The sequence below is a fragment of the Macrosteles quadrilineatus genome, unplaced genomic scaffold (assembly GCF_028750875.1).
Source record: "Macrosteles quadrilineatus isolate MER2022 unplaced genomic scaffold, UCM_ALF_1.0 Scaffold_22__1_contigs__length_1958994, whole genome shotgun sequence".
In the NCBI taxonomy this organism is placed as follows: Eukaryota; Metazoa; Arthropoda; class Insecta; order Hemiptera; family Cicadellidae; genus Macrosteles; species Macrosteles quadrilineatus.
Window position 1 is genome coordinate 388,821 of NW_026542615.1, and position 72,089 is coordinate 460,909.

Consider the following 72,089-nt stretch of genomic DNA (forward strand, 5'->3'; position numbering starts at 1 on the left):
ATTTTTATTCTCCATAAGAATAACATGGGAATTTTAAATTTAAATTTTTTTTAATTTTCTCCGTAGTCAATGAACATTCAAAAACACTTCAATATACAGTACTAAATTATTTGTTTTTTTAAGCTCTTCAAAATGGTCTAGAGAGAAATTTTTAAATTTAAAGTTTTTAGGGTCAAAAATGGGAAAATCCATTTTTACCCCATAAAACCCCCCATAAACCCATCGCATAAACCCCTGTTGCCATAGTCCGATTATGCTGGTTCGCGAACTCGTTCGAATAAAATAGGTTTACACGTTTGTGTACAGAATTTCATCAAAATTGGATCATTTTTGCTCGAGTTATTGCGCTAACGGACACATATATAAATATATATGTGTTTGAACGGATGGTGTTTTTGGCCTATGGGGACCTCAAAATGAAAAAGTAAATCGGTCCCGGGTCTAGGTCTTACCATGAGACCTACGGTAATAGCTTATTCCCTATATGGGAAATTCGCTAAAAGATTGCCCAGGGAAAATATATACATACAGTATTGCAATTACATTTCTGTTGTTCAACCAAACTACAGTACAGTATCTCTCTTCTCTTTCTTTTTAAAATATCCTTTGTCTACTCATTCAAGTTAACAACAATTGCGTTCTGCCATTAAATATGATGTCCTCCTCTTGTATGGAAGTAGTGGAGAACAAACTGAATAATATTCCTGATGGCGGGGCAGCGGTGTTGACTATAAGAGATTAAGTTATGTTTAACACTAAAGTTATTGTACTGCCTGATTTACTCTCAGATTATACTATCCTTTAGGCCTAGTCACGATACTGCAAAAAGAAGATTGCGGAGTGTTAAAAAAACTAAATATAATATTACCGTTTTACCGATTGGGATGGAGACGCAACTTAATAATGAGTTTTAACCCAAATATGAGTGAAGGATGGGTGTAGAATGAAAGAAGATTCATTTGTGTTACTTTTTTACTGACTAAGTTCAGCAGTTTCTTTAGCCATCGCCATTTATTAAAAGCCCAATGGTCAAAAACAGCTGAGCACAGTATCGAACCATAAAAATGTTTCTGACATTTTTTTCTCAGGTTCGAACAGGCAAACACTAAACGTTTGTCAATAATTTAAACGAATCGTTATTCTCTCATCTCAAACTCTGTCCAAATTCAATCTACAGTTACGAATCGACAAGCAAAAGTTAAGAGGCTTAGTTTTAAACTGTACGATCGAATTCTCTCCCAAGGAATCTGTTGACTTTCAAATGACTCTGGTGTTCGTTCCACCCTTGTTATTATCACCTCTTCGCTGGGATCGTGATTCTGATATTAGCATCGGAATGGAACTTTTGGACTTCAAACCATTTGATTTTGGGTTCAAGTAATACCAGCAGCAATTTGAGTGAATGTGAAAATGGGTTTCGCTGTTTTAATCTGCCCATTTTCTGTGGCTAAAACCGAATTCACAATGCTTGATGTAACAGGTGATGTATCAGTGCTTGATTTTCGACGTATTGATTATGTTGTAAACACAAATTGCCTGATGAACCATACATTAGACGTGTGACAACTTAGTGTCGAATTATGTCAGTTCGTAAAACATGCAACGATGTTAGATTAAAATTAAACAAAATATCAAACTCGGGTGGTATTCTCAATTCAATTTGTTAAATCCAAAATAAAGCTGCCACAGCGAAACAAATTGTAATTGTTATTGCTAAGGCCTGGTAATTTTTAGAACCAATTATAGATTTACAGTATAATGTTTTTATTATTTCTACTGACGATTGCACGGGAAAACCTTTTTTACAACGTTTCGAGATCTGGAAAATGATCCTGACTGGTAGGAAAGTGAAATATAACAAGATTAATACCCGAATCGCAGCTAAAGCTGGAAAATATCAAAGTAAAAACAACACAGGGTTGGCTGGATGTGTTACCACTGCGCAGTTCTATCTGTGTTTTTGCTTGTGATTCCCAGCTCTGACGGGATTTGTGTATCTGTGATGACGCGATCTGATCACGAAATCTTTGTTTTTTACCAATCGTGATGGAAAATATCCCCAATAATCCCTAGTTTTGTCGCCCTACACTGTACTATACTCTGTAAGCTACGCACACACTGACGCACGTACACGTCGGCCTACATGCCCCCGGTTCCGCACGGACTACGTACGTAATGAGAGGCTTTACCAGACTAACGGGAACTTGGAGTCTGTCTGGACAAGGCAGAATCCAGAGTGAATCCTTAGTCAACAATATCATTGACTTTGTATTACGTAAAAATACTGCTCATCCTGTTGCAAAATATGTATCCTTTGGAATAAAACTTACAGCGCTGTATAACTTCGGTTTTAACACAGAAGACATGCCGAAGTTATAAATCACATTTCATCAAACACACTGGGGCTAAAATTCAACACTGACGTTGATAATGAACTCGGCGACTGTATAAGGACTCTTCGAGTTTAAAACTCCACAAGGATTACTCCCTGTGGTTGTCAAAAGGTTTGAAGCAAAGTTTCAGGAAGAGAACTCTGACTGAGGTCTATGGATACAAAATCAGTAACTAATCATAATTTTGGCCAGAAACGCTCTCAAAGTATCCAGTCACCACACTAATTGACATAAACGCAAAGCATTACATGTGTTCAAATTATCTATGCGTGGGAGTAATAACGTATCTATGATATGTCTTACGTTGACTCAAATTGAACATATTAAAGAACAGGATACTAGGTGATAGCTATGTAACAACAATACTGTACTTTAATAGCGTGAGACAAGTTTGCTAAATAGTACTTACAGAAACTAGCTGTTGCCCACTGGCTTCACCCCGTTTGACTTCAAAGTATTGTTAAAACTATTTATTGGTTAAGTTAAGCTGAAATAAACAAAACAGGATACAGTAATAAAAACAAATAACCACACCTGATTTTAAAAAGGTAATAAATTGAAAGAATAACAAACAAATAAGTACAGCTGAGGTATTTTTAACATTAGGTATATGCAAAGTTCCCTTTAGAAAGGAATTACAGCCTTAAAGGGCAATTTATGGAATAATGGATAGTTTTGCGCAAGGTTTCTCGTCATGACGAACATTTTAAGTATAAAGTTTTATGGGGGTGTGACTTTTAGTTTGTTCCAAGTCATGGGTACTTTGGGATTAATATATGGATATTTTGAGTTATTAAAGAAGCTTATCGACGAACATAACAAATAAAAAATAAAATATAAAGATGAACCTTCTTACGTCAAAGAGGCTTTAAGCAGAATATAAGATAAGTAAATGCGGTCAAAGGTCATTGCTAGGTCACTTGAGTATTCGAGTAACTTATTGTAGTATTTACTCTGAGTGGAACCGGGAAACCAATCTCCAACAACCTATTGATCGTGGTCATTGTAGACTACTTATTTGTTTAACCTTAGAAAAATTTGAGCCCACTCCTGAGCCCACAGGAAATTAAAAGCGTAGCCTATATATTTTCTCCAGAAAAAAAGTTACAGATGAACAAACATCCGCCAATGACAATGCTTATGCAACAGCTTAAGCTTAAATACTACAGTTTAAGCCCGTTTTCCTCCTATTTTGATTAAGTTGGATTAAGTCATTTTGTATACCATTCTAAATTCGTTTTTGACCGTTGGAAGAGAAAAAATAAAATAAACAGCTTGAAAAAATATGACCGAATACGAAATATTCTTCAAAGACTTTTCAACTTGCCATAATCCAGGTCACAATTTCTCTTTGAAAGGAAGAAAGATGAATTGTTGCTGACGGATGACGAGCAAGAGGGAAAGTACAAAGTGTAACTGACCGAAGAAGAAGAACAATGCGGGAGAACAGCTGATTCTCCTCAGAAAGACAAGAATTATTACCCACATTCCTCTGCGCGCCTGTTGGCATCTACAGTCCGTTATGAAATTATATTTATTTTTCGTCCCACCCTCCCACTTTCGTGTTAACCGTAAAAAGGTTAATGTTTCGGATGAGTTGGTACACGTGCTAGAGAAGCTGTTATCGTTTTGTCCATCTGTAGTCTGTGGGGATTGGAGCCGTTAGAATAGTTAAAGGATAGTTAAGCTTAGTATATGTGACTGTATGCCGTATCTTGCTAATCTATGGGCTATTTACGAACGGATATAAAACGCAGTTAGAAACTTTGGGAAAGAGAACTAACGGTGTAAAATAGTTTTTACTATTTTGTTCATAGTTTAGTTCCTATGTCATCATCAGTGAATATTTTGTACCGTTAAGACACGGTTGTCTCCATAATTGCAAACATAAAATGTTTAATTTATTTTTGTAAGAGAATAAAAGAATGTTTGCCTTAAGAGGCTATGCTTTTAACTAATTGAAATATGTAGTTGAGAGTTTTTTCTTCAGAAGGAAGGAAAGTTAAATAAGCAAATGGAAGATCGCGTTAACAGTTAGTATAAACAAATCATCACAAATGCTCGGCATTATCAGATGAGGTTTTTTACCAGAAGTTATAAGATGGTTTCGTAATACAAAGTAGTCCGGGGTTTCTAACAGTTGGTAAAATCTTGCCGTTGAACTGACGACAATACTGGTAGAATTTAACCTTACTTGGAAGATGTATTACTGCATCCATTGACTACATATCATAAATGTTCGGTAAAGTCATTTTTGCAACGCATACAAAACTTCTGACAGTATTTTCGCCAGGACCACGTCAACTATGCAGTTGTACCATGAAGCCTAACAAGATCCGACGATATTGACCGTGAAACTTACATTCTATTTCATTATTAACATTATTCATGGACTTGGTATAAGATCTTTTTTGCATTTAGACCAAATAAGCTTAAAATGAGTAACTTATTTTGACTTCAGGAAGATTTGTTTGAATAATTTATGTTACAAAATTGCCGGATGCATTTTATTAGAGGTGGTTCTCCATTGCAAAGGAAGGTATTTACACATTGGGCTGTTGGTTCTAAAGTTGCTGATTTGATTCGCCTACATACCGTAGTAATTAAAAAAGATATGTCCCTCAGGTGATAATAATGTTCTGTGTTTTCCCCTCCATCAAAACTGTATACTGTAAATAATTTGATAATTTAAACTAAGGAAACACAAGTTCAAAATGTATTATTTTCCCACTGAATGGTTTAGTAAAAGCACAGAATGAGTGCGAGACTTCTCTTTTTATTCTGTAACAAAGTGATAACCATATCTCACTCCACTGTCGCCAGTGACTTCAATTTATATCGACGTTCTAATCACAGCTGACAACCACAAATCAAATTTAAACAGCTGAGTGACATCCATTGTCGTCTGCTGCTGTTTATAGACTTAGGGTGGGTTTTTATTCCGCAGCCGAGACTAAAAGATTGTTGTGTGTCCTCAAAAATAATCGTCTCAGGTCTTTTCTTACAATCCAAGAGCTTAAGCTAATTTTTAGTTTGGGATACGTGTAAGATTAAAATCACTTTAGGTTGAAACTCTCTAATTGTTTACCACAGTGTGTTCTTATTTAGGAAAAGTTAAGAAGTTTATCGAGTTTATATTATAGAATCTGGGTGCCTGTTGGCGTCTAAGGTGTTAAGAAATTCTATTTATTTCCTCCTAATCTTCTACTTGTTAACCATGTATATTTATACATCTTCAACTATATAATGAGCCCAGACAATTAACGGTCAACCCTTGACTGAATATACAATGTATATTCAGGGAATATATATTGTATATTGTATTGTATATATATATATATATAGTATATCTATATATATTGTATATATATTGTATATTGTATATTCACTTGAATATACAAGTGTATATTCAAGTTCCATGTTAAATATGATCAAGATTTTAGAATAAAGAATCATTGAAGACGTGTAGTTACATTAAGTCACCAATGGTGGTGTAAACTACTGTTTTCAATTGAATTTGTAAACTTTTAACCAAGCCAAAATTATAGGGGAAATGTTTATTGTAAGCATCAAATGTAGCATTTAATACCACAGTAACAAACACTATGTGGTCTTTATAATATATGAGTGGCTGGACCTTCCATAATCTTTTGGGAAAGAAGTTGGCTTCGACTGGTCCATATAGATGGAACGTTTCCTTCAGTATCAGAAAGGTATCAAAAATGTATCAAAAAGTCAAAAGTACAACTGACTGAAGTATAGAACATGTTTCTTAACGTCCACTGAAGACGTAGGTTTGCTGCTTTGAGGTACCAAGCACCGTTAACGCCGCTCCGGGCAGCAACTGTGGAACCAATGTTTCATTGTTGTGGATGTTTCGTCAACGGTTTTCGGTCCAGCTACTTAGAATAATCAATCTACTTCGCTTATACAAGCATCCTTCTCAACTCGCAGCTCGGTCGAACCATGGTTACCTCTGGTCACACAGCTATTGAGCATATACAATGACAAGTTTGATCATTTCAGGTACAGTTGTTGGTTCAATATGATAAGAGATTTAGCTCAGTTCTGTTCAAGAATAAAAGAGACATTTTATGTATTAAATCAATTGTCTGTGCTTCGATAATTATCAGTAAAAATAAAATAAGTGTTAAATAAATTGTAATAAACACTCTGTGTATTACACTGAGTACACTTAAATAACCATTATTTATATTGAATGATTCTGTACTCAAAGAGCTGTAATCATCAGCTGCAAACTACTTACTAGTGAACTGAGTACAGTAATTTAATGTGATCATTCTTTGCTATGTAATAACCTTCGCATTTACTATTTACATGCATTAGCATACATCAAACATAGATAAATAATTAAATACTCATCTCCAACTACTACAATATGGTTTAACTTGTTAAAACTTGTTTTAGACAGAAACCCATTGAGTAAAATATTTTACCAGTAAAAGAAATCTGGGATTGTATTTTAAAACAATTTTTTAAGTGCCATCACACACTAAAGAGTAGCAATATTTGCTATTCTTTATTCTGAGGTTTCAGTTTGACACCTTACTAGAGCTTTAACCAAGCGAGTGTTGCGTTCGTCAAAGAAAGATTAATATTTTCGAACGCTCAATTCGGTTTTTGTGTTTTATTGTGGCATATTATGAAACATGAGCAAGGAGATTGCTAAGGTAGTGTTAAAAAAATTTTTGATGATAAAAAACGCAAAGGTAAATTTGTATTTTTCAAACATAGTTTACCTACATGACATAGTCTAACTCTCTCTCCGATTAATAGCTAAATACAATAATTCAATAATCTGAATATTTACTATTTTTACAAATATTTATCTCTTGGTCGCCTAACTGAAGTAGCATAACAAAGGTGAAAGGAGAATTCGGAAAGAATTAGTATGTGAAGGTTGCTGGTCATATAAGAACAAATATATCAGGGGGAAATTAATGTGACATGTTAAACGTGCAAAGTTAATTAAAAAAAATTATTAACCGTCCTAGAACCTTCACACATTTTATTTCAAAATACCACGGATTAGGAATATTGAATACAATTAAGTAGATAGTTTTCTTCCTTTGACTTAATTTGTTTTTGGTTTACCAACTGATCCACATGCTTTACATAAAGAAAAGTGTAACGCCAGAAGGCAAGCTAAAAATATAAGGTAGGTAACCGGAGTGGCGAAATATGAGTAATAGGGCACTTCTTTCTGCAGTAGCATGACTAAGGAGATAGTAGAATATAAGTCAGACAATAAAGAGCTGTTTAATCTAACTTTTAGAATTAAACATGACGTCACGTTATCGCGACCGTCTTTGCCCTGCGCGTAGCCGATTGTTGAGACAGGAACGGGAAAATGACACTGACGCAGGGTTGAAAACCTCACGGAACTAAATTATGTTACTCTTGCAGTACGACAAACTATGTTTTTTGATAAATTTTTGTATATTTTGGAACATAAAATAATAAATATTAAACAAATATATAAATCTGAAGCTAGTTGTTTTAACGAGTCTAAACATTTTTCTTTAGATTATACAAGTATACTGTAGTAGGTTATAAAGTTTTGAATCGTATTTACATCCATCGATTGTGTACGAACATAAATTATAAGAAGAACTGTATAAATCAGTAAAATTATTATATCGATCTGTCTTGCACAACATTGTTCTACTTTTTATAAAGACATTTTTAAATATTTATTTTAACATCAATATGTATTGCAGAGCCAATTTCAAAGTGTTGATAAAACAATAAAACAGAAAATGATCTATTCAAATAAAATGTACTCCCAAGTAAATATAACGGTACGATAAAATTGTTAAGTAAATAATTAAAATCTTTAACTATACAACGCCTAGTAATTATTTTTAACTCTTAATTTGTATTTAATAAAAAAATTAATCTGCATCTAAAACGCAACACAAGTATTTCAGGGACATCTTTGGATTTACTTACAGACTTGTATTGTTTTTTTTTTCAAACGGCCTTGTCATTCTGTACGTCCCCTACTCCATCCCTATAACAGCTGATTCTGGTGTATTGTTGTAAAAGGAGGGTCATTCAAGGTCATGCTGTACCTTTCATCCCTTGGTTTAGAATGTTCTTTTTGTAGAATACTCCAGCTTCCTGCTGAAACATTTTCTGTAACTATTGCTGCACATGCAGTTTGAGTGAAGAAAATCATTTTGTATTAAGAATAACTAGTGAATCACTGGTGTTAAGTGGTTGAATGTACAGTATTTATAGCTTTGTCACTGATTAAGATCAGTGGTTCTATAGCCAGGACAAATTACCCCATAATAAAATGTGGCTTTTCAGTTTCTAACATAAAAGCTAGGTCTATTTATTGACTTTAAAGATCCAACCAGCAACATTGTAGACCTAATTACCTAGTCGAGCACTGTCACTCAGCTAATTCTATAACCACACTTAACTACCAATCAATGACATTAAAAACCCCAAAAACATCCCAGTTTCATATTCAATTACACATTTACTTAATACGATATATTCTAGATACTTAAATTCCAATTCTTGGAGTTCACCAACCTGTAGAAAATCAGTTTTACGAGCGCTTCGGAAAGTCAATAAAGTGCAACGGTCAGTGCAATCAACAGCGAAATCACAGTTATTAACCGATTTCCAGTAAATACAAAGAGTCAACAAACTCGGTTATTGCAGATAGCGATCCGTGACTAACAAAGTACACTTGGGTGAGTAATGTTAATGTTGATAAGCAGGGTATTTCAAGTTTGCGAGGTTGGTAGTGGCGCAGTGTTGGTCGCGGCTAGACGCTCCGTCTGACCATTGTACGTTTGATCGTGCTCCTGTCGAGAGATCCCAGTGTTGTAAAGATGAGGGAAATCGTACATCTTCAGGCCGGCCAGTGCGGAAACCAGATTGGAGCTAAGGTAGGTTTGAAAAAAATGTTTAAATTCTATTGTATTTTTAAATAAAATTATTTTTCAACAAACGAGGTTTTGAAGATTTTACGTAAATGATCTGATAAACAAACTAAGTGTATTCCTTATCACGCGATATGCCTACAACGGGTCACAACGAGTTTTGAATTCAAATCCCAACGGTCCTGCAAAATTGTTTCGCAGTCTGAGATTGATTTGCGAAAATATTGCTGCTTATTGTATTTTTGACGTAATGCCTTACAAAATTTATTAATTTTTTTACTATATATGAAATAGTACAACCATTTATTTTATACCGTTTAGCATGGGTTTTTATTAAGCATATTTTGAAACATAAAATGTTTTGTATTGTGAATTTTGGAAATAATTTGTATAAATTTCGGGTGGTTGAAAAATAGCATTATGTCGTACAAAATCCTAATCCTAGTATGACTACAAACCAATCACTTTCCTGTTTACAGTTTTCCAAACCAACACTATATATACCTACTATAGAATTAAAAATTTTACTATGAGAAGAAATGTTAGTAACCTAATTATATTTTATTAGGGAATAGATAAATAAATATAAAAAAAAAACTGTAATAAATATGTTCATTTAGTGTTCATAAAAAATATTACACAAGCTTATAAAAATTTAATATCATAACGATTGTAAATAGTTTTTTCTCCGATTTTTTATAGGTAACTTCTATGATTTTTATTTGATAGTATTTTAATTGTAAACACAGGTATCAATCTGCAATCGCACAAAGCTTACAATGTTAATTAGATAAAAAATACCTTGTTTCTTAACATAAATAATATTTACAGTAGGCATTTTTATGTGTTCTGTACTGTACTTTATATTGATGAGTGTATTTTTCCTTTTATAAGCAAAATAAAATTTAAAAATAAAATCAGTTGACAAAATTCTTTAAAATTTAATTATTATTTGTAAGTAGTTCATGACACGTTTATGGATTTTATAAATGTCTACAAGTCAGCTGCTGTCAACATTTTCCTCTTTTAATATTTCTTAATTTATTATACATGGTTTAGGCCTACATACGATCCCATTTTTGAACATGAATAAACTATTTTTAAACATTTTGTAAGTACTTCTATTTTAGAATTTTTGAGCAGTCAAATTATGTAACAAAATTGTTTAATTATGTTGGTTCGTTATACAGTTAATGTTTTTGCAAGCCATATAACAAAATAGATAATTTTAAATTAATACTAATATAAAAAGGAATTTTAAGTTCGTAACACATATTTTATTCTTCAAACAATTTAGATACCGTAGTCACATATACGTCATGTAGCCTACTGTATTAGTTTCAGTTAATTAAAGGTAAAAAACATTGAAAAATAAATATCAGTTTCCAAATCTAGTATACCTAAGTTTTTATTATAAACAAATTTTGTTGTATTAAAAAATTATTTTTACACATTAAAACATCTAAATATAGTTACGACTGTGTTGTAATGAAACGACTGTTCATGTTCATAGACGAGAGTGAAAACTCAAGAATACTTTTATAATATATAACAACATTGATATTACAAAAGATACACAATACACTTCAATAAGCTACTGTACAGCTAATAAATAGTCCTCTTGTAGGCCATACAATTGATATTTAAACTCGTTTTTAAATTACCGATATAGGCCTACCTCTTAGGCCTGCATATTAAAAACTTTAAAAAAATAAATAACACTTTAAACACTTTTTGTTTAAAGATATTTTTAATAGAATATTTTTTATTTAATAATTTCAATAGGTCCTAATTATTTAAACAAAATGTCTACTAGGGTAGTAAACAATCTATTATACTTGCATTGTTTAGTTTATTTCTGTGTTGACTTGTGTAATATAAACCACTAAAATATTGACATACAGGTTGGAACACCGATTGGTTGTTTTACAATTGATGTAAACAAATGTTAAATTATTCAAGTCCCATCATAGAGTTAATTTTACTGAATAACTTCTTGACCAGCATCGTACGTGTTATTGAATTACCTGAAAAAAAACAAATTATACGTCTAATAACACTAGTAATAATATATTTACACTTATACTGTTGAATCACAAGACGGTAAGGTAAATACATATGAAAGATAACCACTTACCATCTTTCATATGTATTTATTTACCGTCTTCTGATTCAACAGCATAAGTGTAAATATATTATTACTAGTGTTATTAGACGTATAATTTGTTAATTTTAATCAAAACATATTTTTATTATTAAAATCTTAGGACAACTGAACTAACAAAAAAGTGATTTGTGGAATAATACAGAAATTTTTTTTACGTTTTACAAATCGGACCCAAACTCGTGAACAAAACAATCCTAAACGAGCTATGTATGTTTGTCAGTAATATACATATCGAAATCCAGCTGGAGGATTTTGAATAAATTTTGTTTTTCGCCACACATTTAAAAATTTAACATTGCCCTATGGGTTGCGAAGTAACTATGTTGGTTGAAAAATATAGTATGGAAAAGGTAAACAAAATACTTGTAACATGTTTTTATAACAAGCAATCCACACTATACTAGCAAATTACTAAATACAGTACAAAGGGAAAACATCAGTTGTAACTATTGAGCAAAGATTACACTGAAGATTACTCGATATGGGGGAAAATAGTTCTGATCAAATGTTGATTATTTTACTTGGCTCTCTCCCTTCAAAACGTAATCCCCGAAGTACTAAGGCCATTAATTGTTAGCAAAGTTTTGTTTAGCAGTGAAATACATTTTTAAAAATATTATATTTATATCATGTAAATTATAATTTAAACAAACATTTACAATCACCTATGCAGAATTACGTTTTTTAGGTTCTTTAGAAAATAATCATAGACTTTAAAGACAGAGGTATACTACGATTCAGACACCTTCGCAAAACTTAATGTTTGTAAAAAATGACGTTTGTATGAGGTACCAACAGTTCTAACTGATTGTCCTATAGTTCATCGTTTATCCCACAGTTTTAGGGGCTACAGTTCATAAAAATAAACACGTCAAATCAGGTAATTGTGTACACACCGTAGTTTTATGTCTAATATTTTCAAAATTCCCAATGACGAAAGTCATTTTAACATTTTAAATATATGTAGCATATTCTATACAGACGAAAACAGAAATCTAAGAAAATCCGGCGTAACTTTGAAGAGATAGTGAGAGATACAGTGTTTCCGAGTCAGTTAAAGGGCAGGGTTATCAGAGTCCAGCGAAGGGAAGGGCGGTATCAGTGACCGGAAGTGGCGGTGTTGTGGACGGAAGGAAGTGATAAGGTTTCCACCAGCTTGCCGCCGCCACCGCCACATGGATCACGTCACCGTCCCCGAGTTGTAGGGGTTCACCAGGCCCGGGTGTGCTCTATGTGCTGGACGTGAGTAATGGTGTTTTCGAAGTCGACGATTTATTCGTCAGAAAGGAAACATTGTGGTTTAGGCGAGGGTGTTAAAACTAAACAGATAAGCAGACGTCTGACAAAACAGAAAAACATTGTGGGCGATCAGCTTTTTTTTAATCAGCACTAAATTTATCAATGCCTTATCATTAACATGATGGCTATGAATGCATCAACGTGTGAAATGTTGTGAGATGTTTTGTAGCTTTACTGAAACTCTTTGTTGAAAACTTTCTTTATAAAACTAATTGCAGCGTGTGAATTTATAAAAGTCAATAATTTGCACATCAACGTCTTCAATCAACGACGCGAAGTACTTGACAAGTGAATATGAATGCGTACTGAGTGTTGGGCAAAGTGACATGACCTGTGCAGCTTTTGTTACTGGATGGGATCAGCTGTTTCTTAAGTCAGGATATTTATTAAAAGCCATAAACAAAGAACAGCTGGCGAGCTTGGACCAGTTTGGAAATAATAAAAAAAATACTGATTTTTCTCAGAGTCGAATACTGTTCAAGCTGCTTCAGCACGCGTTGATGCTGCCAAGTTTGATTATTGTTGCAATACTAAATTAAAATAATGTAGATTTTTTAACGATATATAAAATAGGCCATGCAATAAAAAGTATACTCCATAAGTAGATACCTGTTAATTCAGAAAATACTAGTCCCAATAGCCAAACAAAATAGTTGAATATTTACCAAATTCAATCACTTTGTGACAATTTTAATATTTTTTTTTTAAAGCCAGTAAAATTGTCATAGTAGAGCGGTTTCTTTAATTGCCCAAAAAAATAAATAGGACCTATTTGTTGCGGCTTCTAACATTTCCCTAGTGGAACCAGTTAAATTGTCGATACTTTGTGTCATGTTACCGTTATAGAAGTACCTAATGAGAACTCCTATTGGAGCCCCCAGGGAGCTATTGTAGGCTATAATTTACCCAACAAGCTATTCAAAACCGCTTTGCTCCTCAGGTGACAAGCTGGACACGATTCTCTATATCAATTACCCTAGACGGTAGCTAGGTTTCAATTGCGATGCCACTGGTGTAGTGGACTCCAGACTTCGGACCCTAGAAGGCACTCAGCCGCCTTGACACCTGATGGTAATAATTGTAACATCTGTCTCTGTCCGCTCACCACTACAGGCCACACAGGCTTGCTTATCAGGTTGATAACCAACTGGTCAGCACATCTCCGTATATGCGTTGACGGACCATGGACACTGATTTGGCATCGCGTAGGCCTATATGGGGCTTCACTGTAGATTTGGCTTTGTTAAATTATAGTGTGAACCAGGAAAGTGTGATATCGTAATCTATGTTTTTCCTCTTGCGCTAGTTTATTGGACAACCAAATAAAGTAAGCATGTGTAGTTTAGAGTCGGTAGTACCCAGACTATACATCAATATTGTAGTATCACAATTTTCAAGTTCACAAAGTGTTTCACAGCCTATTTTACGGTGGGCATTAAACCTCTCACATTTTGCTCGCAAGCCCATTTTCTCCTCGTCTCCGGTCACATGTAGAGCATTGACACTCTATCTTCAGAGGTGTCTAGACTTCAATTCCACCACGCAGGCACGTCGCCGCCTCCATCGCCGGTACGTAGCACGTAGTCGTCGGCCCGGCACGTACCTGAGACGTAGGCACAACACGTAGCCACGCATGGCATATCGCGTCGCGCCGGTCAAACTTTATGGCAGAGGCAATAATCTTCCCGTTGTTGTTTATTGCTCTGAGCCGACCGTGTGAGAGCTCAGACGTTTAGGTTATTGTTGGTCTAGTGGAGAAAGTAATTCTGTTTAAAAATCCCAATGGGAAAATCACTATCTCCTGAACGCACTTACATGCGAATTTCGCTTGGAAGGAAATGGAGTCCCAATAACATTCTGACGTACTAGTTGAAAAAAAACATCAGCTATCTCTTGAGAACTTGCTACAACAGGTAGAAAATATGTAACAAACAGTTCTCACCCGGCGAAGGGATTTTAAGTTCATGAGAGATAGGACCGAAAGACTAAAACTTAAAGTGTGACTTGCAATCCTTGTCTTCCTGAATAATACCATAGATAAAAGGAGTATAGACAATACTCCTTTTATCTATGATAATACATGTCTTCCCGAATAGATCGATGGCGTGTCTTGATCGTGATGTTTCACTCAGTGTCAGTAGGTGATATTTCATCAGGACTGTTCTGGGACTTTGTCCTCATACTCAGTAGATTCGTACCGCGAGAAGAAGTTCAATGTTACCGGACCAGATTTACTATGGTACTGGAGGAAACTCTAAACTTGGACGAATTAGGAACATGGATATAAAAGTACACATGCAGTGGATAGTTTTCTTTGTAGAAAGGCGAGGCCCAAGAGGATGAGCTGTACATTTGATAAAATCCTACATGCAGCCATCTGGATTTGTAAGGAATGTAATCCCCACCACTAATACCAGAGATATTTTCCTCTCGAGCTCTGACATAGAAGCAATTGGCCATCAGCAAATCCCAACTAGCTGTCAAGAAAGACATCGTCCACAGCCAATAGCTACGATTAGGTTACTAAATTATCATGCTAATAAGATTCGTTTCTTCCACCGGCAAACTATAAACTTAAGCAATAAGGATCTAAGAAAATTCGCAATTCGTTGGCGAAAATCGATTACCACCCTATCAAAGTTGATTACACAGCGGTTCATGTCATAGACCATTAGATGGCAAGGGCAAGAAACCACAGTTTAATCTAGCCGAGCCGGTTCCGAAGCTGTAAACTCCTGGAGTTAACCTACAATCAGGCAGTCATTCACCCCAAAGCAGTTCCGAGAGTTGTTAGGTGGCGTGGAACTAAACAAACTGATTGGACAAGGGCTGATACAGCAGACTACGGAGCGATAACATCTTACACCACGAACTAATCTGTTTCTATAACTGTAATCTAAATTCAACATGCACACGCTGTTCCAACATAAACCGGAATGTGCAATTTGCAATCTCAAGTTGATATCGCTTGTCAGTCGTTCTGTATCGGAGTAATTAAATCCAACTGTTTGGCGTGTACAAGGCTGATAGTTACTTTAGATTCAGATCAATCAAGTTTGATATTGTACAAGTATCCATGCAGTCGTTTAATCCTAAACTGATTCCTCTCAATTTAGTGCTTCTCTGAGAACACCAACTAGTATCTATCATTTGCTGCTATCCCCTGATAAATAACAACTTTTCAAGCACTCTTTTTGCTGTGGGAAAAAATCCAATAATAAATAAAACGGAGATATCTACTAACATTTTATTGCTATGTCATAACGTCCGTGGGGGAGCTATAAAGTTGATTTCTTCCGTTAATGAAGAGTGACCAGTCATGAACTCTGGACAATTGTCCCTCATAAATCTTGAGTTCCCACGGAGTGTCCGAGCAAAGTGTCGGGGTCAACCCAGCTTCCAGCGGCAACATGATGGATGAGGCTGACACCGGCAAAACTCTGATACAATCTTTAATTATTGTTGGTGCTGAAAGAGTTGGCTTCATGCATGATCTTTGCTCATTTTCTGCTCCGGCTGTACTCAGACATTTTTACACTGTTCGACAAGTTTGGCAGAATTGTTGAAGGTGTTTCAACCTCTCTTTTGACTTTCTCCCTTATATGCTACGTGTTTTTCTATTAGGAAACTTTAGTCAGAATCCTTTTGTTTGAGTATTCGTTAAAAATATTAATTTTTGTGGCTCCTAAATCTAAAATGTTTTTAGTAGTGTTTGTGTGTCTGTTTTCTTGCTTTATGGGGGATTTAAAGCTAGAACTTATACCTTAAAGTCCTATTTTCATTACACTTCTGAAGTACAAATCCCCAGTAGCCCTATATGTTTCTTTTATTTGTTTATGATTTTGGATTTTTACAGGATAGTTTGCCGATAAAATTACAGAAAGATACAAATCCCCCCAAAGAAACTGCTCGTACGATTTTGTTTGAAATTACCCGATTTTATTAATTGGTCCCGATTCTAGACTTTACTACTTTATAAAGTTGTATTGATTTTGTTATAAGGCTAGTATCATCGATAACTTTTAACTGTACAACTCAGTTGTGGCAAACTATTAAACAGCTTCAAAGACGAAACCGATATGAACATTCAACACTTTAAAGATCGAGTATTGCAATATTTAATTTGCCTGTGTTAAGTCACTGAGCCAAGAGAGTCAAAGTCCAGGAAACTCAGCTCTCAATACTCTGATTCGTCAGCGTGAGTTGAGTGTTGACTGTTGGCCAGTGTGACACATTCCGTAGTCATCAAGATAAGACAAACTTCAACCTTGAACAGCTTCGTCCCCACCTAATAAAATACTTAGGAATCAAACATGTGACATTAATTACTCAGTATTTCTTAACACGTTTGAACAAATTTCTGATACTGGCCTATTATAGGCTGCTACTGAAATCTCAATGGCCAGTCAAGTTCGGGGACTTGGTAATTTTACGTTTAAAGGTCTCCTTAAGTAAAAAAAAAAACTCCTTTTGGTAAAAGTATGGTTTTTGCATGTGTGTGAGTGTCTCAATGCATGGCGATTAAGATTTTTTACGAAGTCCATGTCAACCGTAAAAAATAACATTCTCTAGTAACGATCCTTTTGTATTTTGCTGGTTACAAATAAAACATAATTTACAGTAAAAAATACATTGTTTACACACTTTTCCGGGTGGGATTAAGCGTAAACAAAATTGTTATTGTGTAAAATTACCTTAAACAGTTTCTTGGAAACAATTAGTACAGAAGACAAACAAACACCTTCTGCAATATGTTTTTAATCACCGCACTCGCGTTGAGTGGAAATAATTCCCTATAATCTTCTCAAGGTTTTTAGTCCAACTGGAGCAAAATTAAACTTAAGTACACCATCAGTTTAAACACTGTAATCTATTGACTGACTCAAGTGTTTAGAACCTGTTTACTTCACTACATGGACGAATTAATTGTTGTTTAGTATTATAATTACACACTTGTATCTTTGGCAAGTAGGGCCAGTCAGGGAAGGTACTTTAGGAGCATTTGTCTTGGACTATGTCGACTGATGAGGCGAAAGACGCGACGGAAGTAAGTTAAATCTCGGCGTAAACTCGTTTTATCTAAATGACATCCGTTTCCGCCGTCACTCTGATTAGCAGAAAAGTGTAAAAACCATTAATGTGACATTTCCCATCTTTTAACACACTCCTCAATTAACTTGATTTGTTATCAGCTGTTCTCCGTACACATCTCTTAATACCGTTAGCGGATGACATTTGCTTTCTTTTTCCTGACTACTTGATGATAGTTCAATGCAAACAGGCATTTTGGTAATGTCACAAAGAAGGATATTTACTACTTTGTGGCAATGAGTAACTTACATTTGGCAAAAAGTTAACTTCAAATCATGATGGCTATAAATGAAACTAGGAGAATATGAACATCGTAAAGGAAAATCACAGAGTGAAAACTTTAGAACGTGTTTGGAAAATACCCGAGTGAGTAAAAAAAAAGAATCAATTCAAACAATATAGTTTTGATCATACTAGTGGTTTTTAAGTCCAATAGTAAGATAAAACTGTTGTTAAATAGATTAAGATGAATTAACATTGCATCTCTGTTTTATGCTTAAGTTTACAGATGTATATCCCGCCTAACAATTAATTAATAGTGTAAAATAATAATTGTAACACTTATATTAGTTGAATGGTTTGAAATTACTTTTTAGAAGATAAGTTAAAACAAATTATGTCAAAAACGAAACTTGGAACTACAAATAAATTGATACTCGAACACGTGAATATATTATACTTCTTAATTTAAAGCACCGTTCTTCATCAACTAACATGACAGCTAAAATCCCAAATATACTTTCGTGAACTCTTTGATTGTTTCCCAAAAGTAAGCCTCTGCCCAATGACTGGGAGGAAGTTATATTCATCTAAGTTTCCAGCTATGACTTTGTTTGGCTCCAAAATTGTGTCCGCGTCCATGTCCAAAAGTGGAGGGAAAGGTTGTTAGAAGATGAGGTCGGATGGAGCTGTGGTTGCAGAATCAATTATGGATTGAACTTAAAAAGCTAAAGACAATTTGAACATGAATCCTCCAGGGTATTTATAGTGTTTATCTACGGCGATAAAAGAGTACAACACTATGATAGGTTGTACGATCTAATAATTAAACAAATTTTAGTGACTGCTTACGTAAAATAAATGTAATACAAGCTGCTATACCCGTGCTTTGCAACGGGAAAAAAATGTGACCTAGAGAGGTATTTAAGTAGTTCTGATGCGTGTTTTAAAATACGGCAACTCTATGATTTAGTTTGAAAATATAAACTTATTTAAAAGTGTAAACCTACTTACTTTCAAACTCCTACTTTTATGTTAATAGATCCAAAAGTATATGACAACATACCTTAGTGTAGCAATAGCATCAATTGCTCCATATTGATGCTTCACGAATGACATGTTTTACCATTATTCTTCAACTTTAGTCAAGCCTCTTTACTATATAAATTACAAAATGAATCTTTGAGCAATACTTTACAAAACGTATACGGTACATCCTTTTTTTAAAACCAAACATAACCCTCCTAAATATAAAGCAAACAAATCACAAACATCTTTTTCGAGTAAATAAACAAACACCAGTTCATTCTACTGACCAGCTGTTTCATTAACTAAATTAAATTAAATCATGAAAAACTTTGGAAGCATGCCAGGTGTAGCCATTTGGAAATCAGCCTGTGGGGCAGAGCCCTTAGGAAATTCGTCCATATCAATACTTTTCGGCAAATAAAGCTTCATTTTGATGTGCCATATGCCTATATTTTTATCTGGTAAATGGCCTTAACCGTTTACATAAAACTTGATTCTATCACTTTAATAATATAATAATAGATGAATCCTGTCCACCATGTGTTTATAGTCATAATATAACATTGGCTTAAATGAGACACTCTACTGGGTTTCTCCATTAGAAAACAACACAAAACCATCGCATTACGAGCTGAAGCTAATTTATGGCCTCTTAAAACTAATAATTGCTAATATCAAGTGGCCATTAATATGTAGCATTTCAAATTTAATGTGCCATTAGTGCATTTTTGATGGTTTCGCTTTATCTGGTTAATAGCTTGTCCAATGAACCAGCAGGTAATAGTCAAGTCAGACTGGAATGAAATGGAGAACAATCCAAGAAAAGGGTTTAACAATTTAACAGAACGTTGTGCTAGGTGAGCTCTATAACTACTCGTTTAAACTCCTAGTATTTTGTTTATAAACTGACCTTATACATTTTCAAATGGCTCATAGTAATTACTTAAGCTTTTTGAATCTTACATCTACCATTTAAACCAAATGCTTTCATAACAACTCAGACAGGAACAATTACGTTAATTGACTAGAAGGGAATTACATGCAATTAGTCAAATAGGCCATGATTCCGACCTGCCTCTATCTGTCTGTCCGTCTGTCTGTCTACTTCCTAGTAGCTAATTACCTTTTACTATATTCAAAACTATTCACCAACATGATAATGTGGTTTCTTGCAAGAAATAACTCATAATGGTCAGGCATTAAAAGTTTTAATAAAATGCAATAATTTGTCGCCTCATAATGAATATGGTAATTATTGTACAGTTAATATGTTAATTAGTTCAGCGAGAGCTTAATTATCAAACAGTTATGAGAGAAAGGCTGGCTTTCACACAGTTGTAGATATAATGGTTGTTTGAAAGTAATAAATTGTTATAACTGCTTCTGATTCATAAATCTATAAGAGATGTCAATGTTTGTAATTTTAACCGTGATCGTGTTTAGCAATAAATTTTGCATCCAAACTGTCAAAATATTTGGTTGCTTAGCCTACATGGAAATATTAATGCTAAATTTAATCTCAAAGTTAAGCATAATCAATTCACAAAGTCCAAATATGTATTTACAAAAAGCTCTCTTTACTGTAATACATTTTTTACAAAACATCAAGAAGTTTAGTTTAACAGATGCAGATTCTATTGAAATCATCCTTCACTAACTAAAAGTTTAGACTAAGAGATTGCAGTTTATGTGATCTCTGGAGTATGTTAACAACTTCTGCATCAATTTCCATGATAAATCAAGCTACCAAAAGAATCATTTCAAACCTCCAAATCTAATCGTGGACTTTCGCATCCTTTCATTTTCGTGAAGCCCCAAGGGAAGTGATGTGTGCCAGAGAAAGGTTAGGCTTTCCCTGCGATGATCTGGAGCAAAGCCCAATCTCATATGAATATACAGTTTGATCGTATCAGACCATGTGAAAGGAATTCCAAAGAGGTTAAAATCGTGAACTCGATATATCGTTTATAAACTGTGGTGTTCGATCTTTCCTTCCGTACAGTTTCTGTTGTTCGATTGTAGATGTGCAATATAATGGTTTTCTGAGAGTAACGACGATGTTTCAAGCATATAATGGGAATGCCCCCAGTAAAATTAATTTCAACTACTGTAAAGCCATAAAATGTTGGATAAGTGGAAGATAATCAGTAACTAAGTTTTATCTAGTGAAGAATTACATAAATAAATTATATGATAGTATTGTTACCGATTTTACGAGAATAAAGCAATTACTAAACGGCTGATCTATTAGATTGCATCAAGGTTTTAAATGCCCCTCCTACAAGCTATCTAACGTTTAAAATACAATTTCAACAACCATTTTAAAAATAGATAATAAATTGATTTAAAAATATTCTATCAATAATTGGTCTAAAAAACAATATAATGTACAAAGAGACATAAAAAAACTGTGTTGATCTTAAGTAAAACCACAGATTAAAGAGTAGATTCCATAGATGAATGGTCTACTCCCTTAATCTATGGTAAAACGTTACTTGCAGAGAGATAATATAAATTTATAGCTTATAATATACTAGCTGTACCCGCGGGCTTTGTCCCGTTTAACTTCTTAATTTTCAAGATGAGCTCGTTCCCATGGCTCAATCACGTCCTGGTTGAAGTTCGTTCACTACGCTCACTCACCTTTTGGTTGCAAATTGGCTGTTGTCATAAATTAAAAAAAAATAATAGTGCTGCACCCTGTTGGTAATCCTTGTAACTATAATGCTATTGAACATCATAGAACAGAACCAACCTGTTTAATTGAAACAGCTGATAAGATTCATTAATTCCTTTTAAATATGAAAAATCATAAGGTTAACATGGGAAACCCCAGAGCCACTGGGGCGGAGCCCCAGAGTCCGATACGAATAAAAACAACTTAAGTTTTCCTATTTAATGCCTAAAGAATCGGTGTACCAAATTTCAGCCTCCTAGGTAAATGGGAAGTGGGAGAATTAGTGATGAGTGAGTGAGTGAGAGAGTGTGTCAGTGAGGACTTTGCCTTTTATAAGTATAGATTATTTCTCTTTGCGTTACTTATAAATAAGTTATACGATAACGCACCGCAGATGGTAAATAGGACCGGTTGATTTATTAGGACAATTAAACAGTTAAAACAGCTGCTTTAAAAAATAATGTTTTTGCTACTATAACAACACCCCATTTAAAATGAACTTTCTACAGGTTAAAAATACAAAACTTGAATCACGAATCATTTCAATAGTGCAATGCACTGTTGAACAATCTAAATATACTTAGTATGTTTCCACGAGACGAAGTAGAGTGGAAAGAGTACAAATAGACGTAGGAGGAGAAAGAGGCTTTGTAGTCTCTAAACGTCTCGTCCTCATCTCGCTTATTTTTGTCTTTGTGACAAACGTGACCTCCAACGTCGCGACGTGAGTTACTGCGTCCCGGAAACGTCCTGGAATAACCGCGGCATTCCACGTGGCGGCGCTGGAGCTGGAGAAGTATAAATACTTCCAGCTGGAGTGCGACTCAAAGTAGTATAAATATCCTAGCTCGAGTTTCATCTTCAAGAGCCTCTTGCTTTGCTTCAACTGAGGCTCCTCTTGAAACATCTGATAAGAATCCTTGAAGTGCTTTTACTTGAGGATTCCCAGGTCGAATTGGTGAAACGAATTTGTTTGGTATAGATGGATTGGTGACTACTTAGTAATGTTTTTTGTGTGGGTTTGATTTCATTAACTTCGAAACGTAATCCTATGCAGTACTTGATTTTGCTGTAAGGAAGAATTGTATGGATCCAATGAAAAACGAAATTATTGAAATGTAATATTTTAAAAAAGTAAAGTCGCAGAAAATGTAGTTTAAAAGGCCAAAAGAAGGTATTCGAAGCTAAATCAAGGAGATATACAATTTTTGTTAACCTCTACACCCGTGGAATTTTCAACGAAAGTCTCACAAACATGTTTAAAGAAAAACGGCCCAAACTATCCAAACTTTTCTGGAGATGCCAGGAACATACCTTACTCTGACTGAAGTCGTTAACCAATGAGGTAGCAAAACACTCAACAATGTCAATTATTCATTGTATTCCACCGCTTAACCGTTATCATAACTGTCCCCATTTGTTGAATCGTCAATTTCCCTCTGAAATATTGAAGATTTCTAGATTAATTTGCTATTCGCGTTCAATCAGAACTCAAGTACAAACTCGTCAGTTGGCAAACCATACAATGAAGACCACGGTTTGCCTGAAACAAACATTCTCCGAAACGTTGAACTTTCCCGTCGGTGTTCAAGAGACAGAACTCCACGACTTCTTCGTTCGCTTCATCAGTCGACTGCAATCTCGAGGTTTCCCGTCGATCTGTCCCGACGAGCCATGACCACAGCAACAGCCGCAACGGGATGTACGGTAGAAGTGGAAGTGGTGAACGCAGACGTAGATTGCTCTGTCGTTCTGTACAGATTGGACTGGTCGTAATTGGAGGATGTTGTCAACCATTTATTGCAATCTTATAACGATCCAATATATTGGACCTACCACGAAGTGTCTGGTCGTCAAACGTCTGTGAAAGTAGGATGCCTTGATTGTATACATGAATTGTTACTTGGTGGAATGTATGAAAAATTCTACAGCGGTCGGTGAAAGTAGTTGGTTTTGGTCGGTATGATTGAACGTGTTAATACACACGGTAGTTGTTTAAGGAGACAGTGCATCTTTGACCATTAGAACAGAACCTTGTTGTTGAATAACCCAATAGAAATCAAGAGTAAAACTAGTTTAGCTGATAAGCGAAATTTACCTTAACCCCATAAACAAACTTATCTAGATCCAACATTTGCATTCACTGCCTTCTAACCACCAAAACTGCTTGGACAATGTTTATTTTGTACATCTACAGTAAAGTTAGTACGACGTTTAACCTTGTAAGGGTTGTGGATAATGTGATCAGTAAGCTACATTGCATTTTAAATGAGTCACTTTATAAATGTTATCTTGCCTGGCCAGTGTCGTGATAACAAGTGATCGATCGAGACACAGTAACTGAGAAAGTGATGTCTGTTTATCTGTAGTCTGTAGTGGCCCAGACAAACAGACAGTCCTGTTTGTCTTGAGTTATTTACATTGATACCACTCAAGTCAAACAATCTCCAGCTGCTAGATGTCTTCTTTAGTCTTCTCCTACTTATCTATAAGGGGACATAGTCCTGGGCATAGCTTCTGTTGAGCCATAAGTAAATTCGATTATAGCCGACTAATTACTTTTTGTGCTGAAAATACTGCCAACTTTACTCATAGTAGGGGTATAACGTCATTGCCTAATAGTATTAATGGATGATGTTATAAACCCACAGGAACTGTAACAGTCGTAAAAATATAACTACAATCAGTTTCTCAAACACATATCCTGACTGAAAAGCTCGACAATTCCAAGATTAACTAGTTTGTTAGTCCGTCACTACACTATTACTACCTCGGGTCGTTACTACCCAGACCACGTCCACGGCCTGCTCCGGCATTTGTCATTACAACTGGAGTAATTGCCTGTTGACTGGACTTTTATGGGATTAATGATACTGGATAACTAATGGGATTGACAGCAAGGATAAAGATTAAAATGTCAAGGTACATACGGATATATAGTTGATAGACGACCTGTATTTTGCTACAGATTTTTGATAAATAAATTCTTAACTATGAAACAATTTTTGGTATGTTGTTTTACAATGAAATACACAAAAAGAAAGCGTACCCTACAAACTATTAATACACTACAGCCAAGAAAGTATATTTCGGAAGTGAATTTCTTAAAACATTTACGTTTCTAGTGAGACAATTGAGAGTATTTTAAGATAAACAGTAACCCGCCGAGGTAAATATGACCAGTATTTCAAGCAATCCTTTACTAGTTTCAATATCCACAGCTAACTAATCTAATCATAATCATAATCATAAACAGTTTTGCATGATGTATGATAAAGTAAAGAAAGCGTTGCTAATTTGGTTAAAATCCCAAAAAGATAATGTGACTTCCTGGGTCCCAGACAACCATAATATTCCTCTGTCTTGTAGAATTTGATTGCTCAAGTCCTTAGGAAAGAACTAATAAACTTACCTTCCAGATCCATCATGGAAAGCCATATATTGTTTATATCCTCTATCCATCCAATTTTCTCCCCCTTTGAGACCTCCACTAACAGCTGTCTTGTTTGTTGCAGTTCTGGCAGGTGATCTCAGAGGAGCACGGTATCGACCCCACGGGCAAGTACCAAGGAACTTCCGACCTACAGCTCGAACGCATCAACGTCTACTACAATGAAGCTTCTGGTATGTTAACCTCCTTCCTCTACCTATTGTGAATGAAAGTTGAATGACCTTTGGGTAACAGATTTACAAATTGGTATAAAAGAAAACAAGTTTTGTTGTTAGATAGCCTTGTAAAAAGGCATGAAGATAATGGAGAAAGATTTTCTCACAACAATTCAGGGATGTTCAATAAAATGTTTATGCATGATTTCAAATGCAGTAGGTAGTTTAGGTATTCCCTTGTCTGTAGTAACGATTGCCACGCTAATGTTATTTAAGCGACGATATAAGGCTACGATCTTACTACTGTATACTCTTTTAGTACTGTATTCCCTTTATCAATGAGCCTATAATTTATTCATCAAAACAATTTTAATTCGCTAGAAGAGTGAAATCATTATTTGTCTAGCTTTCACAACCTTTCTAAGCCTAGCTGCATATGAGTTACACAATTTTACCTACTGTGTATTTATCGCATAGTTTACTACACCATTCTGTATGTATTGGAAACCGTCATTTAGCTTGGTAAACTATAAATACGGCTAGGAACTGGTTTCAAAATGTATTGTTGGAAATTTTACGAATAACGCTAAAATGTACCTATGCTATACTGTAGATAAAACACAAAACTAAAGCCCACATATATAAATAAGTAATAAAATATTTATCAGTGTATAATATATAGTGGTGAACATAAAAATACATAAAATAAATATATTTCCGACACAAAATAATTTTTCGCCTAATCTTTAGTAAAAAACGGGATGGAATCAGAAGGAAGAATGATAACGGTTTCTTTCGGTGCGAATTCATTTTGCATAGATTTATTAAAGAACAACTCACAAAGAATGCGTTGGTCTTCCGGAATGACATCGGAGTTGTTTGTTCCGAATTTAAATTTGTTTCCATTAGTTTGTTGTTCAGTTTGAACACTAACCGATCCAAGGTCTTCTACGGATTGACAAGCCTTATCCTCCATGGTGGGTTTCATTTGGTTCTGAACACTCTGCAAATCTTTGGTAATTTTCTCAACAGCGTTTTGAGCGACGCTTAAACGTTCTTTCGTGACCCTCAGCTCGACTTGAAGATCAGTATTCTCCCGGTGCATCTCATGTATTATCTTCGTCATCTTCTCCGCTTGGGTAGCGATGGTTCTCAATTGAACTTCTGTGTTCGCTTTTTGAACTTGCGTCTGGTAAATCAGTCGATTCAATTCTGACAACTGATTTTTCAACGCTTGCTGTTCTACTTCGTTTTTGGATTGTATTTTAGATATTTTAGTCTCAGGGCTGCGATTCGATAGTAGTTTCCTCATTGATGTTTTCAGTTCAGTCACTTTGTTTTTCAACATGAGTATTGTCTCATCGTCTTCCTGTTTCTCTTGCTTGCACCTTGCCAACTCTTGCACCAACTGCGCTATTCTACTCTTGTCTCCGTCTCCGAGATCCGATATGGTGACGTTTTGTTGACGCGGAGTTATTCTATCTTTGGAGCAAAAGTTGACTGTAGGCAGTTTTATATCGACTAGCCTATCAGTTGGCTTGGTCAGCATCAGGTCCTCTGCGTTTGCGTTCAAGTCGTCCTTTCGACTGCCTTCCCAGGGAAATAGTTTTGGATCATCGGTTTGCTGACTACTTAAATACGTGTGCCAATCCCTACTCGGGACCCATTCTGAGTCATCACGTTTAGCTTGATCTGCAATCTTCGATTCCTCAACGTCAACCGTGGGTTTTTTATTAACAGGTTTTATGGGTTTGTCTTTCTTAGGGTTTGTCGCCTTCGCGTCGTTTGCGTTTTTAAAATGCACGGACTTCATGATTGACTGAAATTACGGTGTAATTTAACCTAAATTTTGACTTGTGTTTGCCAATATTTGTATTTGTTCAGCTGATCGTGAAACATAAATAAACAATTTTCTATTAATCATTTGGTTTAAATTATTGGTTCTAAAAAATATAACTATACAGTACGACAGTACTCAGATTTATAACAAATCGCCAAATTACTACAAATTTACTCTCAGCCATAATAATTATAGCTATATAATTATCATAGAGTAACCAACCTTTAAAACATCTCTCGTACGTCCTAGGCTGAAATTATTATATGGACGGTATTCTATTCCTCTAAGGGACATTTTTACCAACCTTTTTACAGCAATCACCTGTTTTACCATAGTTTTCAGACGAACCTAATTTTTATGATAACTCTATGTATGAAAATCGACAAAATATTTGTCTATGGTATGAAATAACAACAATATTTTTTTAATAATGATTAAATTGTAAAAACGCAGTTTGTTCTTTTACTCAGTACCTATTTAGATTTTGCATCAACAAACAAACATGTCAAAGTTTGTCAAGCATCGAACTTGTCAAAATCGGGCAGGTCAGGTAAGCCATTAAACGAAGAAGGAATGCGTGAAGATAAGACAAGAAGGTTAGGTTACACCAGGCCACTCCCAAGACTCCAAAGTAGGGTAACTTTAATGGCCTCTTCTCTCGCTATTGGCGGTCACAGGTTCATCTGATACCAGCTCCTGCATTCCTGGAACCGTTCCTGTTCCAGGAACAGTTGAACAAGAAGAGTGGCAACGATGGAACCCTGTGGTGTACATGGACGTGACACGCAACATTTAAATGTCTAGTCACATTACGTCCGCTGCCGCCCTCGTAGACAATTTCGGGCGGGAAAAGTAAACACATTCCGCACAAGGGAAAATTGGATTATTAGCATTTGTAACTGGCAGTGAAGGGCATTCTTTCAGACCGGTTTTTCAACTGGACGCCCAAGGCAGTGACGAATATAATTGCTCAATTTTACAAACATTGGGACGAAATGTGCAGTAATGGGTTAGTCCCCTGAGGGGGTAGGATTGGTTGTGGATTGGTTTACTGAATGCACATTTTTAAGTTAAAGTAGCATTCAATTAGGATTCGCCAAACAAGTTTTGAGTTGGAAATTGTGTGAAACTACCAGAGCGAGAGATAATATTGACTAAAAATCTAGTCAGTGGATTTGTTGATCTGATTGAGTAGCTTTTTGGTGGTTCAAAACTGGACCCCGCTATTTCTCATTGGGCTTTAAATAAATTATCCTTACTAATGAAGCTGATCTTGATCAGTAACAAAGCTACACAAACTCACCATTCTACCTCTGCCTCATAAGAATATTTTTGTTGTTCAGTTTGTGTCTAGCATCTATTCTATTCTGAGCAACAGATATATAGATACCCTGACCATTTCAATTGTCATGATCGTATACTGACCATATACGTCTTGAGAGCAGCCACAGCACAAAAAAAGTTTATTCTGTCAGTTCGAGTTTGGCCCTTATTCTATTTCGAGCGACAATAATGCAAAGCACACTCAGCACTCTTGCTAATTTACATTCTTTCATTATTTATTTTAATGTCTATAATACCTACAATTTGAGAAAATGGTAACTACAACAAAAAAATTGAATTTTGTGCAGTAGTGCTTAGCAGTTCGCGTTGTCGACATTGTCTTTGTGTCGGAGGTTGTACAGTACAGTTGTATCGGTTTGGTGTTTGGTCTATACCCTCAGTAGTAAGTGGATGGCTTGACCACGGTGGCAGGTTGTCGCACGTCCATCGGTTCCGCCTCGGACACCAACCTTCGGCTTTGTCTTTCGGCCTTGACGACGCTCCGACGTGACCACCGAAACGGAGGTGGAGAAAAAACGTGTGAAGAACAAGTCTCGTACGTAGCTCGGATAAGGATCCCGGACTGCTGCTCCTCGCCACCAGTTTCCTAATATCACAAGTGGGAGAATTGAAGAAAAATATTTTTCCATTTGAGCGTTTATGGTAGCTTTGACTATTAATACAACTTCGGTATCCAATAGTTAATGGTATTAGTGTAGTCAGTTAAAAGTCATAAAACCGAATCATTCCTAATGCACCTAAAACAAAATTGATGAAAACAGATATTTTTTCATAATAAATTTTGAATCTTTGAATCCGAATGACATTCTTAATTACGTAAACACAACAAAGTATATGGGTTTTATATTATTTACCTATATAACGTGCAGTATGTACAACAATTAGAAATAAATGGTATCAGCATTCTGACACATATTTTCTCCCATAAGCTTGTCATCAACCTTTTATCATAAACGGTGAGAGTAAATATTTTATATTTAATTTTTAAATAAAAGAAATGAAAAAACGCCTGGAGATACCATGAATTTGTACCTACATACCAAATTTCATCAAAATCGGACTACAGGTGTGGTCTGTAGCTCTGTACACACGCAGACACACAGTGGTTTTCAAGTTCGAAACCCACTTTTCTTTGGTTCAGGGGGACTCAAAATTGATATATCCATTCAAAAATCAAACTCGAAAATTTTAACGAAAACGATACTTTCTCCATATTTAAATATGTATAGGGGAAGAAAGTAAAAAAATAAAACTAAGATAAAAACTTATGTAACAACAATCATCATGAATCTTAACACCTAAAGGATACTGTAAGTAACTGAACAATAAAACATTTGAAAGTTTATTGCAAAATCACGGTATCATGGTTCTTCGTAAACTTTTAGAGATTTAGTTATTTGATTTGCCTTGACACATTCTTTGAGTTTCTAGCCTTTGCTCACAATTCTCTCCATTTGTTGTACTGTTCCAGTATTTCTAACACCTCCCTGCTCTTGCTTCTCTTAATTTTCTTCTATACAATTTCAGCACTAACATTTTCCTTTTGTTATGGACAGAGACTCGTGCACTCCATTTATTGATGTGAAGTGATGAAACAGAAAAACAAAATTATATTGTAATTTTTTTTTAATTAAAGCAATATGTAAGCTTGTTCTTAATTTCAATATAGGCATACTATGGAATCAGTTTCGTTTGAAAAAATATAGTTTAGTCAAATTAGCTAGTTTTACTGTATTCTTAATAAAAAAGCCACTTATAGCTTTGTTTCTCTATTATAAAGGAAATGTCACAGCATTTTTTTTCTCTGTGGTTATAGTATTAAATTACAAAAGCAATAAATTCCATATAAAATGTTCAGTTCAATTACTATTAGGCCTATTTAAAATTTGGTAAAAAATGAGTAAACATTTAAAACTAAATACACCAGATTCAGTACTGTAACATATCTCAATATTTTCCCCGACTGCTAAGGATTACAGTATACAGTAAGTAAATCTCATTAAAGTTTTTTTACGTTAAAGATTTTCTTTAAAATTTTATTTGAACATTTTTATAGTCAGAGTCTCAATATTTGTTTTGGTAATGCTACTTTTCATTTATGTCTACCAGCAGTCAAAGCTACCAGATGTTAAACAATTTTCTAGTTGATATGAGCACACTCTGTAGAGTTTTTGTTCAAACAACTCAAATCTTGCTCAACATAGTATATTTAAATGTGCACAAATGACAGTTTTATCTTTGTGGTCTAAACTGAGATGATTTCTAATAATATTATTGGGTAATTTGCATCGACAATCATTTTAAAAGATTTCCAAATTAACTTACAAACAGTTTGTAAAACAGCTATGATCCGTATACATATAAAACTACTGAAAGTATGAAAATCAAGTTCTTAGATCTCATTATTGAACATGAACTCTCATCAATACATATTTGTTATTATTTTTGTTATTCTTTGTCCAACTGGAGGTTAACTCCTTATAAGAATTCTCTGAAATCCTCTTTGGTAAGTGAGAGGATAATAATATGCCAACTTAAATACCATTTCACATGATGGTGGAAGGGAAACGGACAGAAAAGCAACTGTCAACCCCATGTCCGAAGAATTCGCAAGGGTAGGATCGAGACGCGCCTCGGTTCGACTCGTGCAAATAAGGAACCATGAACTCTCCTATTTATTACGAGGGTAGAAAAATACATGACTGGTTAATAAACTCCATTAGTCACGTGCACGTCTCACAGACTACACCACTGATTCTGGCATTTCCCCTAACTTAATAGATACCAAAAAAACATTTTGTCAACAAACGTCTTGATTATCATGACACTGAAATTAAATACGATTCCTAAATAGTTGACAGTTACACTTCCCGTATATTTCAACAATTTCCATGTAATGAAATTACGATTGGTAGCAATAATAGTACAATACTTCATACTTTACTACACCATGAGGTTTTTAGGATATCATACTCATGAAGGAACCTACGCTAGATATTAAGAATTTTACTCACTATTCCATCCTGAGTTGAATATGTTGATACTGCATCGCCATAAATGAAGATGTAATGCATTGTTTCCATGGTTTTAAATTATTTTTACAAATTTCAAAATATAAACAGTTTAGTTGAATTACCTAGTGACAACAGAATTTACTTTCTTTGTTTTTCTTTGCCAACATTAAATCTTTTCCCCGGACCTACCCTCTCGCCTGTAAGTGGGCGGCATATTGGAGAATCCACGCCCCCAAATAGTTAATTTTTTCTAGGGAATGAGAAAAAATAGTAAAATCGAATTTTCTTGAACTCGCTATCGAAAACATTCCTCCTAAAAAGAATATATGGAACTTGTATCGCTCTGGATTATCGCTTATCATGATTATCTATCGTTCAAAACTATCAGGACACTACAAAATAATTATACCGTACTTAGACTATAGGGGCCGATCAACTAAAACCCACGTTTGATAGTATCAGCCTATAGATGACCACACAACTAATCGTCAAGTTAACAATACTAAACCCATTCGGTATGCTTACGTTAAACAATCGAGGTGTGGACAATCGTTAATTATAACGTTTCATAGAATAATTGAATAAACATGACCGAGAGTTTCATATATCGATTAGCATTTAAATTACCGACATAGCGGTTGTCTGAGTCTAAATTACATGGTTGTGATCTCCTAATAGCCATACAACACCGTGTCTAATTACATTCAAAGAACTTACCACGTTTGATGGAAGTTCATGTCTCGTTCATTGTCCTAAACTCTGGAACATCCGGAGAACACATGTGGGCCACTAATGAGATGACGTCATCATAACGTCTGTCTGTCTGGGGCTAAGGTTAATAATTCCACCCGCAGCTGCACCCGGGAGTTAAATCCAGAGCCATTCCATGAGTTAAAAGCCAGTAAAACTCTTGAGTGAACAAATCTCGAAATGATTTTCGTTACTAAGCAATGTTGCTTTTCAAACAACGATTACAAAGAGATGTACGTTGTCTTGGTGTGATAAACGATTTTATGTCTACGCCTCATTGATGGTGAAAACAATAATTATAGTAGGGTTCAGATACTAGTGACTTCTGAACCTATTATAAATTATAAACCTAATAAAATAAACCTTATTGTATGTGTGTTTTGATGCATGTTTCAGTATGTTCAAGTGTACCTACTGACGTCGGGCAAACGTTTTGTGCAAATTTTGGGTTAATTTAACATAAGTTACGCTTCTAATAATGATTGAGAAGCATGGTTTAAAACCCATATTATTTAAGGTCTAATATTTCCTGGTTTAATAGTCTTTACACGAACTTTACACAACCCAGATACTGCGATTACTGCGAACAGAAACATACCTTAAAATTGACTCCGCTCAACCGAATGACAATCTGGTAGGAAAGTAATCAATTATTCAAGATATCTTTGTGTTCATAAATATTACCATGTTTGTAACGCAGCATGGATTTCATACACGGTCTTCAAATATTTTATATGGGTACTAATTTCAATTTCCCGTCTTGGTTACACCAAGTGGAAGTCGCTAGTATACATGTAGTTTGTTTCATAGAGTAGGAAAAGGAGTACGAGAAAACAAGCATTCGATTTAATTAAAATCGGATAAAAATCCGAAACAACGCACTGTAGAAAGCTAGGATTTCCTCTGAAAGAAAAACCTCTACGAGATCGTTTATTTTATTTTATCTTCACCGAATCCAAAACCACAACTGCGGTGGAAACAAAGGTTGAAGTTCACACGATTCTCGTATCAGCGATGAAAGCTTGAACGCATTTCGCGCGAACACAATAAATCTGACCGATTATTATCAGAAACAATAAACGTGGAACGACCTAATTATCGTGTTTCCTCTCCGCTCTCCATTGTCCAAGTTGATGTTGAAATGGCGTAACTCAACCCCGAACACCTGAGTCAGGTTCGAGGTCAAGCGAAGGTAACCGGTGACAAATATCGCGTCGTGGACGACTGCAGGAATACGAGAAATACTCATGTTACTTGCAGTTTTATTAAGTAAAAAGTCGAAACCATTAAAGATATTTTGAACGCATCCCCTGTATGTTTTTTTAGATTTCTTTAAGCTCGGACTCCTCTGTAAATTGTGTACAGTGCCGTAGTTAGTTTGTGATAATAATCAATATAGTTGAACAGACTAACGACTGTGACATTTAAATGAGTGTCCGTAATGGATACTATCTCAGACAAGGGAATAGAAACCAACTAATAATAACTATCTACTGTAGTTATAGTATGCAGCCTGCTTTAAAACCTTAAACGGCAAACAAAGCGACGCGCTCAATGATAAGCATGCAACGGCTAGTTAACTGATAATAATCAGGCACTCTTATCTTGACTTGATAAGTAGAAACGAGTTAATTTACAAACAAGAACAGCACTACTATTTTATACGTAAAAATGCAACCTTGGTCACAGTGTACACCTTGACTTTGAAGAAAGTGTGGTGGTCTTGCAAACCTACAAATTGCTTGCTGCAACCTAGTCATCTTTCATCTACCGACATTTCTTCATGAGCAGTCACGTCAACAGGTCCCATACTGCGTTCAGCAATGACACTGATTCAATGCTCACGACCGAGACCTGGTTTCTCTAGAACGCTTCGTCAAGCAGGTGAAACGCCTCGGAGCGTGTCGGATATGATCCTTGGTATCCTCGGATAGAATCCTTGGTATCCCCAGGATCCTTAAGTTCATTCTTGTATCGAGATTGGTGGAGGACAAAGACGACTTGCAGGTCATCTCGCCTTTCAGACTGACACTGAAATCATCCACGCCCGGCACGACCTACTGACGTCACCGGAAATGGCCAAAACTACTTGAAAGAAGCAATTGACAAAGCTTCCGGTCGCGAGTCATGCTTCTGACGCTTCAAGTGACACCGTGTTTGGCTGCGAATTCCTTGTAAGATTACAAAGTCAAGTGATGACACACTAGTGGAACTAGAATGACTGATTTAATTTAAGCCATCATACTTTGTTCTGAGCGTTTCTTTTGACTTTGCGTTTTTAACAATGGAGAGATGTAAATGAACACAGACATTTTGTAGCTAAGAGCTACAATGCATTTGTGGAAATCGATTGCCTATATGTGGCCAGAGAAATGGAAAAGACAAAGAGATGACTGATATAAAAAAATTATAATTTACTGTAGGATGGTGGAAAATGCAAATCCACATCATTGTTGAAGTTTTTGTGGTTCCAATAAATAGTTCATATTCCCATTACATTACTTTATCACTGCTTTGTTCTTGAATGTATATAAACTAGATGGTTCATCAATTTCATTTTGTTACTTTCGCAAAACCTTATTTAGTATTTTATTTTACAGTTCCCTTATATTATATAGGTACCTACTCCATTTCTTATTATATTCCCTTTTAATATCTTGCACATCATTTTGTGCAACTATTATTTATTTCTGTAATTCTATAGGTTTTTGCTTAAGGAGATAAAATGTTGAATCGTTTGACAAGTCAACAGAACTTTTTGATAACGTCAGATTATCACACATGAAGATCAGCTATATTCTTGATACCTAATCCTACCGTTTTGTTTTGTATTCCCAAACCAGGGGTGATAAAGGTGGCTTTGTTTGAGGTCTAAACATACAGAATGCACACAAGAGTACCATGTTGAATTGTAGAATATGCTTTCCCACAGGATAAACTGTGATACACTCTGACCTTGATCATAAACTAAACTGTGTTCAGACTCTAGCCCCAGTTTATGATCAAGTAAGTTTTTTGTAAACCCATTTTTTTCAGTTTTTAGGATTACAAAGGCTTCAATTTTATTCTGTAGCTTTACTAAGGAGTGCTCGATAAATTTTTTTTACCAAAAATATTTTGTCTGCAGCGAGCCGACACGGAAGCTGTGGAAAGTACGTTCCTCGTGCCATCCTACTGGACCTGGAGCCTGGGACTATGGACTCCGTAAGGTCAGGTGAATACGGAGAGTTGTTCCGTCCAGATAACTTTGTGTTCGGCCAGAGCGGCGCAGGCAACAACTGGGCCAAGGGTCACTACACGGAGGGGGCAGAGCTGGTGGACGCTGTGCTGGATGTGGTGCGGAAGGAGGCGGAGAACTGTGATTGTCTGCAGGTGAGTGAGTACTGAGAAGTCGAGGAAGTTGAGGTTATAAAGTCTGAATGTACATCAGCATCTATATGGACACAATATAACTTAGTCAGAGTCGGCCTTAGGTAGTGCAGGGCCCTGTGCAAACATCCAGAGCCCTTATTTCTGAAAAGATTTCCCCCCAATTGCCATACTGCTGCTCATGCTCATAGGATGATAAACTTTTGCGATAGCACCAAACATCCGTCATAATCTCTCACTATAGCGGCGACAATCAAGATAATTTTTACAATCACAGACTCCTATGAGTAGAACAACATCTTGATTATGTTCAGTGATTGTGGTTTTTTAGGTGTACTTGACATGAAAATGAAAAATTGGACAAAGGGAGATTATTGGGGATTATTAAAAATCAAAATATTTTACCAATAAGACTTAGTGTGCCCACCTCCCCCCCCTGAAGTACAGGACCCTGTGCAGTTGCATCATTGGCTAATGCCTAGGGCAGGCTCATAAAAAAGTGTCTTTATTGACATTTGGAAGGAAAACTAAAATCTGTTATCTGTAGACTAGGTTAGCAGCCAGAATAAAATCACTTAACAATGAATGCAATACAAATATTCAGTTCATATTAGTTTTCTACACCAGATTCACACAAAATGTAACATCTGATGTAACAAATTTTGTAAGTTTAAAACATTGCAGCTAGACTTCTCATCTCATTATAAATTTTGAAGCTTGTTTTTCGTATCTAGTTCATGTACATCGACACTGATCGCTACTGTCGACAAAATTTTGTTTCTATTATTTTAGGGTAAACTTTTTTAACGGAGTGTGTTTTATCGATTGCAGCTTAAACAAAAGCTGTAAAATTTCATTTAAAACTTTTTTTGGAAATCAACATTTTGTCTAAATACACTGAAAACTGTCGAAAAAATCAGATATTTGTTAAAAGTTGCTTTTCTTTGGTTGGTTGTAAACTTTAGTTGAAAACACTATTAGATGCAAAATATATCTATACTTATTTAATACGCAAGCAGGTTTTTTGTGACAATTACTCCTCCGAAACTACTGAACCAATTGACATGTTTTTGGTGTCATTGGAAAGAGCGTAACGTGAAGTTGTGCAGGAAACTTTCTTTTTAGGGAAATAATTAGAGAGTGAGGCCCCGGGTCCCTTTAAAGTTTCGTATTTCTCCATAAGATTAACATGGGAAACAAACATTGTTATGAAACTCCAGCTGTTGTCAGAAATGCTGTTCTGCTATTTAATTTAATTTGTTTACAAGAACAATTTTTTCTTGGTGTCATGTGGTCAATGAATTATACTTTTTCATATATTTCAAATGCAATATACTATATACAATTATAGTAATACAATAAGTGATCTTCATTTAAATAATCAATAAGCACGATTGAGCCTTTGCCTCCTGGTAAGCACAGACAACCATTAAAGTATTATATTGTCTGTGCTGGTAAGTGTGTTGTAACTGTTTCTTATAGTAAAACCGAATTATTCTTTTCTTCATTCTCATCCCGTAGCGAAGCACGGGCAGAGCAACTAGTTTAGCTTTAATCTACTTAACTGATTGAGTCATACAAGGAAAATCAGGTTAGCAAATAAATAGATATCATATCTGATTTGTGCCATATCTGACTATCTCTGCGAGTCTATTACTGAACTCTAAGTTCATTTCATAACTTAAAATATTTTACATAATGTATGACTGGTGACCAATAACTCCTCAAAAAGTTAACTTTGATAGTATAGTATCCCATCTCCTTAAAAATTAAATGTTCTGAATATAAAATATGTGTACCGGTAACTCTTTGTTAGAAGGTATGAATATGAACTCTTTACTTAATACAGCATCCACAAGTTAATTTTACTTGTGTTGTTTTATTAAAACTTATTTATTTAGAATTTACATTTAAAAGAGAATAAAATAATCAATCAAATATGAAGGACTGCCAAAATTTGTTCATTCAAATGCTGTACCAGTGTTTTGTTGGGTAGGTATGGAGAAAAAATCTGTTTTAGCAAATTAAAACATAAATAAGCTAAATGAATACCGAGGCATTTGTAGTATTTGTATCAACAAAAACCTTTTCAAACTAATAGAGTTTGTACATTTTCTAGTATATTCTGATATCCTATGATGCTTAACTGCAGTTCAGTTGATAGTAAAATCCATCAAATTGACTTTTCCCAGCTCTCCTCCTATGATTATCCGAGAGCGTTCCTCCTCCGACTTTTTATAGCTGACTCACTCAAATGGGTTTCAGCCCAAATGAGAGCCTTGGGAAAGTAATGTCACTTTGATAGCCCGACAAGCTGCATGTCATGTTCCCAGTGAACATTTCTGCCGTCTCCGCAGCGTCCAGTTAGGCTACATGCAGCCAGTCATTCTAATACTCGGCAGTAAATTCTTTTCACTGCATACCATTAGAGATTTACAGTCTAAAATGACTGTCACGAAGCGTCTTGTTAAATCGTAATTTTAAAACCTCTCTGGTATTATTAGTTGACCTACTGGATCTGTACATGCATGACTGGCTAGAATTGGAATTTTATGGTCAGCGATTTCTTGTTATTTTGCTGCATACTTAACTGCAAGGAGTAATTTGATTGGTAATTGTACAGGAATTATCTGTGCACTTTCCCCTCGGATTGTGGGGAAAGCGAAAAATTCTCTTTTACATTGCAAAAAGTAATGAGTTTTCTGATACTGTATAGAATGAAATTCTTAATTTAATTCTGTCTTGTGATGTAAATATTTAAATATGTGTGTATACGTACACTGTACAGTACATATTTAAAACATATTGAAGTCTATTAGTCTAATGTTATTACTCTAATCTTTTACCTTCCATTTTCTCTATTTTTTTGCTCAGCTATATTAGTTTGAATAAAGTAATGTCTATTATTACTTCATAAGAAAAATTACTTTTATAAAACTTAAACAAAGTTCCAATTACTCTATTCTTTTTTAATATTACCACATATTACTAATTGTTTTAATATCTTCATACAAAAATATTCCATTCATTTTATTACAAAATAACTTTTAATAATTTGAAAATACATTACAGTATGAAAACCCGTTATGACAATTCTAACATGTTATTGATAATTTATTATACTGCTATAGCTCTACAGAAGTTACTACTTTGGTACTTTCATCTAAATAATAATGCTAAAATTAAACTATTTGTTTCAGGGTTTCCAGCTAACCCACTCTCTGGGAGGCGGAACTGGATCAGGACTTGGGACTCTTCTTATCTCCAAAATACGGGAAGAGTATCCTGACAGGATCATGAACACATACTCTGTCATGCCCTCGCCCAAGGTAATTACTTAACTTACTGGTATTTCTAAAGTAATTATACAGTACCGGTGATAGAAACATTTAGGGACTCCGGGATTTGAAGTTACATAAAGAAAAGAAAACAATTTTTATCAGGGTAGTATCCTAAAGTTATTACAGATTTCAAACGATTTGTATTTTTATCCCAATTTTTCTTGGTTTTGGATTGTGGTAACTGCCACTACATTTGATCCATACAGTCATAGACAAATATAATAAATATTGACTGTCAAAGGAAGGTTCCGGCGCCGACCGTTAGGAGTGCCTTGTAGTTATGGCGCACACCGGTGCAGCGCCTGCTGGACGCATACGGCTCCTGCGCTCCTCGTTTGCCTAGCGGTGGACGCCAGAACTTATGCTAACCGCAGCACAGCTGACGGTCAATATTTATTCTATTTGTCTATGGTACAGTTCACCTTTATACTGTTGGAAAGGCTTGTTTTTCTAGATAAGTTCAACACATAAGCCCGATGCCTATGCAAGGTTAAAATGTAAATGCAAAGCTAAAAGAGGCTGCCAAACTCCTTTTTCATATAAAAAAATAATTTTGTTTGATCAGTTGTGGTTACAACTTTGTATGGTTAAGGTCGTTTATGGCCTTATTTTTATTAAATAAAATATACAAACCAAAAAGAATAGTAACAACTATTACCTTTGACTATGAACGCTAATTTACCCCTAGGATGAAGAAAAGGTGGCTAAGACTAGTTTAGAGAGTAAAAAGTAAATTTGATTACAATGGAGGACCACTGCTACCGATGCTATCTTGACAAAAGACAATCAAATTGTGCATACTTCAATTTGGGGCTACCCTTGTATACTTGTCACTTCTTTGCGGTTCTTAGATCTCCCAATGAATACCACTCTAACAGTTTGTTGTCAGGTTTCAGACACTGTAGTTGAGCCTTACAACGCCACCCTCTCAGTACACCAGCTGGTAGAGAACACAGACGAGAGCTATTGTATAGACAACGAGGCTCTCTATGACATTTGCTTCAGAACTCTCAAGTTGACCAACCCCACCTACGGCGATCTCAACCATCTGGTGTCATTGACCATGTCCGGAGTCACCACCTGCCTCAGGTGAGTGTAGATAAATGTTATTGTTGGGCTTTTACTAAGTTGTTAAGAATGAACAACCTATGATTATCAATCCCAGCAGAACTTTGTTTCACATAGCCACAATATGTCAAAGATGTAGAGAATGTACTTAGATTGAAAACAAGTTTAACTCATTTGTTAAATACATTTGCTTTTACCCCATACTGGATACTGTCACACCATACTTGCAAGATTAGTGTATTAAGATTATGTTAAGTATTGTTTGTGGAGTAAAGTTATTATTTCATTTTCAAGAATTGGCATCTATCTCACAGAGTCTGTGTTTTTTCATGTATTTTCCGTGTCGGCTCTTCTTGATGGATGAGAACATTTTAAAATAGGGTTAATGCTAGCAATCAATATATTCTCAGCTGGTAGCACGTACAAAAATTTATAACATAAACCATTGGGTTTTGCTGTTGTTGCCAGTAAGTACCACGTTTACTCCAGTGAATTGTTGTTTTCATATTTTATTGTCCCCGTTTTAAAGTTTCTCCTTATACACAAAACTATTAATTATCCTTAAATTATGACTGCAGGCCCGTTTTTGACCCTGTCAGCGCCCTAGGCACAAATAATAGTAGCGCCCCTTTGCAATATATATGTAGGGTATTCACTGACTGGGAAATCCGGGAATCATGTGTGCATTTTTTAACCAGGAATTATGTGTGAATTTTGTATTTCACCCTGGAGTTTTCAATCTATGGTGATCAGATCGCACATGACAACAGTGACACTTCCGTGACCAGGGGAAACGATAATATGTCTACACACGGCCGCAAGGGATGATCAGAATATTGCCACGATCACGGAAGAAGATGATAATGTCCATACGACCACGGGAAACATGAAGAATTTTACCGCAATCTTAAAAGACGATGATGATCTCCAAACGACTGCGGGACATGATTAACATTTTGCCACAATCGCGGGAGACGATTACGTTGTCTTCACGACTGTGGGAGACGATTACGAAAAAATAATGATTTTTAAATGCCGCTAGGGATGATCAGAATTATGCCACGATCGCGCAAGACGAATGTCCACATGACCGCGGGAAAAGATCATACTTTTTCCTCATTCGTGGAAGACGATGATCTTCATATGTCAGCGGGAGAGGATTACCGTTTTGCCGCAATCACGGGAGACGATTACGATGTCTACACGGCCGCGAGGGATTATCAGAAGTTTACCGCGATCACATGCAAATACAACCACCAATCTTTTCTATTTTCCAAAATTTTGGCGCCCCCAAAAAAACGCCAATTGCCTCGCGCCCTAGGCACATGCCTACCGTCCCTATTCGGTAAATCAGTCCTGGATGAATGTAATTATTGATATTTTTTGTCTCAAAGGTTCCCAGGCCAGTTGAATGCAGATCTCCGCAAGCTGGCAGTCAACATGGTGCCTTTCCCCCGTCTTCACTTCTTTATGCCTGGGTTCGCTCCTTTGACAGCTCGTGGCAGCCAGCAATACAGAGCTCTCAGTGTCCCTGAGTTGACTCAACAGATGTTTGATGCCAAGAACATGATGGTAGCTTGTGATCCCCGTCATGGTCGCTATCTAACAGTTGCTGCTATCTTCAGGTTTGTTATCTTTTTGCTGAAATTTTTTTTCTTGAAAACATTTATTATAGTGATTGGTTTAACCTTTTGAAAGGCTTCTTTTAGGTATCTTAATTTTTTTATGGTCAGATCTTAAACTTCTTTTGTACAGGAGCTCTGATTAAACTTACATCTGTTTTCTCCAATGGTACTGCCCAATATAAGAACACTTGAAGGCTCATTCGGTTAGCAGCACTGCACAAAAAATCATGGTTACCTCCAAAACATGTTGTTTTATTTTGTTATGTGCAATCCTAATAATTCTTAACATAGGTACACTGTGTTCTCCATTTAGACCCAAAAGTTCCTAAAAGCTCTGGTAAGTTCATATGTTCAACTATGTGTTTGGTGTTGTTCATAAACAATAACTGTTTAAACATTTCTAACTACTCTTTTCTTCCTACCAGAGGGCGAATGTCAATGAAGGAAGTCGATGAACAGATGCTCAATATCCAGAACAAGAACTCGTCCTACTTTGTAGAATGGATTCCGAACAACGTCAAGACAGCAGTGTGTGACATTCCACCGATGGGGCTGAAGATGTCCTCAACATTCATCGGAAACACGACAGCCATCCAGGAGCTGTTCAAGAGGATATCCGAGCAGTTCGCCGCTATGTTCCGCAGGAAAGCTTTCTTACATTGGTACACAGGCGAGGGAATGGACGAAATGGAGTTCACCGAGGCTGAATCTAACATGAACGATCTCATCTCTGAATACCAGCAGTATCAGGTAAAGATCCTCTGTTGTTGAAATAGATTTCGGAGACTCTTCCACTTGTACCCATACCTAACCTAAACATTACAACCTACACATTTTACAAAAGAAAATTGATTAGCTTACTGCTCCTCTACAAATTTAATATTTTTTAAATAACAAAATTGAGTATAAAGCCATAGACAAAAAGAATTAAATATAGACTGTCAGCCATGCTGCGGTTACCATAGGTTCTAGCGCACACGGCTGGGAGTGCCGTGTAGTTACTTAGCGCGTACGCCGTAACTACATGGCGCTACCAGCGGTGTGCGCCGGAACCTATGGTAACCGCAGCACGGCTTACAGTCTATATTTAATTATTTTCGTCTATGATAAAGCTCACTTAACAATTATGAAATTGCCAGTTCAGTTCTGAGTAAAGTTAGCAACTTTTTTAAAACTGTACCCAGTTGTCAATGGGTAACAGTTGATCTTAGTCAGTAACAAAGCTAAACATAATATAATATACTCCACCTGAATTCATATCAGCTTGTGGTATGTAAATAAAATATGTCACCATCTTGACAAAGGGATTAAGCAAAATGAATCAACAGTTGTCTTGTGAGTAATAAAAACTTAATTAAAGAAATGTCCTTTACTTTAATGACATTAACTTTCAGTTCAATGAAAGAAATCTTCAAGTAAACATTGCAAAAATGTTAATGATAATGAGTTTCTAATATAAGCTTTTTGGTGTTAACATATTTAATATTTTTGACTTTTATCATTTATCAATGATTTTGACTTACAGGAGGCGAGTGCGGAGGATGAGTTTGACGAGAACCTCGAAGACAATGAGGAAAACGCCCAAGCTCAGTACGACGACTGAGTGATATGGTAGGTTTTATAGTTGAAACCAATCAAAAACAAATTTAATAAAGCACTTTATTTAATATTAGTATTAAATTTCATGACCCTTTATTTTAAAATTTGCTTAATGGAGGATATAATAACACACAACTAGTTGTTGCTACATGTGTGCTCTGCTACATAAATTATGATAAAATAATTCAAACTGGTGGCATATTATTATGACTTGGTCTGTGATAATTCTTGCACTTACCCATTAATCGCTTAACCTACCAACGAACATCCTAAGATTTAGAATATTAATTGGATCACTGAGTTTATTAAATCAGTTTACCGAGTTACATGCTAGTTGGCCTGTGGTATTCGAGTATGGATAACAAAAAGTTATTTATTTGTTATTTTATGTTTTTAGGAAAAAGCATTTAGCTTGGATTAAATAAATAAATATAGGCGCTGTTAACACAGTTCTTTGACTCGTCTGCAACCTTTCATCAGGTGAGTTAGCTGTGTCCTCTCCATCCTATATTTATTTGTTATTTTGTTTCAGAAAGGAGAAAAAGAAGAGGTGGAGTTTTTTAACTGCTTTAGTGCCTTAAATAAATGTATAGAGGAGGTCAACTGTATTTTGTATTGTAAATCATTATTATGTGTAGTTTGTATAATTAAAGAAGATATTATAACTTGTTGCATTTAAAGTGTATTTCGGAATCTACTGCACCAGATTCAAATGAACAACTAAAGGTCTGGTCACCTATTGGTCAAAAATGTAAAAACTTAATGAAGACTGCCAAAGAGAATCATATAAAAACTATCATGTATTTATCATTTCAAAAATGTGCTTGTTTGAATGTTAAGTTAATTAAATGATTGTAGTTTAAGTGTAATTTATTTTAGAATTAAGGAAGTTGTCGACTTCATTACAGATTATATTTATACTTGTTTTATACTTTTTCACATTTTGTGTCAATAAATAAGTAATTATTTAAAACGTATCTTATTTCAATTCCTGTTGCCAACTTTTGTAAAAGGAAGCTGCTTTATTTTCATTTTGTCACAGCTTAAAACTATTTATTCTATAGAATCATTCTCTAGATCTATTCTAGGATTTTTTAATTTGATCAGATATATTTAAAATAAAACTTTCAAAAGGACTGAGAAGGAGGATAGTTTGTAAATGATAATATTCTATATAAAACACAATTTACTGTGGAGATCCAACTTCACAGCAATATAGCTTATAAGGATGTAACATAGGGTCTAGATTTGTAGGATATTTTGTGAGGATAGCAGGCTTACCTGAATAGGAAAGAGTCAAAACTGGCACAAGAGACACACAACTTTAAACTATATACACAAATTACAAGTGTCCCTTTTGCTCAAATTCGAGCAATTGCTAAATATTACAGGCGTTTTAAAACGAATAACAGTCATAATTTCTGATGACTTTAAAAGATTCGACTTAAAGATTATGGAAATACTCAAGATGTATATAACAGATCAATATAATCAAAATTTCTTGAAAATATCTTATCATTTTTCAAAAGATGATTTTGTTTTTTTGTGTTTTCTACAAATAGCCTTAGTCATAGCCGCATTCGATTGTCTATAATAACGATTATAAATTAAAAAAAAACATTATTTCTATTTCTTCTTCCTTGGATGTGTTCTATGACTTTCTTATGTTTCCATAGTTTGCAAATCGGCTATTTCAATGATTACTAAGAAATGCAGCACAGTGTTCTTAAGAAATTCAGTTTTCTTTTTAGTATACAGTACAGTATCAAATTATCCACACTCTCTCCCTTTTTTCCATTGTAATATTTATGCCAACCCCAATTCAAATAGTAAATATTTCATTTCAACCTAGTCAGTAAATGTTTGTAGCAAAGTGTTAAATTAGCAAACTTATTGACTGTTTACAATTAAAATTTAAGGGTGTAGCATAGAGCACAGGGGCCTAGATTTTTTAGGATTCGGCTTACCTGAATGGGAAAGAGTCCAAACTGGCACAGGAAACACAAAACAATACTTTACACTATATACACAAACCATTAGAATATTTCACTGTCACTGACAGCATTTTCTAAGGAAGAGAGAGTTTTCTAGATGTCCAAAATGGTCATTTTGGCCATGACCATTTTGGACATCTAGAAAACTCTCTCTTCCTTAGTTGAAAATGCTGTCAGTGACAGTGAAATATTCTAATGTTTTGTGTATATAGTGTAAAGTATTGTTTTGTGTTTCCTGTGCCAGTTTGGACTCTTTCCCATTCAGGTAAGCCTGCTATCCTCTCAAAAAATCCTACAATTAAAATTTGTTTTTCTTCTGACTTTTAATTTCTGACAACAGCTGGAGTTTCATAACAATTTTTGTTTCCCACTTCAATCTTATAGAGAAATACGACACTTTAAAGGGCTCTAATTATTTAAAATATCACTCATATAAACAATATCAACAACCTGACACATACTATCTCCCATTAGCTTGTCAACAACCTTATCACGGTTAAGCTGTGGGAGTAACTACTGTATGTGATATTTAAGTTTACAGGTTTATAAGTCGTTGTATAAAAAATGTCAAATGGAATAACAAATAAACAATGCATCAGCTGATCGATTTAGCAGTATTGCCAACTTGATTTGAAGCATACGGTATCCATATTCCGTGCCTAATACAAGCATACTATTTTGTGTTATTTGGTTGAAATACTGGAGTGCCGCAAAATAAGTAAATACACATATTAGCTACTTTGCATGCTATAATCAATGCAAGAAAAGAAAGCCCGCTTTGTCAGGTAACAGATAACTGTAGTAGGAAAATTGTATTTACTATACCCTCCACAGCACAGGGGTCCTAGCCTAATACTACAATTCTCTGTGAGCGCTTGTAGCATTTTCGCTGTAACACATTTTCCTAGCTTAAACCTTTCCATATATTTCTGGATTAGGAATTTAAGGGTAAAAAAGTTAAGAGTTGTTAATCTCATATCATTGTTTATTAACAAATATATAAATATATGTCAACCCCCAAATCTATATTATTATAGATGTAAAACCAAAAATAACATTGAACCATTTTACCTTAGCAATCTAATAAAAAAGAAAACAAATTTTCTGTAAAGAAGCCTAGTTAAAAGAACAAAAAACTATTCTTAAAAAAAAACAAAGGTCATCTCTTATAAACTAAAAGAAATATTAAACAATAATTTCAATATGTAAAAGGAATAAGTTGGCCATTAGTACTACTAGTCATACCTATTAAAAAGTGGTTTTTGTGGAAGTTATTTTGTTGAATCCATTAAAAATGGAATGTACAGTAAGTCTATATCTGCAGGAATGATAAAAAAATGAATTTATTAAAATGCAAAAACTCAGTCTTCTGTAGATAGCCTAAACAGATAAAAAGTGGATTCTTTTTAAATTGAAAACACTTAAACAACCATAATATTATATATTAAATCCTTGTCCATTTACGTCAAGTAGGTGACAAAAATACACTGAAATTAGTAATTAAAGTACTAAGCAGTAATTTAGAACAATACCTAATGGTGATTATGGTATAATAAAATTAATAGTGCACAAACCTGAAATTATCAAGTATTTTGACCTCGTAAGATGGATTTTTGTTACCACAAAAAATATTCCAACACCGAATTAGATATTAAATAAATTTTTAAGTAAAATTCTTCTACGGTATATGATATTGATATTTTAACATTAGTACAGATGGATACATTTATTAAAAAAAGAATGAATAATTTAGAACTTGTAATTATGTTTTTATGTAGGTCAAATTATTACTGAAAGTCTGGGGAATATTATTCCAACAGATCCGAACTAACAACATGTATAAACTCTACAATCCAATAACATCAGTCTTTATATTTACTCTGTGTTATCCCTCGAGCACATTTTATTTCAATGTGTGTTAGTTAGCTCTAAGTACATAGCTATGTACATATTTACATACATAGTCGTGATATGACAAATTAGAAATATTTGTTAAGAAATCCAAAAATAGTTAAAGCATTCTTATGCAAGAAAAAGATTTTGGTGAAATTTTCTTTAAATGTGTTGGATAAAAAACCTACTGTAAGGCTGTTAAAATTTGCATATTAAGCTATAAACATTGAAAAGTGATCTGAGCGTTTTCTCTGGCCGTTTAAACTGAGCGCTGACCTCTGAGGCGTCTATTGCCTCCTTGGCTGTTGGATGTTCTGCGGCTTGTTGCAGTGCGCAGGACGTGGGTCGTGAGTAGGCAATGGCTTCTCATGGAACGACTGAACAGCTTCCACGGGAAAGTCTGCATGACCTCTTACTGGGGCTCCTGACACCGTCATTGTCTTCGGTGGACTGCAAAAGATTTAACAGACTTTATCACTTCAGTGATAAAATTTTGTGAAATTTTGTTAAACTGGATTGAATGAAGTGATAAGACCAGAAAAGCTTTGTATTGACTATGATCTGTAATCAGTATCACATTTATTACAAAACCCAATGATCGAGATAGGAGAGCTGAGTACAGTTTCTAAGAATTGAACCGGCAATATTCTATATTTTAGGCAACCATACTATCCACTCCGCTACCCAGCTAAGTTATTATTATGACCATACAATACTTTTACTTTTAAAATAGTTGGCCCTTGATTAAATCTGCTCACGTGTTTTTCTTTTTAATAAGCAACATTTCCAAAGCTTGCAACTTTGAAAACTTGAAATAAATCAGGTAAGTAACAGCACAAACATTTAAAAACATAACATACAAATACAAATTTAGATGGTGCTAACATTAATACTAATTCTGCCACGTTGCAGAGTTAGTAGCAGTAACAAGGAGTCTGCTAAGCTTACCAACAGTGCAAGGCTCTGGACATACAGTAGAACCTCGCTAATTCGAATTTCACAGGAAAGTCAATATACTTCGAACTATAGGAAGTTTGAAATATAGAGAGTTTGAATTATAGAGGTCAGAATGAATAAAATTCGAATTATGGAGGTCCCAGTTTTATGTGTGGGGAGTTTGAATTATAGAGGTCAAAATGATAAAGTTCAGAGTGATAAAGTACAGAGGTCCAAGTTTATTGTTTAAAAGCTAAACAGAATACAATTCAAACACACATCTCTTGGACAAAATACTGTTTATATACATTACCGTACAGAACATATTGAATTACAGTATTAAAAATGACATATTAAATCAAAGAAAATGAAATTGAACATTGTTCATTCTGTATTAAAAAAGTCTGTAATTCGTGACTATTTTAAGGCTCTTTTGCATTGAATATCAATACTGTTTTCAATGGTTACAATGGCTGAAAAAACATTACCACCAGTGTCACTTGATTGTTCGATAAAATTGCGAATGGTTTCTACCACACGCCGCGCTTCCTTTATTGTAACGAAGTGAAGCTGGTCGTCTGCTCCCGTCTCGTCGTCGCCACCCAACCCATCGTCGTCTGCTTCTGCCTCGTCCCTGTCGGCCACTGCCGCCACTATCTCGTCTTCTGTCAACGTTCCGGCGACTGCTACATCGTTGTCGACTTCAACAAAATCTTCAAATGTTGTGTCATTTACATTACAGTGAGTCATTATGACATTCCATTCGCTCTCGATTAGATCTTCAACAGGATCTGGTGTAACTGTGACGATTTCTGGTTCAGTTTCTCCATTTACAAATCCACACGTTTTAAAACAATTAGCAATTGTTTCTTGCGTTACATTTTCCCATGATTTGTTTGCCATTCTCATCGCTTGTAGGATGTTGATTGGAACGATGGCTTTCTCTTCTTCGATATTTGATAAAATATGTCTTACAACTTCTTTCCTGTAGAGAGTCTTGAAATTTTTTATTATTCCCTGGTCCAGCGGTTGAAGTTTTGACGTTGTGTTGGCAGGAAGGAACTGAACTTTGATTGCGTCAAGCTTTGGGATGTCATTATGGGCACTACAGTTGTCAATGAATAAAAGAATTTTACGTTTTTCCTTCTTCATCTGTTTGTCTAGCTTAAGCAACCATTGCCCAAAAAGGTAACTATTCATCCATGCTTTTGGATTTGCGTCATATTCAAAAGGAAATGACTTAACACCAGCAAAACATCTCGGCTTTTTGTATTTACCGATCATAAACGGCTTTAACTTTTCTGTTCCTGTCATATTACTCGCAAGTAAAAGTGTTGCTCGAACTTTACTGTTCTTACCGCCATGACATTTTTCGTTTTTGAAAGTTTAAGTTTTATCGGGAAGACATTGGTAGTACAAGGCTGTTTCATCCGCATTAAATATGTTTTTAGGATCATAGTCTTTCAACATTGTTTTTAGTTCCTCTTTCCAGTTTTTACATACATTGTCATCAACGCTTGCACTCTCTCCACACACCTTACGAAAAACAATGTCATTTCTTTGTTTGAATTTCTCCAACCAACCATTACTTGCTCGAAAATTATCATGGCCTAATGATTTGGCAAAACTTTCAGCTTTTTCTTTGAGGATTGGCCCCCCTACACTTACGTTATGGTCCCTACATTGCTTAAACCACTTTATTAAGCATTCCTCCACTTCAGGAAATTCGGATTTACGCACTCTCTTATTGTTTAAATTACCTGCCTCCATTCGTTGCCTAACTAGTTCCTCTTGTTTAAGGATCGTAGACAATGTGCTGGCGGGGATACCATACTCTTCAGCTATATCCTTTTTACGTTTTCCACCACTGTTCACTTCATCGATTATTTTAAGTTTTTCTGCCAAGGTTAAGGACTTGTACTTCTTACCACTCATTCTTGCTCACTGCACTCGCACTAACACTCATCAACTAACAATCAATTAGGCCTAACACCGCAAAATCTGACTGACTATTAAAGACATCTACGTTGCATATAAAACTGTTGGAGACTGATGAGCTAACTGTGGGAAGATCAATAAGAGCGTCAGTTCATGTTTCAACAGGATAATTTTTTGTTGTGAATTCGAATTGCAGAGGCTTACGGTAACGCAGTTCGAATTGTAGAGGTTGACTTCGAATTGTGGAGGTAACACTTCGAATTACGGCAATAAATTCGAATTGTAGAGGCTTGAGTACGTGCAAATTCGAATTATAGAGGCTGCCTAAAGCATAAAAATCACTTCGAATTATCGGTATATTATTTTTCGAATTTTAGAGGTTTTCTGAGGGGAACAGACAAAAGTTTCTAATTATAGAGGTTTTCGAATTATCGAGGTTCGAATTAGGTAGTAGTAAGCATTTTTTTTTTTTTTTTTTTTTTTTACAGAGGGCCAGGCTTACAAGTCAACATGGGATTGCATCGCAGCTAGAACAGCTTATTGTGCACCCTCGTTCACAGGTCCTCATTCTCCGTCAAATCCCAGGTCCTTGGTGAACCGTGAGAGCCTTTTGACTATGGTAACCTGTTCTTCCCTTTGATCTCCCATCAATAGGCCAAGGGATCTCGTACGCAGACCTTGTAGGGCTGGGCACATAAATATACCTTCACAGCTTTCACAAGGTCTCTGGCTGGGGCAAGCCGTAGCGAGATTTCCCTGAAAGGACTCAGCTCCTGAACTTGCTTGATCAGCCAATCCTTTGTGGCTGCGTCAGCACAGCCTCCACCTTTCTTCCTGGAGGCTTCATTAGAGTCAGCTTTGGGGGTAACACCCTTGCCCTGCTTTTTCTCAGCATCCTAGTTCCCGGAGGAACTGGCTTTGCAGGCAGCAGAGAATTAGGGTGCTTGGCAGCCCACACCAGCCTCCTCTCACTTCTGGATAGCAAGCACCTTTTCGCCCTCAAATGGCTAAAGCATCAGCTATCCTCCATCTTTGCAACTCGCCCCTGGGAAGTTGTTTTTCGTTCCTTTCCGGTTTCTGCGAGCTTGTCGTCATCGTCAGATTTCAATAGACCTTCCTCCTCCATTTGAGTCAGATTGTCTACATTGTTCTTACGAATACCGGGTATCCAAGTCCACCTCCCCAGTGACCCGATTAGAGAGGTAAGGGGTGCGTACGACTGGGTTACCCCTCGTTCCCAGAAGGCTCCGACGTTAAGACACTGAATATTAGGCCCCCAGTGCCACAAGACTCTTGGCACGGATCGCATTAGGCACGTCGCACACTGAGTCCGCTTAGTTCAGTCCGCTCAGCTCAGTCTGTTCCGCAAATTTCGAAAATCGTGTATTCTAATGTAGAGCCGCACACTGGGTCTGCTCAGTTCAGTCCGCTCCGTCCGTCTCAGCCAGTTTTCGGTTAGCGAGCGATTTGGGCGGAAGCAACGGAGGTTCCGCGCATGCGCAGGTCAGAGTAAACAGCAGTCAGTGTTGTGCAAACTGAATTTGGGGGGTTTGACACATTTTCGTAGCAGGCCTACTGTGTGATATTTATTAAATGTTAGTTTCAACGAACGACTGATCTCTGTAGTAGAGACGTATCCATAGTTGTACGATCTGTCACACAAGGATTACTACATTACAATGAAAGAGGTGATCATCCTCTTCTGCAGCTAGTGCCAATGCGATTACAGCAATTACCTTCGTCACTACTGGTGGAACTCATAACTAGGAAATCTCGACACAAGTAATTTACTTGTGAACAATGTCAGTGTATGTTGTCACCTGGCGATTGGCGCTCAAAAACGACTAAACTGAGCGGACCGAACTGACGCAGTGTGTAGGAAAACTGCCGGAACTGAGCTGACTGACCTGAGCTGAGCTGAGCGGACTGAACTGAGCGGACTCAGTGTGAGACGTGCCTTACACCTTAGTCTAGGGCCCCCCTCACTTGGTTCTGTAGGTGGACCAACACCCAGTGGCAGAAGGTAGCTCTCCGCAGCTAACAAGTGAGAGTTAGGGTTTAGGTTGTGGCCAATCTGCCGAACCAACCCTGCATGCGAGGTTTGGCCGGAACGGCGCGAAATTTTTTCCCACTCACTAAACCCCCATACCTTCCTAGTAGTAAGCAGTAAGCATGATAGCAGCTATCTAAATATGTAATTTTGTACTTTCCATTTTCAATGTTTGTGTTTTAGTTAGGCCTAGGCTATGTGTTAACGAAACTGCAAGCTTAAAAAAATAGTGTTTTCACAACAAATTGCAAAAACAAAAAAGCCAATTTAACTTAATAATCCTGGTAAACTATCCAAAAAGTAAAACATGTTTTTGTCCTAACTTGCATCTTGGAGTTATATATATCCATCATTGTGCAAGATTATATTAAAAGTTGTGGCCCCACCTCAATTGGTGTAAATAATTTAATACTGCAGGGAATCATTATTATTGATAAATTAAGGAGATAACTTATGGGCTATATACCTGGTAGACACTTTCAGAGCAGCATTGTTTTCATCATCAGGAACAACATTGCAAGGTTCTCTAGGTCCAGAGTGGCACTGACTGATCCTCATCTTTCCAACTTTCACTGAAACAGATTATGAACAATTTTTGTACATAAAATATTTAATTAGAAATTTAAAGTTTGACAAGTAGGCCTTACCACTTATCGCGGGTCGCCGGAATTTTATACCCCTGGAATTTTACCCCCTGGGCAAAGCTGACGTCACTATGACGTAGGAACCTGAGTGGCCATAAGTTTGTTCGCGGCCGGAATTTTACCCCCGCGGATTTGGAAGTCTAATGAAAATAGCCAGAGCGTGATTAATTAGATTAGCGATAAAAACCGGAATTTTACCCCCTGCCCATATAACAAGCGTTTAGACAACTAAAGATGTACGGGCCGGATTTTTACCCCCGGATTTTTACCCCCGGATTTTTACCCCCCGGAATTTTACCCCCTGGCCGATTTTAGAAATTGAATGATTGATTTTTTTATTTCTGTTTTTAATTTATTGTAAACATTTCATTATTTAGTAGCCTATCTTTATTTATTTATTTTTTAAAGAAATGTTCAACACAATTATCATTCAGTTGATTGTTTATACGCCTTATTAACCAACTGTTGGCTTCAAAGATCGAATCCTAATACTAGAATCTCAAAATTAAAATTAAAAACTGGTTCGATTAGTTAATATTAAATTAATATACAGTAGGCTACTTAATAATGAAATGTTTACTATTAAATTAAAACAGAATGAAGATAATTAATCATTCTCACTAATTTATATATCTGGCCAGGGAGTAAAATTCCGGGGGTAAAATTCCGGGGGGTAAAATTCTGGGGGTAAAATTCAGGGTTCTGATTAAATTCACAACCGTGAAAATATATGTTTAATTCCGCGTTTAATCCATCAAGCTGATGTCGCGAAACTCCGCGGCCGGAATTTTACCCCCGATTTCTGACGTCACGTTTGCCCAGGGGGTAAAATTCCAGGGGGATAAAAATCCGCTACCCCCTCATCGCACTAAACTTAAAATCTACAAAACTATCATAAGACCTGTCCTTCTTTATGGAGCTGAAACCTGGATTATGGATAAAAACACAGAGAAAAAACTAATTACTTTTGAAAATAAAGTCCTGCGCAAAATCTTTGGCCCTACTAAAGAAGGAGATGTGTGGAGAATTAAACATAATCAGGAACTAAGAGACCTGTTCAAGGAGCAGAGGCTAAAAGCAGGAGGTTTCGCTGGACAGACCACATCATTAGAGGAGAGGAAACTAGCACACTTTATCAAATATGGAAAAGTGACCCACTGGGGAGGAGACCACGAGGGAGACCGAGGAAACGCTGGACGGATGAAGTAAAGAAAGATATGGCCAGGATGGAAGTTAATGAAGGTACCGCAAGAGACAGGGCGACGTGGAGACAGTGTGTTGGTGAGGCCAAATACCACTTAGGGTAAAAATGGCCATGGGAGTAGTAGTAGTAGTGGAGTAAGTAGGCCTATTCAGCTTCCTAAAGTAAATAATCAGTCCCATGGAACAATTAACAAACTTCAAAATTAGCATAAGGCCTTCCTCAAAATCGAGTGACACCAGTCAAAAGAAAGCGAAGAGCTCACAAGTTAACGTGACTGACAACCGAAGTGCGCTGATTTCCATTAGCAGTGACATGAATATTGTGACCACGAACAACCGGTGATGGATCGACAATGGCGCTACGTGGCACATGACGTCAAATCTGAGCTGGTTCACGGATTACAATCCATTTCCAGCAAATTTGAACGCAATAGTAAAGGCGGCGGGAAAGGAAGTTATAAAAACAGTAAAACGGTTGAAGTAGCAAACTATGAAAATTGAAAACTAAACGTTCACATTCAACAATGTCTACTAGGCCTAATGTTTCTTGCAGCTCATGATCAAAACCCTAAATAGAAAGTTTGAATCCACTAATACCGAAAGTTGGTTCAATTAACAAAAAAACGCTATTGAAAGGTACTCGAAACTATGGTGGAGGAACTGCAAGCATTTTTGAAATAGTAATTTGAAGGGGTTTTTACAAAAACAGTATGCAGGCGACATAAACTTAGAACAACTTGATACATTATAACCTAAACTCTTTACCTTCCTAATCTAACCTAATTTCAAAACACTTAATGCAGTCACCAACTCGCATAAAGCATGACCTAGGCCTACCACTCTGACATGCCTAAGTAAATAAGGATTAGCCTACCTAGATTTAATTAGTCCACCAGTCCATCCAACTTATATCTCCATAATGTGATGAAATTCCTGTTATAGAAAACATTAGGCCTATTGACTACCGGTACAGAATCACTCCTGAAATGTTTCTACAACGATGTTAGGCCTATCATGTTTAATCAACAAACGAGTTATTCTTCTCCAACCATGTTACTCTCTTCACTTAACCTGAACTTGTTTCGGCGTAGCACACTAGCACTACGCAGCACGTATGAGTATGAATATTTTTCTTTTGTGTTCTAGTTGTAGTGAAGTAAAATGACGTCACTAGGCATAATGCCGATGACACAATCAGAGTACCGTAAGTTAATAAAGTTCAAAAGTTGTTACTTCCAGTTGCTTGTCTTGTGGTTGAAGTCAGCTGTAGGCTTACACATTAGTTAACCCACAGTTCATTCTACTTGTAAATGTTATCCATCCTATCTTGTTTATTTTAATGTGGTAGGTATATTTTTACGGCGATATCTTGAGAAATATTCATCTGCGGTGAAAATAATGGTAGGTATATTTGGATTCAGGTGCTTGGATCATGTTTTAAGTAGGATTATTCATAGGGCTAACTTATGTGATTTGAGGGGGAATAATTTTATTTTGCGTTCCTAGGTGAAAACGTACTCCCGTAAAAGTATGTACACGGGTGGTCTAATTCACAAAGTAGCCTATTGTATATTCTCTCTGGAATTGTACCCATTATACTACAAATGAGAACAGACCAAGGCCTATTATTGAATGGAAAACAAAACAATGTAAACCGACAAACAGTAACAACAACAAATGTACACAATGTAAACAATGTAAACGCATGTTAGGCCCATGTCTACCAATTGGCACAGACACGTGTTACTGAAATACTGTACTACCCCTAAGTTATTAGCTATTAACACAACAACTTTTAATGTTAGCTGGTTTCAAAATTTGTTTCAATAACCAGGATAATGAAGTCTTAGAACATAATTGATAAGTATCTTACAGAACTGTTATTATTGTTTATCCAAACATAAGCACATTAGACTAGTCTAGTTTAGAAATCCATTATACCTGCAGGAGGATGTCCCCCTTTCAATTCTTTCTCTTCTGAAGACATGGCTCTTCTACCTCAGATCTGACAATCAACAAACGAAATGAATTCTTGTCGATGTGGCAACACACACTTCTTATCAATTTCAACCAGAAACAACGAACAATTGCACAACTAATCCTGATCTCTGCTGAACTACTACTGACTGACGACTAGTGATGGGAGAATCGAATACAGAATCGAATAGTATTCGAATACAGCCCGAGTATTCGTAGATTCGAATACTTCAGATTCGTACGAATACTTTTTTGTGAATACTCTTGACCTCAGATTTTGCAGGATTTCTTGAATCTAGAAAGCGAATTCGGGGGATTCAAAAATGTTTTCAACACTTTTTCAACTACTGAATTCCCTTTTGAATTCGTAAGAGTATTTAATGTTTTTACTGCAGCATTTGTTTTCATCTATTCGTTATAATTTTACCATTAGCCCTATAATTTACATAAGATTATCTATATTATTAATTGTTAACATTTAGAATATATTGGATACCTATTTAAAATATTAGGTTACTACTGGTAGAGGGCAATTGAATAGAATTTATTATAACTACAACCGATTTATATAGTTACATGGCAAAATAACATGAATATCTTATGTAAATTATCCATACAAATGAATAAGACATATTATTAAATATATTAATTAGTTAATATAATAGAAAATAATACATTAATAAGACTGTAACTGACCATGAAATAATGATAAGTCAAAATAAATGTACCTTTTAAAAATCATATAATTTAAAATTACATTGAATAAATTATATTAATGAATTAATTACTGTAAAACGAAATAACAGTGGCCAAAAGAACCGTCGCATTATGAAAAAAGAATTACACACTCATTTTCCATGCTTTGCATACTCAAAGGTGTTTGAATACAAGTATTCGTAAAAGTATTCGAATACAGGGGAGGCTACGAATTCACTGTATTCGATTCTTTAAAGTATTCGATTCTCCCATCACTACTGACGACGTCGGCTCAGCTTTGACAAATTGACAACTTACGACCTTCTAGTCGAAGGGGGAGGTGCAGATGTCGCGCATGCGCACAAGCTGTCACTGTTGTTATTTTCAAAGTAGCAGTAGCAGTTTTGAGAACCTATTGCGTTACTTCCCGTTCCCGGTCACTACACCTTGTAACGTTGTAACCGTTAACGGAATTGCCATGCATACTCACTCAGTTTGACAGATATTATTTTGGTTTGTTTGTTTTGTTTCCTTTCACAACCTCGAACTTCGAGTTAAGTTTAAAGGTACTAACTTAGACCAAGGATGTGGATGAGTTATGTTAACTTCGATTAATTTTTAATATTGAATGTAAAACTTGTAATTAATGTAACTACTTTCTTCGGCGTAATTTTAGATTATCATATTTACTAAAAGCCATTTAGAAATAGAGAGATTTGAATGATGACAAAGCTGTCTGTAATACTAAAGGGCTATAACAGTGTGTAGGAGAGTGGCTGGGTATAACAGCTAGTGTGGTACGGTTACGGTAATACACATCTATAAAGCACAAAAACTTTTAAATAGGCTAAGTTAAATGCTGCCTTTATGCCAACGATAATCGAGCCTAGTATTTTAGTTTGTATTTTATCTTATTTGTGTAGGTAGGCCTATGTACCTACTCTTACTTTACTTTAGATGAGAATGCGGATCTCATAGCCATAATTTCTAGCCTAGTTTTTGGCTAGGCCTCTATTTGACCTAGGCCTACATTTTAACATTCTCACAGATTAGCGGATAGCTTTGAGGATTTAAGCTATAAAGGGTGTAAAAATGTAAACCAACACATCCTAATTACTATTAGCAAGTAATATCATAGACAAAAAGAATTCTTTTTGTCAATGGTAATATAGGCCTAAACGAAAATAATAATAAAATCCACCACTAAATGGTTAGCAATATAATTCTAGCCTAGCCCTAGCTAGAAAGAGACCTATGCTTCACGGCTTTAGTGCCAGCCTCAGCCTCTGGTTTGGAGAACTTTACAAACCTGCAAACAGCTATAACGGTTACACGGTGGCCGTGGAACGGAACCAAAAGTTTACTATTGCTAACAATGCTAACTGTGCAAATAACAGTGACAGCATAGCAGTGCTTGTGCGCATGCGCGACAGCTGCACCTCCCCCTTCGACTAGAAGGTCGTGACAACTTTACCTTTGTTTTCCAAAAACAACTTCTTCTCCACGACTTCAACTGAAACTAGCCAACCACGGCTGACAAAACGAAACGCACGTACACATAAAACATTGAATAAAGATGATATGTATCGTTTGTATAGACATTAACAGCACAAAATCAAGTTATATAATCAATGATATTACTCTTATACAAGATAGAAGTAAATGTAGTAACTGATAGCATAGAGAAAACACACTCCCTTGTGTTGTTTAGTCTATGCTGATAGGCAAGTAGACTTCTCATTTTATTTTTTATTGTAAAAAGGGCCAATTAATTTGGCGCACGTGTGCCCGCCATCGCGAAGACATCGTCACCGTCACCCTCCCCAGCGCCTAACTTCGGCGGCTGAAGTCTTTAACTCCCCCACTATAGCTAAAAACAAATCAATTTATCAAATCACAAATGATAGGGAAACTGGGGTCAATTATCAATTATCAATTATTTAAGATGGGGACGCCACTATGTGCGTATTTTAACCCAAATATGAGTGAAGGATGAGTGTAGGATGAGTGGCGCGATCTTGTAGTCTTGTTAGTGACTAAGGCCGACATGTTCCTTAGACACAGCTGTTAATTAATAGCCCATACAGCTAATGGCAACTAAGGGACCTACAGTTTATAGTGGAATCCGAACCACATTTTTCCTTGTAATTTACGAATTGGTCTAATTATCAGGATAGTACTGCGGATAGTCGTAGTACTCACTAGTGCGGACGTTAATCCACACCAGTGAGCATCGCATCCACAGTGCATCCCTATAAATATCCACAATTCGTGACCTCCTAGTAGCTGGATTACAGGACGACGCCACCCGTCCCAGTCATATCGTCACCTACCTGAAATGGGGAAGTAATCGAAATAATGAACCAATGAACGTCTTCTCCTTCTGATGGTGGAGGGAGAAGAAGATCCCCAAACGCAATCGCGGTGTAATTGTGAATTTTTTATCGCAAAATAATTTCAAATGCTTTCTGCAATCGCGAGATAGAGGCGCTGCTTGGTTATATAGGCGCAATCTCATTTCTTGGGCTTTTATGGTAGGCTGAAGGTTCACCCCTATTTTCCAAGTCATTTACAACGTTTTGCCGCTCTTACAAATTTGCTGTTTTAGGCCCAAGCTATGCTGAATCTGTTCCGATTGTAAAATGAAGCATATTTTGATGTTATTCATATATGCCAGGTAAAAGAATAGGGTGCTATCCTATCCAACTACAGTAATATACAGGGTGTTTTTAAAAGAATGCCGGCGATTTCAAACGGTCGTTGCTCGGGGACTATCCAAGATATTTAAACAATTTAAACGTCAAATTGAAGGGAAAATTCAGATTTTCATAAATGTTATATGAGCGTAAAATTGGCAAAGTCGTTGGTTAGGGTGATTGGTGGGTTTATCTGATGTCTTAACTGAATATTTTTGTCGCAAAGACTCTATCATTTGTAGATAACATCATAAGTGACCAATTTAGGTTTGTTCAACTGAAGACTTCGTCGGGCAATCTATTTTCTCGGGCTTCTGATGCAGAATTGTCGGATTTCTTCGACTATGTCAGCGCTTATTTTTAGCCGGCTAGGTGAATGTCATTCATTTTCAAAACACTTCGGTGCAACAGCTTCGAGCAAGGCACCTTTATCATCAAAGTATATTTAAATGTAGTTTAATTTTGCAATGGATGTAAGCTCTGCGAATCACAGAGTGCAATCTTTACCTTCTGTTACGCCGTAAAAACGTCGCACTGGCGACTCGCATCAGGCGTTCGAGTCACTGATATCAAATTGCTTTCAAAGTTTAGAGGCCAAAAGTGGCATAGTGTTTAGATCGTACGACATGTCTAAGGCCTTTGACACAGTGGCTCATGATCTCCTTGTGGATAAGCTTTCTTGCTATAAATGCAGTTTTGGTTAGGTTCTTTTCAATCTTATCTCAGTGACAGATGGCAAAAAGTCTATCTAAACGGAACTTACTTGTTCGAGTGCCCCACGGAGTGCCCCAAGGCTATTGGGCCCTACCCTGTTTATACTGTAGGTATATAAATGACTTACCTTGTAATATTGATGACTTATCTGTAAAAAGCTTTCTTTTTGCTGATGACTTGGCCTTGTGTGTACGGGGTAACTCTTTGAATGACGTTACAGATACGTTGGATACAAAATCTGCTGTTATTAATGACTGGTGTAATGCATACAAGTTATGTCTTAATGCTGATAAGACTCAAGACCCAACTATTAGTCTTAGCAGTAATGGTAATGATGTAAACACTCTGAAGTTCTTGGGTTTTCACTTGCAGTCAAACTTGAAGTGGTTTTCACATGTAGATTTTGTAGCTTCTAAAATTTAAAAGGCATATTTATGATAAGAGCACTTTAGGTCCACTGTTTCAGTTGATGTCCTTATTTATATATAGTATGGCCACATTCATAGCTATTTGCCCTATGGTACCTCACTGTGGGCCAACAGTTTTTATGCTAACAGGTTGCTCTTTACTTTACAAAAGAAGGCGGTGAGGTTAATTTGTAGTGTGAATAGAAGAACACATTGTAATCCCCTTTTTGTAGGTCTTAACATTCTCACATTTCCATCTTTGTATGTTTTGGCAAGTTTGTTGTAAAAGAAAACATTTCTCAATTTGAAAAGATATCTGATGTGCACAACTACTATACTAGATCAAAAGATAATCTGTCTACACTAAGGCATAAGTATACAGCCACTCAAAATAGTTTTGAGTACCAAGGTGTAAAAATGTACAATTTCTTGCCTGCATCCATCAAAAACCTGTGTGTTTTAAAATTCAAACATGTATTAAAAACTACTCTAACCCACCCTAGTGGAAGAGATCAATAAATATCAATAAAAAAATTGTATATTGATACGTATTGATACGTATGTGTATTTGGGCCAATACACATCAATACACATCAATACATATCAATACAAGTAAATAGGATCCGAGTCATTAGCTTAATTGAAAATAATTTTTAGCTTGTTAAAAAACAATTTTTAATTTGTTTCAAACACATTGAATCACATCTACTATGCACTAAAAATAAAATAAAAATGAAAAAGTAAAAAAAATTCTTGGCAAAAAGCTCTTGATGTTCCCATGATTTGAACCTGGGACTCCAGTATGGTAGCTGGTTGTCTAAGCCATTACGCCACGGATGCTTCATGTCTGGCTAAGTAATGATAGCCATTTTGAATTCGAGAAGCTGTGTTAGGCCTCATAATTTAACTTTAAAAAGATTTTCAATGGCATTTGTGTCATTTCAAGCATATACCTATATGATTTAACATGTTTCAAAACTGTTTTATTACCAGTTCAAACTGTTTTCTTGCTACTTGGGTGATGTGAATAGTGTCAATACAATTTATTTTTATTGATTTCTAGAAATAAGGAATTCAATAATGAATTTGTGAGTGATTTTTATCCCTAACAATAACCCATTAAGAAAGAAATTGTTAAAAGTTGTCGAAAGCTGTATTACAATTGTTGTATAACAATTTTAAAACATTTTGATTTAAACTTCATATTACAACAATGTTGATATAAGATTGAAACAATTTTAAAAATGTTTAACAATAAGTTTTTTGTAGTTGAAAAAAATAAGTTTCAATACGAGCTGTAACTGTTTTACAACAATTTTAAAATTGTTTTACAATCAGTTTTTTGAAGTTTAAGAAAATTAGTTTCAATACAAGTTGTAAACTGTTTTACAACAATTTTAAAATGGTTTAGCAATCAGTTTTTGGCAGTTTAAAAAATAAGATTTAATACAAGTTGTAACTGTTTTACAACAATTTTAAAATGATATATTTTTAAATTATATTGAGTTTTAGGTACCTCAGCTAACGTCTATGACCTAAAACTAGAGTTTTTCCTTTTTTCAAAAAATAACATTTTTATTACTGTTTATTTAACCACTTTACATTGATATTTTGTATAATCCATAATGCTCATATGTGATACATTTTAGAGATATTTTGAATTTTATTTACCTGTATTGATGTCCCGTATTGATGTATTGAAACGACAATAAATCATTTCATATCATTTCACAATAGCGGCCTATCACCCCGCACCTGTTTTGGGCATGCCAAAGGTCAAAGTTTCCTCCCCTGCTATACGGGAAACAAAACCTACTTATTTTCATTTCATTTCATTTCAATATCTTTATTCAACAATTGTACATTGTACATCGAATAGTGTCAGATTCCTAACCTAGTAAATAAAGTTATAAGCTAAAATTACAATAATTTATATAATACTAAGAAACTAAAAATAAAATCAGGTTAATTGGGGAAACACCTCTTTAATGGAGTAGGGAGCGATTTCTATGAGATAATTTTTTAATTTGTTTTTAAATTTGATTGTGTTGCCAATGGGTTTTAAATGATTTGGAAGAAACCGTAAAAATCTTCTTCCGGCACAGGTGGGCTTTTTATTTGAAAATAAAAGATGGTTGCGACTATTTTCTCTTAGGGCTTTTCCTCTTGTATTGTAGCATAATTGTGCCTTATCTGATATACTTTCTTTCGCTAAGAGAGCAGTTTCAAAAATGTATTGGGCAAACACAGTTATTATTTTAAAATTTTTGAAATGAATTTTAACACATTCATCATTTTTTAGTCCCATCATTGTTCTTAATGCCCTTTGCTGTAATTTTAAGATTCGAATACTTTACTTAGTTATTTTAGCTTCAATTTGACGTATAAAACGTTTAGTTGCCTTGAATAGTACACAAACAGTTATCATTTAAAATCCCGGCATTCTTTTAAAAACATCCTGTATTATTGAGCGGAGCGAGCGAAGCGAGCGAAGCTCTTATACTACACTCCTGCTTTTTTATTACAAATACTCCTCCTGAACGGCTGAAGCGATCTTCACGAAATTTAACACAGTCATAGTACCCAACCATGGGAAGGTATAAATCTGAAATGGTACAAATCGGACCATAGGAATATTCCCTACATGAATGCAAACTTTTAGAAATTTAACATGGGCCTTATGGGTTAATTGGTTGCCATGACATTATTTGCGAGTAAACAATAAAAAGTAAACAAGAGCCTCGACATATGTTAGTCAACAAATCTACCACATTATAAATACAGTACAAAAGAAAAAATCTGATGAATACTAAAGAGCATATTAGTTAATTGCATGTAATACGAAGTGATTAACAATCAGTCATATATTGAGTGATTAAAATCATGACGTTTATATTTAATTGTATAATCGTTCTGTTCTTTTTAACAACAATGAATAGTCAACTAATTAGGCCTAGGCCTATGTAGCGTGGAGAAGGAGAAGTTAAAACGAGGGCATTAAAAAACACTATAACATAATTATACCGACAAAAATCACACTGCCCTTGATTTGCAAGTAAATTTGTAAAAAAATGTACCTGTAGCTAAAAATACAAAATAATTTTACGAAATGAAATCACAACCACTTGGTTTACAGATAAGGTTTACAACTAAATGGTGTAACTTAGACAATAAAATCCCAAAGGATTAACACTAATATTGCTGTGTGCACTTCGAAAAGAATTAATCATTAATTAAATTAGGACTATATGCTCCTCTGTCAAATTCATGAGAAGATGTAACAACGTCGTTTTAAACCAAATATGCCTACTGGTAGGCCTATTGTCTACCACCTCGCTTTACTCTGCGATACTAACTTACAAAATAGTTTTAAACATTGCCATGTAGTAGTCTAAAGTTAGGTTGGAAAAAATATATAGGTTCCAGCTACTAGGAATAATAAGGTTTCAAGTTAAGCAAACTGCTTATTTTGATGTCATTATAAATGTTATGTAACGTACCGGTAAACCAATTCCTAAAGTTTTCACTTATTCTTTGTAGTCTACATTATAGTCGTATTGATAAATTGTATTGCACCAAAGGGAAATTTTGAAAGTGGTTGACAATATATTTCTTACTTTTAACTGCTGAAATAAAACTAGACCTAATTATATTATCGATTAGCCTATCTCAATTATTCGCTGTTAGGAAATTATTACAAACAAAAAGTTAATGTATTTATATAAAAAATGCATTCTTATCACAAAATTAAATTATAAATGTCTCAGATAAAAAAACTGATTAGTGAAGTTAAGAGAAAATCATATTTTAACAAAATCAGAAGCAAAACTTTAAGGCCGCCGAGGAGATTCGAACCTGGGATCTCAAATAATGCACGTTATTGCCTTTTAATAATTCAGGTATCGCATAGGTTTACCATGATTCATTTGCAGGATATAGAAATTATTGAGCAGAGCGTAGCGAAGCTCTTATCATTGACTTTATAACTTCTCTTATACTACACTCCTACTTTTGATTAATAGCATTGAGCATAATTTACTACAAAATGAATAACCATAAGGGTTGCCAGAATTAGGCTAATGCACCATATTGCGTTTGGATACTGTAAATAACTTTTACAGTATTTTATGTGAGCAAGACGTGCCATTAATGTAGACTTTGAATATGTACTGCAATTCCTATTTGCAGTGTACAAATAGGAATTCCATTAAGGTGAACCAAATATAACACTCATAGTTTCGATACTGCAATTACACAATTCGTTGACATGAACCCGACGCATAATTGACTTTAAATACTGCACATAGACATCCCATATAAGTGAAGCAGAAGTAGGCCTAAGCCTACCATTGACTTCGGATACTGCAATTCGGCATTTTATTTAAGTGAACGAAATAAATGGACCATGATTTAGGATACTGCAAGTAGACTATTCATTTACATGTACCATTGAGTTTGGATACTACAAGTAAACAATCCGTCTACGTGAACCGGACGTACAATTGACTTTAGAATCCTTAAATTGGCATTACATTTATGCGAACCAAATGTATCATTGGCATTGGTTACTGAAAGTAGACATTTAACTTATGAGAACCAGATGAAACATAGAATATGGTTCCTGCAAGTAGACAATTCATTCACTTAATCCTGACTTATGATTGACTTTGGATACCTACTGCAATTAGGCATTCTATTTAAAATGCGAACCAAATATATCATTGACATTGAATTAATATGCTGGCTCCGCTCAATATTGCAAGCAGAAAACTGCATTGTACACCTAGTAAATAAATGTGAACGTATGAATGTTTGTGTATATTAAATCTGAAGTCCCATAAATCTGAATTGCGTGAAAAAACTATACTGGACCGATTGAGCTGACATTTTGAATAGAGGTTCTTGATAGTCTTGATGGTCTTGACATAGGCATATTTAAGTTGTGAAAATCCTGTAGGTCTATGCCCCACGGGGGTTCAAAGTTTCCATGTTATTCTTTGGCCGGGCGCACACCTGATGTGGCACGGCACGGCACGGCGCGACGTTTTGCCTTAAGGCGCCTTATGCGACTAGATTTCTATTATTTCAAATGGGGGTGCCGCACACATCATCAGGCATGGCAAGGCACGGCAAAACAGCGCCGTACGGCGCTTTGTTCTGCCTTTTCAATTTTCGTCTTTCGGGCAAAAGGCTTGAGGCAAAACGATGTGCGCATGCGCGAGGATCGACACCACGTTCAGCGCAGTGACAGCCCCTGTCAAAATCAGTGTGCATTTCCAACGATTAGTAATTATGATTTTTTCCGGATCTGCTCTTAGTTATGCAATGAATGGTTTCAAGTTCCTTTTTTGGTTGATGGGATGCACCCACGATTCTCTGTTAGGGAGATCATCCATTACATTCATTAGGTACCATCATTGACTATATAAACACTCAATGGTACCATTTAGCAGCGATGGCAGCAGCCTCTTCAGTCTTCTTCGCCTTCTGCATCTATTCTCACAAAATGTGTAGTACAAAGTGTCACAAAATGTACAAACAACCTCATATAACACACAGTATCTCACTTTACTGAAACCATGGGATCGACCATGTGGGTGCTCAAGTAGCCTTGCCGTGCTGTGCCGTATGCATCTCAAATCTCCATCGGGCACGGCAAGGCGAGGCAAAGACGTCTCGCCTCGCCTTGCCGTGCCGTGCTGTATCAGGTGTGCGGCCGGCCTTTTTGAGAGGAGGGAAAACGCATTTATGCACAACTCTCAGTCGTCAACGAGTCACAGTCAACTCTCAACTCACTTCATTTACCTCACTCCACTCACACTCACACAAGCACGCAAGAAGAAGAAGAAGAAGAAGAAGCCACTCCACACTCCATTCCATTCATTCATTCATTCAGTCTTCTTCTGCTTGTTTCTCGTTTGGTCGTAGTTAATTAATTATTCTCGTAAGCTCAAACAATTAATGGTCATAATTTATTTTAAGTAGAAATGTGATATTTAAATATTCTTATTGAATCGGATTGTAAACATTAGATAGGGCTTCAACGAACAAGACGTATTTTTAATTTGGTGCCATAAAACAAAACTCAAAAGCCATGGATTATCAATACTTATCATCACAACATTTGTCAGGCTTCGAACATTACAAAGTAAGTATTAATTAAAATAAATTAATTTACGTCTCTTTCTTTGACGCAACACATCCAAATATATAAACTTAACCCATTCTTGACAACTTAGTGGAACCACTGGGACTGTTAACTAAAGGATATAACTAAACCATTACTAAATTAGGTTATGTTGTACTCCGGTCTGTTTGTTTTGCTTCCAATGCTCATTTTTATCCATAGTGTTATAATATACTAATTACAAACCTTGGCTAACATTCATTTATGCTATATTTCCAATGGATATCAACATAACTTTCATTCATAAATGTATCAAACTATTAGCCTTAGGTAGGCAAAGTTAGGACTATCTTTTCCATACTTGGGCGATATCTGACTCCATAGGTTTTACAAAAACTATTAAAATAAACACTAACTTATTGGTATTTATAATTACTCTTTATTAGCTTCCCTGTAGCAGCAAACCTAGATTCTTATTAAACCTATGTTATTAAATAACTTAGAATTAAGTTTGCCTAGTTGAAAATAAAATCAGGCAAATGGAAATTCGCATAGTTTGCTGTGGCGGGAGTATTTGTGTATGCAGTAGTTTATACAGGCTAACTTATTCGGTCTTTACACAAATTAGAAATACCTTCAACCTGATGTGGACAAAATTAAGTAATTATTCTTACATCAAGTTGTGGGTAGCCTATTTTGGATTTGCTAAATCGCCGAAGAACGTTTTTACTTCAGCATTTGAGTAAATCAGTTAACCCATGACGCGGTTTGGGCATTTTGCTTCGGCCAATGTCCGAATAAAATGCTCACTACACGACATAGGTATTTCACACTGTCCACGTCACGATTTGGGTAAAGATTTTGGACATTGTCCAAATTCGGATTTTTGAGTGTAACATACTAACAGTAGACTTACTATAAGAAAACCTTAGGCTACATTACCTAGCCCAACCCAACGGCAAGACTAAAAAGCAATTAGGCTAGCCTATAAATGTATCATGTGTGTTGTTTATGTTATTGGATGAAATTTAGTCAATTAACTTACAGTCCGATTGTAATTGTAAAAATATCGATAAAGATTGATAAACAGGAAAATTCATTTACCTTATAAGATAGCAATTGATTTAAGTAAGTTAGTGGTTTGTAAGCTATAACTTAATTAGGGGTTCTGTCGATGTACTTAAAAGTACAATGTAATGGTAGCATGGAAGTTAAACTGAGTCCTGCTCACTATTTTGATGTGTGGATAACGTGTGTTGAGGCTCTACTCTTAAACCTGTGCGTGCATACCAGGGTTAGCCTACCACCAGTCTGAAATCTGTCTGGACAGTCCCTTGTGCCCATATTTTTGCCATGTCAAAGTTTAGTCCATGTCACAAAATTAAACACATCCACAGGATTGGTACGGTCAGGGAAACTGGAAAAGTCATGGAATTTTTTTGTCTGGAAAAGTCAGGGATTTATCAAAAATTTCCAACTATCCTGGCTAGAATAAGCATTATTTATTATCTCATTATTATTTTTTGTCTCAAAGATGTAATTCCAAAGAACTATCTAAGCTTGGCTTATTTTGCATAGCCTATTTTCAGTCCGTTATGAGATAGGATTGATATTCTGGAGTGGGTGTGGAAGAATTAGGCTAAAGACATTTTAATCCTGCAAAAGAGGGCTGTCAGAGCTATAAATGGGTCGGAGCCAGACAAGCACTGCAAACCTCTCTTTTAATTTTAAGATTTAAACTGTACCTAATAAATTTGTTTATTTATGATCTTACCTTTTATAAAAAACCCATCACCTAAAATTCAATAATCATAATCACAATACCTAACTTACCCGATTCAAAAATAGTGCATTGTCACATCGTATGAGTAGGACCAGCAGGAGTCACATAGGTAGTCTTATCAACTAAAGTATATACCTAGGCCTAACCTTTTACAACACAATATTGATGCTTATCCGCCGCAAAAATTTAAGTCCTTGTTTTACAATTGGCTACTACACAGCTCCCTTATAGCCTGGATGATTTTTTTTCAAATCTGGCCGAGCAAATTTTTGATATTCATTCATATATCCTGCTGCTCTCCTGATGCTTTATCAGGTTCTTAATTATTGTATTTTTAGTCTTCATGTATTATGTACATATTAAGTTATTAAGGCCTATTCTCTTTTCATAATACAGTAGAGTCCCGCAAACTCGGCACTCGATAACCCGGCAGTCTGGATAACTCGGCCATCACCTGGCTCAGAAAATTAGTGATTTTTTTTGTCCGAGTTAAACATGGACTCAAGCCAGCTCAAGTCAAATCATTCACAACTCGTACCAAGGATTTGTTGTACAATATCTGATGACTTAATACTGACTTGTAAAATAAAGATAAATAAAAAAGGCAATTAAAAAGCTTCAAAATTGTATTGTTCTTATTTTTAACCCTAGTTCCTGATAACCCGGCATTTCACAAACTCGGCACCCTTCCAGTCCACATTACGCCGAGTTTGCGGGACTCTACTGTATTAAAAGTGATGTTTATTTTTTGTTGATGTATGATCATGATTTTGACTTTGTCATGTATTCTTATGAAAAATAAAGATTTATTATTAGGTAGGCTATAAGTAGCCTACTGTAGTTTAACACTTTTCCCATGTTCATTTTTAAAATATCAATCAACTTATTTAATATTTTCTGAACAAATTGTTTAATTTCCTTATTAAATTTTAACAATATTTTATCAAGTAGTAAAACAATTGACACTATATTTCTGCTAAAAACTATAAATTGCTGAAATAGCTAGCCTTGCACTTAAACTGAATTGGCTAGTAATTAATTCCGTCGTAAGTTTTAACTTTTATACTGGAAAGTTGATGTAAATTGAAAAGTGAATGAGGCGATAAGGTCATAGGTTAGGGACTCTCTGCTTTGTTTGGATTCCTTCTTATCATTGCTGATAAGCTAGGTTGTAGACCTAGTTACCCATGCGTTGTTAATCTGTTTATGTAATTGTTGCCTGAATGTAGTTCAATGAAAATAAATTCACTATGAAATCAGCTTTTTTGGATAAATTATTTTTATGATATTAAAAATCACAACTACCTAACATTTTTTATCAGCTTTTGATTAAAATCTGAACATTTTAAAAATCAATCTTCTTTGTTTAAAAAAAATTGATAGCATATCGTGTAAAGATTTTAAAGTAGGTCATAGTATTGAGCTTGCCAGTTCATCATGTTTTAGCTGCGTATTACAAGTCTTCTTTAGAATTGAAACTAAATTGGACAATTATTAACGGTTGTTGGGGTTTGTTATACAAATTCAAAGCATGTTGTTATTGCAAATGGACATTACATTAATGGGTTATTCAGGATGTTCATGGAAGAAATACAGTTCTTTTTTAACTTGAGGAACACAACAGTTAGGTCAGACTGGAAGGCATTTTGCAAATGAAAATACTGTTAGGTTAGGTACCTTTATTGATTGTTTTCTTGTTAAAATTTATTTTCATTACAAAGAAGTTTCTAGGCCACTGTACTTGGGTTTAGTTTCAGGAAATTGTAATATACAAATTGCAATAGAATACGTTGATGTTTTGAATTTCTCCTTTTTGCAAGTTGCCAGAGGAATAAACGTTTACAAAACACTAGTTTCCATACATATGTGATCGCCCCACCTAAATATCTGAAAATTTAAGAGTGAAAAAGGGATGATCTACAACCCACTCTTTGCAGAATTTCTTTTTATTAATATTCGTGCTACTGAAGGCCCTTATAGGCCTATTGCTTTGGGGACTTTATATTATTTTGGTCTTGTTGCTTAAAATGGCTTCTTTAACTTGATAGAAAATTACAATTTACTTAAGAAAAGAAGGCTGCAAAATAGTTTAGAGAACATCAATCATTTCTTTAAAGAGCCAAGGTGCTCGTTCTATAAACTAAGCTGTTTTGCCAGTGTTGTGAATACAAGAGTATGTAAAGAAGGCAAAGATGCTTGAACAGAAAAATTATAATGTGATTTATTCTGAGATTCAGCCTTGGATAGGTTACATAAATAGGTACTTACTAACCTACTTGATAATTGAGTCCTAAATCCTACTCTAAAATCTAATAAACCTTAAGTTGTATAATCTTTGCACCCTGTATATTGCAACAGTCGTTCACCTGTTTGGATAGGCTAATGTGTTTATTTACTAAGAAAGTTGTATGTAAGCTAGTTGTGTTACTATTAATTAAATTAGTTTCCTAATGTGGGATCCGTTGTAAAAGCCAAGGTCTTATTTATTTATATATTTCACAACACCATGCAAGGAAGTCATGGTTAGTTGGCTTTTCTAATAAGGTGAGATTGGATATTAATAAATATGCCTACAGTTGTGATCGTGGGCTTTATTTCAAAGATTACTTTGGTTCCAATTTATTTCTGAATAATTACAAATTTTTTCATGACCTTGGATGTATTTTAGCTTTAGCAATTTAGGTGGTACGGTAATGAAAATTAAATGCAGCGGTTGTGGGATCCTTAACTTCTTAATGTTAACATTTGTCCTAATCTGGGATTTAGGTTTTCTACATGAATATCCAAGCATTGTTTGTGTTGGTGGAGAATCAGTTTCCTTGAGGAAAGTCAGTTGGTTTGTGATATTATAGAAAGGCGGTGACGTTGTTTGTTCCTGTCCTGGTGTAGCCAATTAAGTCGATCTGTACAGTTCATTTTTGTACTGTTCCGGCTCTCCCCTTGCTTAGCTTAATTATGTTCCATGTACAGATCTCAGTCTCTCATGAGAACGGGCAAAAGCAAGGTTGATAGAGACAGAATGCAATTTCTCGATTGGGTTTACCATCAATTATTGTTACCTCGTCCATTTTAAAAAACGCCACCAACACTAGAAGAATATGGATTTTAGGGAGAATAAAGTGTGCAAAAAAATTGTGAGTTTATAATATGGCGTCTTGTCTGTGGTCTATCCAAACATTTTGACTTGAGACAAAATACCAGTGTCATGTCTCAATGTTTCCCATTTGTTTGGGAAAGTAAACATGATATTTTGTCTCCTGAAACACGCAGATGTGTCAGCAGGCACTCGGTAGATTAGTTGGTAACATTGACGGATACAAGAGAAAACACGGATGGAGACAGTCGGTTGACAATGTTTTTGTGGAAAGGAGTGCAAGTGCAGACAATTCTTTAGGCCTAGTACTTACAAAAATCAACTGGTGATATAAACGCAACAGCAACTTCTTTTAGAATTACACCGCGTGTACATAAAAAAAACCAAATTTATAGCATGTCGTGACTGGAGTTGCCTGCGTTGCTCAGCCAAGTGACCGTTGAATCACCGTCGCATCACAGTCACTTTGGTATTCACAGGCCTATTAGGCCTAATACATACCAACAGCAACTCAACTTAGTTAACTGGAGTTCCTTTTAGTTTTACACCGCGTGTAAATACAAAAGAAGCCCAAGTTTACAAG

At 35.6% G+C, this 72,089-nt stretch overlaps 4 protein-coding genes across 4 annotated transcripts in view; 2 read left to right on the top strand and 2 right to left on the bottom strand.

Moving 5' to 3' along the window:
• The first annotated feature begins 9,185 nt into the window (after positions 1-9,185).
• Positions 9,186-44,019, top strand: LOC129005495 (tubulin beta chain-like). The gene is made up of 9 exons (XM_054434400.1): positions 9,186-9,322; positions 25,314-25,422; positions 35,480-35,724; positions 38,922-39,050; positions 39,952-40,151; positions 41,525-41,755; positions 42,181-42,505; positions 43,281-43,366; positions 43,887-44,019. Exons 1-8 carry the CDS (start codon positions 9,266-9,268, stop codon positions 43,356-43,358), a joined length of 1,374 nt encoding a protein of 457 aa, XP_054290375.1. The 5' UTR covers positions 9,186-9,265; the 3' UTR covers positions 43,359-43,366; positions 43,887-44,019.
• LOC129005496 (uncharacterized) lies at positions 26,080-27,263 on the bottom strand. The gene has a single exon (XM_054434401.1). The coding sequence runs from the start codon at positions 27,215-27,217 to the stop codon at positions 26,144-26,146; it is 1,074 nt and encodes a 357-aa protein (XP_054290376.1). The 5' UTR covers positions 27,218-27,263; the 3' UTR covers positions 26,080-26,143.
• A 2,299-nt stretch (positions 44,020-46,318) lies between the features above and the next one.
• LOC129005509 (death-associated protein 1-like) lies at positions 46,319-56,141 on the bottom strand. The gene is made up of 3 exons (XM_054434419.1): positions 55,954-56,141; positions 52,632-52,737; positions 46,319-47,691 (listed from the first exon to the last, which is right to left on the bottom strand). The coding sequence occupies exons 1-3, from the start codon at positions 55,997-55,999 to the stop codon at positions 47,529-47,531; spliced, it is 315 nt and encodes a 104-aa protein (XP_054290394.1). The 5' UTR covers positions 56,000-56,141; the 3' UTR covers positions 46,319-47,528.
• A 10,252-nt stretch (positions 56,142-66,393) lies between these two features.
• LOC129005491 (ethanolaminephosphotransferase 1-like) overlaps positions 66,394-72,089 on the top strand; it is a 24,090-nt gene continuing 18,394 nt past the window's right edge. The window contains exon 1 of the mRNA XM_054434395.1: positions 66,394-66,650. Within this exon, the coding sequence (XP_054290370.1) occupies positions 66,597-66,650 (54 nt within the window). The 5' untranslated portion in view covers positions 66,394-66,596. The remainder of the gene's footprint in view (positions 66,651-72,089) is intronic.

Coding starts and splice junctions, on each gene's coding strand:
- LOC129005496 (XM_054434401.1), bottom strand. CDS start 27,217: ATGAAGTCCGTGCATTTTAAAAACGCAAACGACGCGAAGGCGACAAAC.
- LOC129005495 (XM_054434400.1), top strand. CDS start 9,266: ATGAGGGAAATCGTACATCTTCAGGCCGGCCAGTGCGGAAACCAGATT. Junction 9,323..25,313: donor GAAACCAGATTGGAGCTAAG/GTAGGTTTGAAA, acceptor TGTTTGTTGCAG/TTCTGGCAGGTGATCTCAGA. Junction 40,152..41,524: donor GGAGTCACCACCTGCCTCAG/GTGAGTGTAGAT, acceptor TTTGTCTCAAAG/GTTCCCAGGCCAGTTGAATG.
- LOC129005509 (XM_054434419.1), bottom strand. CDS start 55,999: ATGTCTTCAGAAGAGAAAGAATTGAAAGGGGGACATCCTCCTGCAG. Junction 52,738..55,953: donor AGGGGGACATCCTCCTGCAG/GTATAATGGATT, acceptor AATCTGTTTCAG/TGAAAGTTGGAAAGATGAGG. Junction 47,692..52,631: donor GCTCTGAAAGTGTCTACCAG/GTATATAGCCCA, acceptor AATCTTTTGCAG/TCCACCGAAGACAATGACGG.